Here is a 72089-nt window from a genome sequence, read left to right as displayed (position 1 = left end):
GCTGAGGCATTATCCAGCCGGGAATCCCTCGGTCAGGATTCCACTGCCATTGTCCCCGGCAGGGGGCATGGCAGCCCCTCAGCCAATGAGGAGGCTCGAAGCAGGGCCATCCCCGCTCCGGGTCTCCCCACGGCTGAGAGGCTGCCTTTGCTCCCCACCGGGGGCTCACGTAAGGCTTTTTTTTTTCCTTCCCCTTACTTTCCTCCTCCCTGCCCTCCCCACCCCATGTACCTTCTTGCTCCTTTGTCCCCGGTGGGGGATGATGGCAGCCTCCAGCAATGTGGAGACTCGGACCAGGGCCATCCCCACTCGTTGCCTCCACATGGCTGGAGGCTTCAATCGTCCCCCGCCGGGGACCCAGGAATGTTTATTTTTTTATTTATTTTTCCCCTCCCTCTCAACCCCACTTACCTTCTTCTCTGTCTTTTTTCGGCAACAGACATGCTGGGAACACTTCTGTTCCCAGCACGTCCGCTCCCGATGGCTGCCATGGAAAGGGAAAACAGACTCCATTTTCCCTTTCCCGGCGGCCATTTTCTTGGTGTTTTTTTTCTGTCCCGAAATTCTGCAGCGTGTCGGGACAGAAAAAAATGCTTTTAGTGCCCCGGTCATGCAGCTATTGTGGGCCGGGGTACTAATAGCTATATGCCCCTCGCGGCGGGGGCATTACCGACATAGGAATACACTTCGAGGACACCATTGCATATGCCCCAAAACTAGGAAATGAAAAGATCATTTGGCTTCTTTATGCTGATGATCTCGTCCTCTTGTCTTGTACGCCTAAAGGACTACAAAATCTGTTGAACAAGTTGGACAAGTATGTCAGTGAAAATAATGTAACTATTAATGTTGAAAAAACTCAAATTGTAATATGACAAAGAAAACAGAACAACAAAATGTCAAACTATGCATGGTCGTTACAGAGCAAGAAATTAACAGTGGTAAGTTATTATAAGTATCTGGTAATACCATTCACTGGAACCATTAATTAATCTATCTATACATTAACATTAGATGCAAAAATCAGAACTCTAACGTCACAAGCTAAAATACTTTTATATAAATTTGGTAAATTTACATTAATTCACATAATTACTTTTTCTCAACAGAAAGTAGTGTCAATAATCACGTATGGATCTGACACATTTTTACCTAGAACAAGACAGTATTGGGATCGGTATGAGGCTACATTTTGGAAACCAGTTCTGGGCCTTCTGAGGTGCACTCCATTAGCGTTATTACGCTACGAATTGAGCTCCATTTCTATTTAAAGTCAAGTAGTTTGGAGAATGTGCAGTTTGTATAGAAAATGCTTACTAGGAGCATCGACATTGAATATTCTGGGTATTGTGGCACAATACGTTTTAACCTCTACAGCTAAATTTCCTAAAACATGGATCAATTGTATTCTTGATGCTCTTTTTGATGCTGGTACCACAATTGAGTTATTGATAATGAACCCAACAAAGGCCAAATTGCTCCTTTATCGCTTTGACTGGATAAGTACCCAAAATCAGTGTCAAAGTTATCTTGATTTTAACATTATGGTATTTGCACATAAAAGCTTTTGCTCTATGGAGAGCTAGCTGGTTAAATGTCCTTCTAACCATATTAGATCACAAATGTTAAGAATACGAATGAACTTATGCTTAACAAAGCAGATTTTAGCAAGAAGAGGACTAATTTCTAAAAATCGAACCACCTGCCGATACTATAACGACCGGCGTCAAATTGAAACTCTATCACATCTGGTGGTTGAATGCCCAGCATTGACTTCTGTTCAGGAAAGACATTTTAATAACCTGCTCCAATGTATGTGTGCTCGAACTAAAGATGAAATATTGGGTCGCTTACTTACTATTCCTAGCACTGCAATACACATTGCGCTTGTTCAGTATGTCAATGCTGTCCTACCTAGAGAGACAAACCTGATTTAGATTACTTAAATGATAATGTTGTTTTTATGTGTAGTATAGTTATGTACTCTGTCAGTTCCTTTTTTACCTGCTAGGCAGAAATGTTTTAAGTAAGTAAATAATGGTAATATGTATTTTGTATTCTGGTATATTTTAATAACTATACCTATGTATGATGGAAAAACAATGACATGTAAAAATGAAATAATCTATGTAAATTGAATGAAAATTTGAAAGGTTGAATTATTTAGCTAAACAAAATTATTAAAAAGAAAATACTCTGTTAATGCCCTGGGGCCTTCGTTAAGGCCCTCGCTTCACTATGACTATGGGCCCCCGGGGCATTACCTGAGTCGGTAATGCCCCCGCCACTCGGGGCATATTGCTTAATTGTTTGTGCATGCCAATAGGTATTAATGACAATAGACAATAGAATCATGTTGTTAGCAAACAATAGGGCAGGAATCATGTCACCAGCTTGCGTAGGGGCATCTGTCTCTGAGGCCAATAATTCTTCAATTACTCCATTGATGAAAATGCACAATAACTTGGAGACCAGTACGCAACCCTGGCAAACCCCCTTTTCAATTTTCTACAGTTCTCGTAATGCTGCCATCTATTCCCCAACGGACCACTGCTGAATTATCAGGGTACACATTTTGGATGGCAGTTAAGTGGGTAGCCGGAATGGTAAGCCCCCTGTGGACCTCCCACAGGCAGGACCTACGTACTGTGTCAAATGCAGTCTGCAGGTCTACATAGAACACGTAGATAAACATTTTCCTAAGTACAGCATATTTGTCACATACCAACCGCAGCTGTAAGCTTTGATCAACTGTACTCATGCCCCCACAAAACCCCAGTTAGCTGTGATTAATAATTTGATTATCCTTTGTCCAAGATTCAAGATGGAGTAATATTGCCCTTACGCACATTTTCCCCCCAGCATCCAGTAGCAAGATTGGTCGAAAAGTTACTGGGCTGGTCTCTGGCTTCTGCTTATGTACAGGGACTTTCTCTGCGCAGACGCATGTTTCAGGAACAGAATTATGCTTAAGGACTGTATTCAATAATTTGGTTAGATATGGGATCCCAATGGCTGGCTCGCTACCATACAGGTCGATAGGGACCCTATCTGGACCTGGGACTTTCCCCAAATTTTGACATGTTACTACTCTGAGACCTTTCTTCTCTGTAGAGTCCCTTAAAGCACTTGACCAAAGTATGCTCAGAGATACAGCCATGCAACGTGTTGGACCATATTTATGCCCGCACCATTAAACTCCAGAAACGTCTTGAGTCACCTTTATGTATTGTAGTCAAGAGGGCCCCCAGGTTTCTTCACACCGAGCCTTCTTTTTGTTCTTTAATAGCTCACAGTACTTAGTTCAAGCCACCAGCAGCCCAAAGATATTTGCTGAGCCTCACCTCCTAACTTCACTAACCAACCTACCCTTAGCCCTCCTGTATTCCTTATCACACCACAGAGTCAAGACTGTAAATGTGCACATTATTTTCAGTGGTTTCGAGAATATAAACCCCAACTTCCCAGTCAAGCTCTCATGCAGTCGGACTAAGGTAGCCAGTATTTATTAATAAAATAGGTGACTACCTTCTAAAAGTCAAGTCTGCAAACTTTGGATGTGCTAATGTAAGGTTATTACCAAAATGCCAAATGAACACATTTGAGCCTACATTCGATGCAAATGCCAACTTTATGGTTACTACAAATACTGCATCTAAACATAGTCCATTAGATTACAAATTTAACCTTATCTCATACTAAAGCACTACTCCTTGGTACTCACTTTTTGCATTAGGGTTTTTACATAGTATAGTTACAATTAGATTTGTGAGTTTAGGTTTAATGAGTAGTGTGATAGACTTTGCTTAGACTGAGTGGTTGTGTTAACTTTAAAGTTACAATTTCCTGCATTTCAAAATGTGTTTATTCAACTAATTCCCTTGTTTGGTGAGGTGTATCGGTGTGTGTTTTGCTGAAAGTTCGTGTGTGTCTGTTTGTTTCTCAATGCTGTTTCTGAGTGTGTGTGTGTGTCTTTGAGCATGCATTGCTCAAGCTATATATAGAGGCTTTTTCAGATGTATCCACATAGTGTTGGTGTGAATGTGTTTTTCTGCGTTCATTATGCATATTCATGACATGTCCCGCGGTATCTTGTCTGTTTTGCAATGTATGTCTTTGCGGTTGCATTATCTATATCTACTTAGAGTAGGAGATCATGTGCGTTTCTGCATTAATTATCCATATTATTGCCATGTCCTGCAGTAGCTTGTCTGTTTTGATGTGTATGTCTTTGTGCTTGCATTATCCATATCCACATATACCCAGAGAAATCCAGATGAACCTGTGATTCCGTTGTAGTGCATGGGTTATTTATATTCATAGGCATGCCTAGAGTTATGCAGATGGTGATTGTGTTGATTGTGTGTATGTGTTTGTGTTTAGTGTGTGTGTGTGCGCACACCCACACATGTGCATGCATGTGAATGCAGTTCTATGTGATCTAGTTAAATTCATTCAATCATATTCGATGTTATCTATTTTTTGGGGCGGGGGTAGATTTTGCCGCAAATATATGCAGGGGGGATCCCTGCAGATGCCGTCCTCCCCTTTAGCCCCCACATTATTTAGTACCCTAAACTCACCCACCAAATATATTTTTGAAAAAGATTCAATGAAATTGAATTTGATGATTTCTCCAGTGCAGTAATCTACCTATCCCTGTGGATGCACCTGTGTAATCGGAATAATATAGATGCATTTATTGATTTTCAAACGTCAGTATCTGAGTTTGGCTTGTTTGAATATTTAATTTTTTGACAAGTTCACTAGCTCAAGTAAAGGGTAAGGCTATGCCCAAAATTAAAACAATTTCCTGATATGCATCCAGAAAGCAGGTGTATGTGTTTTTTTGACAACTGAATACAAAAAAATACTTTTCTGCTCATTTCTTTTTTATATGACTATGTGCATGAATATTAGAACATTTGGCAAATGAGTTCTTATTTAGCATACCACGTATTTCTGCCAAATCGGAAGGGCATTCACTTGCTGTTAATCGTCCATCGTTTGTTCAATCAATCCCAGACATTTGATTTGGCAAAGCCCTCGACATGTCCTCCAGCATGTAATAAAATACACTCTGCTACTCTGTAGATGTTCGAATCATTACTATGAATGACTTCCAGTATGTCTGACCAATTAGTTCCATGCTGTCTATGCCCCCTGATCAGTGTACTGTATGTTCAAATTCATATTTAAGGTGGTCTCCAGCATGTATTGTGATAACCCAACATCCATAGCTCACAAACATCTGGCTTCACCTACATTCATAACAAAGTTACAAATATAAAAATAACAAATTGCAAAATGTAAATGTTGTTACTGCTTTCATATATTATATATTACAATTACAAACATTAAAACGAAATAAAACATGCAAAACTCACCAAGTGCTAAAACACTCAAGAAATTCCTGAGCTAAAAACTGAAAACAGTACAGGAAGCTTTGCCAACACATCAAAGCACCCGGAGGTGCACGTCTAACCTTTTCTTATGATTCCATTTTAGATATGGAATGTAACCGAGGCACCAGTCTTGAAGATCTGAATCTTTCTACGGACGTTGGGAGACTTCTCTAAATATTTGGCCAACTGATGTCTTTAACAGTGATAGTTCTGATTTATAGAACACATGTTAGGAATGGCTTTTGAGAACATTTCCTTACATCCTTATGGAATTTGGTGCCGCAATACTGATCTCTGTGTGTATCTCATTCATTGGCTGTGTACAGTTATCTCTCTGTTTCTCTTTTATCTAGTGCTTAACGAATGGTGTGTGTGAAATGTGTTGTGTTGTCTTATGCTTTCTTAAAATGCAAATGGTAAGACAATTATACAATTTCTGTGCAATGCATGTCTTGTATTTTTATATGTGATTTGTTAAGTATTCATCCTGAACGTGTAAAAGCATTTTGCTAAACATCAGATTAGTTTATTGATTGTTTCAATGGCTTAGTTAAAATCTTTATCAAGCTGCTCCCTCGGAGATTTGGTAAATCATTTTTACCAAAGTAAATGTTGTTTTCTTCTTAGTTAATAGTTATAACAAATAAGATTGACCATTTCCGTAGTGAACACAACCAACTAAATAGTCTCGTGGTACTTTTAAATGGGTGCTCTTGGATTTAATGCCACAGTGTTATCCTTGAGCTCCTGTGTTTCCACCTGCTTCACCTGTGGTGTTCTTGCGTCTATGTGCTCTTACACCACCCCAGGGGCGTTGCTAGGGGGGGGGGCTAAGGGGGCTGTAGCCCCTGGTCTTTTGGTTGTAGCCCTGGATAGAATCTCAGGAGCTACAGCCAAAAGACTAGCTAGCCCCCAGTCCCAACAGTTCCGACATCAGCTTAGCCCCGGGTCTTTTCCAGACCTAGCAACACCCCTGCACCACCCAAACTATTTCGGCCCTGTTCTTATTAAAAACATTGTACATTGCATGAAGGGGACTGACAATGTTTGCACTTTCGTCAAATATGGTCACCTCCGTGCGATTTTCCTCATTTGCTCTACAGAGTGCAAACAAAGTGTGAACACAAGGGAAATTGCCTTATCAAGTTTGTGTTTCACTGTCATAGTCCAATCACTGTTAATGCAACTAGCATTTCAAACTTGCAGGTGACATCTACATCGGATGCTCATGGAACCTGCTTGCTTTAACAAAAACGGGCAGATTCCATAGGGATCCAATACATTCATCAGTGGTCGAAGTGTAGGAAATGAAGTAGTGGAACTATGTTCCCTGCTGGATTGCACCCACACCCCACAAACCCCATCACCATACCCCCTCCCACACACAATACAAACCTCCAAACACATGCACCTGCTCTTGAAGGAAACGTTCAACGTTCAGCGTAGTACACTGAAAGTGCAAGTTTCAACTTCTTCCTACACTTTTATTCTAAAACGAATTCCGGAACGGTTTCTTTTAAAAATGAAAGTACAGGAATAGTAAAACTCAAATAAAAAAATAGAGGAGCCTCGCTCCCAACCGCTCCCGCTCACTTTGACTACTGGACTGCATACATGAATGAGTTTTTGCAGGTAGAGTCTAGAGTGCAGGCGGACCAGGAATACCTGTTCTGTGCCACAGCTCCACCTGTACAAATGTTACAAATTACACAGAGTGGTAAAAAGAGTGTTAAAGCACACATACCACTTTTTTGTTACTGCCCTGTACCCATGACGCTTGCATTCACACACTTCATTGGTGGTGCACTAGGTCAAACCAAATCTCTGTTGCAATTGTGGTTGCCCAGAATGAAAGTGTGCTGCTGATGCAACAGACCATAGGTTCTTCGGCATCTCTGAAACAGTGAGGAATTTGAGAACAGGTTGTTTGTAGGTTGAAACCAGGTAGGCCTCTTCACTTGGATGATCCTATTTTGAGTGGCGAATGTCCCTTAAATATCCAACAATAGCCATCGTTAGCTTTTAGGGTGGGTTTGGAAGCAGAGATGTGAATTCACCAAAATGGCAGGTAGAACAGAATTTACTTCATGCAATGATGAATTCATAGGAAGTTTGTCACATGACCTTTGACCCTGATTACAACCCAGGAGGTGAAATTATATATGTAAACAAACCATACAACAATTGTTAAGATTAATTAAATAACAAATATCACTGAAGCAGACAAAAGTATTTTTTTAATTGACAACCATATATTAACTAGACTGGTGTAATGGATGCGGACGGGGAATTAATTAACTATTTTGTTTATAACTCGCTCATTACTGGAGACGGGTGAGATTGGAACCTGTGTTCTTCTGTATTGTCTGGCTTCCACGATAAGCACGCTGCCCTTTCGCTATCCTCCCTCCCTTGTGGGTTAAGGTCACACCAAGCAGAGCATTCCACAACCAACGATAACTGCCTTCATAACCCTTTCTAGCTTCATATGGCCATTTGCTGCCATAACGTGCTAGTTTAAGCCTCACAGTATAGTGATATTCTTCATAGGCTACATGAAGTCTCACATGCACAGGCAGCATAACATGCTAAGTGCAACCACATATTCCTGGATTAACATTTTACAACATGTGACGCCTCACATATCAGCTATACCATTCATCTGCAAGATACAACCTCAAATATGCAAGTGTGGCCATCAAACGCCAAATGCAGCCTCAGTCGCTCAATCATAGCCAGCTCATGGCAGGTAAAGCCTGATCTGGTCAGGGAAAGTCATCATATCGATCTTACACCCCCTATGCCCAGGCACTGCCACCATTGACCACCCATAGCCATATTTGCCCAGGAACAACTTTGTGCCACTGGACCGCCCTGCTCCACCAGCCATGGCAGTTATAAGTCAGATGGATCCAAAGGCAATAATGTCAGAAAGGGCCCAGAATGGATGAGATGTGGAGGTGGGCAAAGAGGCAGTGGCAGGCTTTCAGGCAGGCGGATTTTGGCTGGTCTTGGATGTGACCATGACACATTTCTGGAGTAGGTTATTCAGCTAGTTTGTCTTTTATTGTCAAAACCAAACTAAATCATGTATAGGGTATCTAATTTGAAATAAAACATTTTGCCAAGGATCACAGAATCTGGTGAAGAGAGATTGAAGGAATGTGTGCGCAAACTCACAAATTAGAGCAGCTAACATTCTCCCCAAGACAAACACAATTTGAAAATTGTACAAAGAATACATAAACATAGCATACTTCATGCAAAAAAGTTTTAAAAATTAAACACAAGCTGACCTGATCACAGAAGTCCCTGAAGGAACTCTTTCACACTTTCGAAGAGATGCACACAGTAAAGTACTCTCCTCCCACAATACTAGATTGACATTAATGATGTGAAGAAATAGTCCTATTTGTATAACAGATTTGACACTATGGGCTTGATTCATAGAGCATTTTCCTATGGGATTGTGCCATTATAAAACGCGCCTGTGATTCACGCCCTATGCATGCAGACCGAAGCACATTGACATCAAATTTGGATAAAGAGGCAGATAACTCTTACTGGGACTCAGTGAACAATTGAATATCTTTTTTAATTTTTTTATTTGTTTATTTATAAAGCAGCGCACAGGTGATCATATAAATTAAAAACCAAATGCAACACAAAACCTCAGCATAAGAGAACCACATGTCCCCCATCCCTCCCACCTTGTCCCATGGGTCCGCTTTTACTTTCAGTCCGACTGGGGCAGACTGTGCAGCAATTGTTCGTCGTCCGAGTTCAGTGCCCTCGCATTTAGGGGCAGCTTATAAGTAAGCGCTGGGTAGTTCCGATCATAGTCCAAGAACGGTAACCAGATGTTCGCAAAGTGGTGAAGGGTGCCTGCCTTGGCTGCAGTGACCTTCTCCGCTATCAGAATGTCCCAAATCTTAATCCACCAGAGTGTCATCAGGGGGCCGTCCACGGATTTCCAAGTACGGGCTACAATAATTTTTTCCGCCAGCAGGAGTTGGGTTATAAGGGCTGCCCTTTTGCCTGTTCTTGGGTAAGAGCCCGGGACTGGGGCCCCTAGAAGGACATTTTCAGGAGCCAACGGGATTGCCACTTAGGTAATGTCTTTTATTATGGCGAGGCATTGGGACCAGAATTCTCTAACCTTAGGAAAAGTCCACCACATGTGGTAATAGGACCCTGGGAGTCCGCATAGACGCCAACATCAGGGATCTAAAGCCTGATGGAAGTGGTGTAAGCGGAGTGGGGGGTAGTACTACAGCAGGAGCAGCTTGTAGGCAAATTCCCGGTTAGTGATGCAGGGGGAGGACGCACAGGTTCTCGACCAGATATCTACCCAGGTCTGAACCTCTATGGCGTGCCCCAGGTCTGCCTCCCATTGAGACATGTAAGAGGCCTTGGTGACGAAGGGGTCATCTTGCAGTAATTTATAGAGAGCGGTGATCTTTCCCCTGGCTGGTAGGTCATTTGTGGTGAGCTCTAGCAGGGTGCAGGCTCGAGTTGCTGCCGTTCACGTCAGGGGATGGGAACACCAATGTCACAGTTGGGAGTAGGTGAACCTATCGGTTTCCGCTAATCGGAACGTCGCCTTGCATTGTTCGAAGGAGCATGGGCGGCCCTCCTCAAAGTGTTGCCCTAGGGATTCAAGGCCTCCCGCCACCCAATTCCAGAAGTTCGAGGGGCAGGAGTCCGGCAAAAAGGCCAGGTTGTGGAAGATTGGGGAGGATGGACCCAGGACCCCCGGGGTGCCCCTATGTTTCCAAGCCCAGTCCCAGGCCTTCAGCAAGTTTTTAGTGGATGCCAGAATATTTAACCAGGTTTGGCGCAGTGGAGGGGGGATGTATGGGAGAAAGCAAAGAGGGAGAGGGAGACGGGATTGTTCAATCTCCACCCATTTCAGGCACCTGAGGCAATCCCCCATGCCTAAATGTGGGCTAGTTGTGTTGCTATTTGATATCTACAGAGGTCGGGGACCCCCAGTCCACCCAGTTTCTGGCTGTCCATCATATTTCTCAGGGGGATTCGCAGCTTCTTGCCCCTCCAGATAAAGCCAGTCATCTTCCTTTGAAGACGCCGCAGAGGGGGGAGTGGGATCGAAATGGGTAAAGAGGAGCAGGCATAGAGGAACCATGGGAGGAGATTCATCTTGCGAGCCCAGAAGCGAGATCTCTTGGGGGCACCAGCGGTTAAGGTCTTTTTCAGGTTCTTCAAAGAGGGGTTGGAAATTTGCCTGATAGACGTCTGTTGGACGGGCTGGAATGTGCACCCCCAGGTAAGGGATCGTTTTGACACTCCATTGTATCGGGCATTGCTTCTCTAAGGATTCTCTTCCCCCTGGACCTAGCCCCACCCCTAGGGCCACCGATTTCTCAAAATTGATGGCAAAACCGGCCACTTTCCCAAACCTCTGGATTTCGGCCAGGGCCAGCTTCATGGACGCCGAGATGTCAGTGATAGTAAATAGCACATCATCAGCGTAAAGGGCAATCTTGTGCTGGGAGGGGCCTACTTGTGGGCCTTTAATCCGAGGATTAAGGCGGATGCGTTGGGCCAAGGGCTCCATGGCTAGGGCAAACAGCAGGGAGGCTAGGGGGCATCCTTGTCTAGTCCCACACGTGAGAGGGATCGGATCAGATAGAAGGCCATTGACTCTCAGGAGAGATTTGGGGGATTGGTAATTAGCTAGGACCACCTTTTGGAATGTTGGGCCAAAGTGGAAAGCTTTGAGGGAGAGGCGCAGAAAAGTTCAGTCCACTCTATCAAAGGCTTTATTTGCATCTACGGCCAGTACAGCGAGTTGATGCGATTCCTGGTTAGTAACTTCTATTAAATTCAGGGCCCTACCAATGTTGTCTCTCGCTGACCTGTGAGTTATGAAACCAGTCTGGTCCGGGTCTATGATATCAGGGAGGACCAGTGCCAAGCGATATGCCAGGATTTTAGAGTATATATTGGCGTTGAGGTTTAGCAATGAGATAGGCCTATATGAACTGTTATCTCTGGGGTCTTTTCAGTCAGTCACCTCACGGGAGCTCCTGCACACACCAGGGGCTCACACTGTCACCATCTGAGCTCACTGCACTCCGCTACGATCTGCAGGCATCTGCGTCCTGGGAAACAGCTGGAACAGAAGAGTTAAGAGAAAGGCTGCAGGCCCCGTATGGAGGCCATTAGAGCTGCCACATCGCTGGCGCTCCAGGCCACGCCCAGTAAATATCTTTTAACATTTTTATATTGCTGTCCTTAGATGATACAAAGGCTCAGCCACATAAAGCTAAACCATCAGGATCACTGCAGACTTGTCCAGCAAGGCCATATAAATTCATAAGCCCACTGATTATTCTGTTCATTTTAGTGATTTTAAATCCTTCTCTCTTGGAAGGATTGGTCATAGAATTGGTTCGAACAAAAAATACCAATTTTGCTACTTTCTCTAAAGAAAAAAAAGCTTTATTGGACCTGGCAATCTCAAGACCATCCTAACATAAAGATCTCAGTCTTTGAAAGATATTGCACACTTATGGCAACTGCACAAATTCAACGGCATATAAAAAGTCACAATCTCCTTGAATCATTCTATGTGAGGTTCCAACCTCCCCATTTCGGAGCCCCATAAGACTCCATGGACAAATGGCAGAATTGTAGAGTTTCAATAATGAAACAAGTAGTTTAGCAGAGCAGTAAAAAACACCCAGTAAAACATGCAGCATAAACTGCATGTTTTACTATTACCACCACACGCGTAATCAAGCCCTTAAGCTGTAGAAATCAAGGTGATTTATTTCAGGCTAGCATGTGATTCATGATGCAAAATACAGGGGGTCAAAATAAATACCTCAGTGAATGGGAAAGTGTTCACTGACACTGCCTCCACTGTCAGGGGTCAAGAGTCATGGGGCCTCATTATGAGTCAGCCGGTCCGGAAAGAACGGTGGTGGTAAAACCGCCACCACTGTTCTTTCCGGACCGGCTGATTCCGAGTCCTGCAGGTGGGAGGTGTCACTCCCACCAGGTCTGACCTGGCGGGTTGAACACCACCCGCCTGCAGGCGGAAATGGAAACACTAGCTCTGTCATAGACGGAACCAGTGATTCCATTGTCCCTATCCTCATGGAGTCCTATAGGACTCCATGGGAATGGTGACTTACACAATTCCGCATCCGGAATTCCCGGGTCACCGGGGGCGTAATGCCCCGGTAATTGCCGGAATCACGGAGGCAGAATGGTAATACGAGTCCGGCGGTAACCTGCCAGTTTTTCCAGCTCGGTTACCTCCGGACTCGTAATGAGGCCCATAGACCATAGTTGGAGAAATGTTGTGTTAGAGGAAGGGTTCAATTGTGCTCTACTGTATGTGAACTAACCATTAAAGGGAGAGGGGGTTGGTAGAATTAGAATGGGGACTAGGGCAGGGGAAAAGGAGGGGTTCATGTAGGGGTACATGGAGCCTTTTTATATCTATGTATTTTAACTTATTTTAGGCAATTAGACAGCAGAATTGTATTTCAAAGTGCCACAAGGCTAAATGTGAAGGAAACAGGGGAGAACAAAAACATTGTCAAAACAGTAAATATACACTTGTGGTCCTACTAGGCTTTGTGATATTCGGACGTGCAAGTGCAGGCAAGAGAAGTGCAGGAGGTAGTAATGGTGGGAGGGCAAGGAATGGACAAGTGCTGGTGGGGGGGCCCAGGACAGAAGTGTCAAGGAGGGGAGCTAATGAGGAGGTCTCCGACTAAGTGCTAGTCCATGCAACTCCCAAGGGTGGGATGTAGAACGTCAAGCAGTGGCCCGCAGGGGCAGTGCAGTGAGGGGGAGGTGCTTATATCGATTGGGTAGATGGGCCTGGTATCATGTGTGATTCATTAAGACCATGCCACCAGTCTCAGCAGCAGTGGGGTGATTAGCAGGGAAGGGAAGGAGCGCAAGAGGTAGAGAAAAGCAGAGTTTTTAGCAGTTTCTGGAACTTAAGGAGGTCCGGCTCAAGACTGAGAGGGTCAGGGAGGCTGTTCCAAAGGGAGGCACCAGCCGAGGAGAGAGACCTGCCCCCCACTCTCTGCTTGGAGAAGCGTTTGACAATCAAAGAGTTAGAGACAAAAGAGCGGAGGGCCCTAGCAGGGGAGAATTTAGGGAGGGAAGTTGGAGATAGCATGGTGGAGGCCCTGGGAAAGTCTTGTGGATGATGCAGAGGGTCTTGAATTTGAACCTTGCCGCCACCGGGAGCCAGTGGGGAGATTTTAGGGCTGGAGACATATGGTTCCTGGGCTTGAGGCGAAGGATAAGTCTTGCAGCCCTGTTGTGGATTAGCTGGAGTGGGCGTAGGGAGGAAAGAGGGAGATTGAGAAAGATGCTGTTGCAGTAGTGCAGCCTATAGAGGACCAGATCTCTGGAGACATTGAGCTTCTGGGGGAAGCTGTGGAAAGGAAAAATTCCTCTGAAGAGTTGAAGATGGAAGTGGATCTTCTTGGTAGGGTCCATTATGTGAGGGTGAAGGAGAGGGGGGGCGACGATGACCCCAAGGTTTTTGGCCTCACAGGATGGTGGGGGTAGAGGGCCCATAGAGGGTGGCCAAAGAGTAGGAGGAAAGGAGGATGCAGGTGTCCCAATCAGAAGGATCTCCGTCTTCCTGGAATTAAGACAGATTGTTAGCTGCACACCATGCCTGAATGGAAGACAGACAATCAGGGATGAGAAAGGAGGAAGAGGAGGTAGTAGAGGGAGTTTGAAGGAAAGCTATGTGTCCTCAGTATAGCACTGGAAATGAGAAGAGAAGGAGGAGATCAGGTGAGCCAGAGCGGCGAGATAGATATTGATGAGCCAAGGAGAGCTGTGGGGGCACTACACATAGAAAGTGTGGTGGTGGAGGAGAAAGGGCCCAGTTGCAACTGAGAAGGGTGATTAGTGAGGAAAGAGGTCAGCCAATCCAGTGCCCGGTTTGTGATGCCGAGGGTATTACAGAGTCATTTTATGAGGATTGAATGGTTGACTGTGTTGAAGGCAGAGGTGAGGTCGAGGAGAATGAGAACCGCGGGAGATTTAGAGTTGAGATTTGCAAGCATGACTTCACAGGTGTTCGGGAGAGCAGTTTCCATGCCTCTGGATTCCCTGAATTCAGATTGATGGGCATGGAGGCAACTAACAAGTTCAGTGTGGAGGGTCAGTTGGGGAAGGACCAGCTTCGCCAAGAGTTTACCCATGAAGGGGGTAGTTGACAGGGTGATAGTTAGCCAGGCAGGAGGGGTCAGCAGACAGCTTTCTTAAGAGAGGATGCACAAGGATTTGCTTGAGGGATAGGGGGAAAGAGCTAGTGGTGAGAGAGGAGATGCTGTCCTTAATGGTTCTAGAAATGCAGGGGAGCACCAGTTTGGAGAAGACCTTCATAGAGCGGACAACTTTAGAGATCTCATCAAGCGCTATGGGCAGGAGGGAGGAGAGTGCAGGGGGTAGAAGGCAGGGAGCCAAGGGAGGCATGAAACAACATCATGAACAAGCACATCATGTTGCCAAAATAGAAATAAAAATTGGCTTATTTTTCAGGGAGTTGTTGTTAGGAAAGATTTCCATTTCATGTGTAATGTTCCCTCCAGTTGTGTACCCCCCAACTTTTTACTGCTGTTTAACACCATAATCTAACTTTGCCAGAGGAGCACAGCCTTCAGCTCACTTTATTATGGTGAAGCTAACATGCCCTTAAAGACAGTCAGTACTGGGAGACTCTGTTTCCCTTAGTCCTTGCAAATTAACAAGGGGGGGTCCTGGGAGTCCCTCTGCCAGACATTAGTCCTGGTTACAAGAGACTTACCCAGAGTCTTTAGCTCACTATCTTTCACAGAGAAGAAATATCCCAAACATATCAGTCTTTGTCCTGCCTTGGGGCAGTCCAGCACCGAAATGCTAGGCAATTCTCATCTGAGCAAGAGTACCAACAGCAACCCCAGACATGTGTTTCGGTCTGGTTGGATCTCATCGGTAGGGTGGAGCTGTGTGTCTCTAAGAATAGTGAGCAAGGGGTCCATGTCTGGATTCCCCTAGTAACTTAGGGTGAGACCCAAAGTTACTTAAATATGCAAATTAACAAGGGGACTACCCCTTTGGGGGTGGGACCATGCCTGATTTGCATAGGGTCTTTCCCCTTTTCTAATGGCTTGGCAGGCGAAGAACGATGGTCTGGAGGGTTGACCAGAGGAATGCAAGAGGTTAAGATTTATTCTAAACCTTCCAACCATCACCTCTTTTGTTTTGCTTTTGTCACCCCGAGTGGGACGGGTATGCTCAGACGTGGGTCCCGTGCCGGGCCTAGAGACCCAAGCTACTCCTCACAGATGACGCCCAACAAGGCTGCAACATGTCTAGGATGGTTGTGGTCTCGTGCAGAAGGGATGTGACCTAGCAGTTCGGCTGGACTACCCAATTGGGGGTGGGATCAAACCTGATTTGCATATGGTCTTTCACCAGGCAAAGGAGTGAGAGAGAGTCTTTTGAAGTGCTTTGCGTGTGTTCATTTGCTTCCGAAGTAAATGCTAGCCGTGTGGACTAAAATGGAATTCCCTGCTTTTCATAGACTTTATTTGACAAAACAATGCCATTCAGGGAGGGATGGCCCTCATTTGATAGTGTTCAACCTGAAACAGATGGACATGGCTCTGCTTTACTTAGAACAAACTGTGTGATGTTTAAAGATGAAAGTAGCACCAGTGCAAGGTTGTTTTAAACACAAGACATTTTATTGTGCAGTTTTAAGTTTTTGAGATGGCAGCACAGCAGTGCTGAGCCATTCTGCCTTTGAATTCTTCTCTTTGGATTCACATGAAGAAAATAAATGCAGCCATTCTGTGGGTGTCTATGTTCCATCTCGCCCCATATGTGCCCAGAAGACACAGCGCAGCCATTATTTTTGTAACTGCGAAAATGCAGTTTTGTGATACAAGGGAATATGTGTTCAGCAGACACAGCGCAGCCATTATCTTTGTAACTGCTAAAATGCAGTTTTGTGATGCAGGTGATTTCTGTTGGGCTGTTCTGCCCTCACGGGGAGACCCTCCACAAATAGAGGGAACCGTTTTTGCATCACCTCACCCAACTTCCTGAGCTGCTACAGACCCTACAAGAGACCCAGTTTTCGCCCATCTGCACTAACGCGTGCGCCAGCATTGCAAGTACATTTGAGCAATAGGCTCCCCTCTTATTAGGGCCTGGACTGCCTTTCAGTTAGGATTGTGATCACTGCAGAACTGCCTAAAGACTCTTTGCCCTACCTGCTTCCTTCCCTTTTCTAGGTTGTGGACCCATTTTGTGCATTAACCCTTTAGGCCATTTGGTTTTGTATATATGTATTTTAGTAGGATTGTGTTGGTTTAAAAGTGTTACTGTTAATAACTATTGTGTTGAAACTCAAAGGCCTTGAATAAATGTATTTGTATTTTTTATATATATATACCTGACTGGGAGTGATTTATAAGTGTCCTTTACTCTGTGTGCTCATTGAGGTCTTTCAGTCACCCTCACCCCTCCTGAGACCTAGTCTTGACCGCCGCCAATGCTACCTTGATTGGTCTGGCTTGTCCAGAAGGTTATCCTGTTCCAAGAAATTAGGCTAGCCTCCTGAACCTCTGTCCACCAGGTCAGAGTTCAGAAATCTATCTTAACAGTTGTAAATATAGGCAATTTGCATTTGCGGATATGCAATCAATGTGTCAGCCACCTAAGAGCATTTGAGGAGATATAAAAGTAAGCAAGATAAACGTTGCTGCTTCCTTTCCCTATTTCATGAATACCTTCCTGCTCCTCTCAGCAAGTTCAACTGACTGGCCACTGAGCAGTTTGTCAGTTTTGCATCCTCACCGTACAGTGTAAAATCAACTTCTCAATTGCTGCATTTAAGAAATGGACAACGGGACATAGCACCTTGAAATAAAAATATCTCTGCTGATGGTTGGAGGTTACAGTTGTTTTATTGTAGAGTGTGTATTTGTATGGGAGGAGAGAGAGAGGGTATTTAAACCTTTGTCTGCTTTCTTCCTACACCAAACAAACAGACCTTTATATGCTCCCCCTGACAGCCTCTGGAAACCGCTTGAAAAAAAGAGATATTCACAAATATTTTCCCTGAACAAACTAAAGAGTTCTTCTGTGTTATACAGAAACGTTTTGATAGATTGTGTTATGTCATGTTTTCTTATGTTGTATTTGCAATGTTAATACTTTTTAAGAAGGCCTCAAAGTCTCTGCTTAAAGTGCTAGACAGCCCCTCCATATGGGCCTTATCATGGTCTGTTGCTGGCCTAGAGTGTTGCCTTTATAGACAGCTGTGCATCATTGGACAACATCAACTCTAATTTACTTAACTCACATTGCATTGCTGTGGCTTATTTACCAGTTCACTTCTTGTTATGTCAGGTTATATTATGTGATGTTTCATTACGTCCCTTTGCATTAAGGTCTAATGTCCTAGTGCCCTAATGCTGCCGTAAATTGGCATGTAACACTTCCCAAAACACCTACATAAACTCAATGTGTTTTTGTTGAAACAGTGGTGAGTCAGTAGGGCCTCAAGCCTGAAAATCTAATCCGATAAGCAGATTGTACACCCCTATTTTGAACTAAGAGGCAGGTGTGGCCCTATATTAACATGACAAGGTAACTGCGGCCCAGGCGAAGAAGCATCTACAAAGGCTGGATTTTGCAGATTAAGTTCCATAATAGCCGAGCCTCATCCCAAGAGGAGTTTTACCTTACACACCACTATAACCTTCTGCATGAAGTTCTTATCAGGCATCAAGATCTTCCAGACACCTTAATCTGGTGCTTTGCTTCCAGAGGAGCTATGGTTCGAAACTCACTCTCACTTAAAAGTGCCAAATATCTCCTTCAGTTTTCCTGTCTATAGAACCTGGACCCTCATGGCTGCTTGGGGCATATAGGAGTAAGTAGAGCGGTCTTTGACTGACTGGTTTATTAGACTTATTTTCAACATGCCAGGTTCACAATGGTACCCGGATACTGTGGAAGGCTAAAAGGCGTGACCACTTCTTTGCCTCAACAGTGGTCACACCTTTTAGCCTTCCAAAGTATCCTGATGCTCAGTGACCTTAAATATTTTGCACAAACGGTACAGATTAGGCACTGTGAAAATACTGTAGTGGTGGGTTGGCGCAGTATAGCAACACAAAAGGTGATGGCAAGGAGGTTTAGAATTAATCTACGCCTCTCGGCAACCCTCCAAACTATGGTTCATTTGCCTGCCAAGCCATTACAGAAAGTGGAAAGACCATATGCAAGTCAGGCTTGGACCAACCCAAAATGGGGCAGTCCAGGGCGAACTGCTAGGTCACACCCCTTCTGCACAAAATCACAAGCATCTGCAGACATGTGTCGGCCTTGTTGGGCATCATCAGTGAGGAGTAGCTTGGGTCTCTAGGCCCAGCAGGCTCATGAGCCACGTCTGGGCATACATGTCCCACTCGGTTGTCTAAAGCAAAATTAAAGGTGGTTCAGTATAACAACTTCATACCATGAAGGGGAAACACAACATGGACAGTTTGGCTCAAGTACCAGAAAGTTACGAACATGACAAATTCAAATTTCTGATATACACCTTTCAAATGTTTTCTTTTAAACGGTTCCCAGGTGTACAGATCACCATTTGTTCTGCCTGTGAGTCACGTTTGGAGCACATTCACTTCAGCTCTACACCCATGCCCTCTACTTTCGCTTATTGGTTGGCTGGCCTGTGAGCCCCTCACCGCTGATCTCTGGAGGCTATGTTGGCTTGCAACCTGTGCCTCTCAGTCCTGTGACGTGCCCTTATTGTGACATAGAGGGCTACACAAGCAACATGCAACGCACTGTAACCTAACATCTAAGAAGCATGCCAGACTGCCACTGCATACACAAAGATGGACACTTGGCCCTTTTCATCCTACTCTGCTTTTCTAGCATCGTCCTATGCCTTTAAATAATGAATCAATCTTCTATAACATGCTTGATACCACAGACCAGTTTCTAAGCACAGGACCAGGTTTCGAACATGTGCTGTTCTGCATTGGCTTGCTGCCAAGGCAAGCATATTGTCCCTAAACTATCCTGGCAGCCTTTCACACTGTTTAATTAACTCAACCTGCATGACTTGCCCAGGATAATGATATGATATGATATGGCATTTATAACGCGCCTATACACTAGTTTTTCAAGGCGAGGGATATATTCTCTCTCTATAGATACTTATTAGTACTAATACTAAAGATATTTTTTTCACTCCATTCAATGGGGCAAAACTATATTTCATGAAATATAAACCATGCCTACTACATTAACCTTATCTACAGTGCAACACTATATGCAGTATAACACATTTCTACTGCAATACCAGGCATGTGGGTATGTGTTGAATATTTCTTTGACCTATCTGACAAATGTGCGTGCCATTTGGATGTGGCTGCATGTATGTAGGCATGCAGGAGATTTGTAAAGCGCAGACCTAACTGGGAAGCAACATATCGATACAGAAGTGTCCAGCCTCATTTGTTTCAACACACCAAACCACCTACCACTCTTTTTGTTTATAGCACACCAAACTGGGACAACATGTACTTTGGTGTATGAGGCTTTCTGGAAAGGCGTATTTCCTCCAGTATATGTGTCATCATTCTTGGATGGTGGTCAGGATTAAAGACTGAAGGTAAGTAACCAGATTTTCTTAGACTTGGATATGAGTGTACTTTGTGATCAGTGTCTAGGCCTGGAAATTCAGGTTACCTCTCTTTGATGGGCACTAGAGTAGTAAGAGTCTGTTAGTTGGTGTCGTACAAATTGGGGGTTGAGCTCCACATATCTGATGGCACACTCTCCTGGCACAGCAAATCGACCAACTGGCTTGAATCACAATTCGTCAGCAAAGAGAGGACCCGCAAGCAATCCTACTCTTGTAATGCACCCACCATCTGGAACTCGTCCCGTTGTCAGCTCGTAATGCCCCCGCAATTCTCCAAATTCGTAAATCACTCAAAATGTGGCTTTTTCAACAACACATGACCAAGGAGTAATTCCAAGGGATGCATAAACTGACGTACAGATCTCAACCCACAGTACTGCGCTACTGTTAAAAGATGCCAAACCAAATGCTGGCTACCCACCCGCTGTACAGCACTCCACTGCTCTCGAGCTAGGTCCGCGCTCTAAACAATAAACATAAAAACTTGACCTCTGGACATTTTGTTACGGCAGTTCTCAAATGGTCGTATAGTTTGACCTGCAAAAGGGAAAATAATCAGGGAGCACAAATCGCTGACAGGAAGATCTTGAACTCAACTTCTGGCTGGGAGAAGCAATACCCAGCACAAATTTGCCAGATAAGTGACCTTACTGGCTGTTTTACTCACTCAAATTAGGGAAACACACCCAACAAATATAAAACAAAGGTTACGTGATAATCAGGTGTCTGCCCCTTGTTGTGCCTGCCCTATTGTGTGATGTGCCCACATCGGTGTCATCAGCTGCTTACATCACCCAGAGGAGCTATACTCTTTTGTTGTTTGATCTGGGGAGGGTCTTTAAGGTTACAGAAAAAAATGTTTCATTTATGGTGAAGGCATTTCTAAAACAATGTTTGTCTTACAACAAATAAGTATTTATGTTTTATAATTAAACTGTATTTTTACTTGCCTAAAATACAGCAGTCAAGATGAGATTTTTTAATTCCTGAAAAATGCGTTAACTCTCATCTTTCACACCTTAAATTGTTATCTGGGGCCCAGCCCAGGACTTCTTTCCATTCTGTTGGCAGAAGAGCCCATCACTTAGGTGGAATGGAAAATCAAGCTATATGTAACATGCCAGGTTCACTACAGTGTAGTCTTATTATTTTGTAGATTTGCTAATTGCTGCAGCTTTGTTATTTTCTCTCTAAAGGCTAGTTGGAGTCTTCTGCGTAGAGGTTATTTTGGGCCTGATTCATGGAATAATTAGCACTGAAAATCAGGGACTTGCGTGCGAAATCGCGCGCAAGTCCCTGTTTGACAAATTATGGAACACAATGCGTGTTCGAGGAATCTGCGCCGGTCCAACACGTTACCTTAACACCACAAACGCCTTGCACGAGACTCCACGGGAAGGGCCGGCCGGGTCTGCGCAGCCTCCTAAAATGGCGGCGAACACACGGAATGAGGAAGGACAAGTGAAAATGTGGGTGTTACGAGGGACGTTCCACTGTCAAACAATCACACCGTTATACGCACGCAAAACAACCATATTTATGGAATTGAACAGGGATCACCGGCGCGTGAAAAAGTATGCACAATTCCCGAAACACCTACGTCACGCGATAGCAGGTGTAAACGTCAATGCGCACACAAACAAATCCATAAAAAGCATGCACGATCAACCACCTCACGTATACACCCATGATGAATGCACCATTTGTTGCAGGAATCATCCTGGGACACCACAGGAGGAGGAGGATGGCCAGGGCCCAGATCTTCCACCCAAGGACCAGCCTTTTTGGGATGCCTGATGAACAGGTCTATGCCAGGTACAGGTTCCCCCACATATCATCCTAGACCTGGTCACAGAGTGGGAGGATGACCTCACATCACCCACATTGTGCTCCCAAGCACTGAGCCCCTTGCAAAAGGTGCTCACTGCTCTGCATTTTTTGGCCACTGGCTCATTCCAGCGGACCACCACCATAGTTGGTGGCATTTCACAGGCCACGCTGTCTACACCAGGCGTTGGAAATAATAACTGCACGTCATTCTGTCCGCCGGCATATCTATATTCCCAGAACACCTGCAGAAAGGCAAGCAGTGGTCCAGGATTTTTATGGGGTGGCACATTTCCCAACGTGCTAGGTGCCATTGATTACACCCATGTTGCTCTACATCCACCTCGAGCAACAGAGCACATTTACCGCAACCGGAAACACTGCCCCTCCATCAATGTTCAGGTTGTGTGTGATGCCAATGGCATCATTAATGAAGTCTATGCCAACTGTCCTGGCAGCACCCATAATAGTTACATCTTCAGGATATCCCCCCTACTCTGGGCCCTGTAAACTGGGAGGCATGGCAACACTTGGCTCATTGGTGAGTATGAATGGCCATGCACATGCATGCATTTTGCACACAGACAATTAGACACTTTGAACAAATTACAATGACAACCATTCTCACCTTTACAGGGGACAGTGCCTTCCCTCTGAGCTCATACTTGAAGATGCCAATACGCAACCCCAACACACATGCCCAGCTAAGATACAACACTGCCCATATTGCAACAGGATCATTGTGGCAGCATGTGTCCTGCACAATGCTGCAACATGGCGTGCATCCCAGTGGACATGGTGGTGCCACTCCATCCACACCCACAGGCTCACCACATGCGTATGGCTGGACAAAGGGCACGTGGAGAGGCTGCACATACTCAGCTTGTGCAATCGTATTTCACCTAAAATCCCTCCCCTGTGGAGTGCACACATCCCAGGTGCCATGCAATGATGACAATGGGCCAATCCACTGTGCCCACAAAACCACTCTGAGAAAGTGCCCTCGGAAGTGCTAAATTGTGTGCATCCCTTAGAAATAAAATACATTTCATCTTCTTTTTCCAAAAGAAACGCATTGAAGAGTGAGTACGCCACTGCAACCATGGCAACCAATCAATTAAATCACCTCTGTGTCACCAAAACCATCCCATATCTAACGTAAAAGGTTAATTATACTGTGCACCAAACCCACTGTAGTGGTCCCCTTCTGCTGTGGTGTATCTGACTAACATACCGGTGAAATGTGTAAGCATCGATAAATCCAGAAACATCATGTCTGAGCTGCAAGCCATACATAACCTCAGCTATTCACATGTACACAAACTTCAACAAGCACATTTGCAAATATATGCACACATGTCCCAGATTGTGCATGATGCGCACAAACATGTCCCTATTGTGGGGTGTAGAAACGAAGTGCAGTATTGACCCACAAGTTCTTCAACATTCCATAATGATGAATATAAATGAACATCTTACCTGTCCCCTTGGCATGCAGTTGGCAGTCAAATTTTATCCCATGAAATAGCCATCATTTCCTGATGGAAGGATATGCAAAGAACAAAATGAAACATAGTCCAGCTAACACATACATGCCCCAAAAAACTGAAGACACACGGGCACCCCTCAGTGACATAGAACACATGCAAACAACAACTCACAAGACCACCATCAACATGTGTCCCAGCACACAAGCACAAACACCTGCACACTGCATGCAAATCAAACACACACACTGACAAACAAAAACATCCCCCACACTGCCTGTCCCCCTCAATGACATTCAACAAAAGTGCATGTCACATATCCCCATTCACTAGACAATGGTATATACACAATGCACGCATCAGTCAACATGCTGCATGAAAATGTGGAGACATCACATATGCAGATAAATGTTCCCACAGAAAAGCTGACACACCCCTCGAAGACTACCAATGACGGTATCAGGTAATATTATCCCCATATATATGGTCGCCGTAAATAATATCGCCGGGAAAAGGTCGCAGCGATATTATATGGGTGACCATATATATGGGGACAGGGACAAAAAAAAATGTTAAAGAAAAGAAAAGAAAAGTTTGGGGGTTGCGGGGGTGTTCCATGCAATAATGCCACCACAGAAAACGGCACTTATCCGGCAATATTTTTGCATGGCGAGATTTTTGTGGCGACATTATTACATGGAACCCCAATGACATGATAAGGAATGCCATCGCCAAAGTAGTATTGGGACAGTGCACTGCACACAGTTATGGGAGCACACTATTAATAAACTCATTAATTGGTCATTTGTTAGGCACTTATACAATTACCCCAAATGTTTCTAAGTGCACACAGGGCAACACAGTGGGCACAGGGGAAGTTAGCCAATGAATTACTAACAGAGATAAATAATAGAATCAATATCACAAACAAATCATGACAATAACTCAGTAACTGGGAGGGGTGACAAACCCACTATGCCTTGCGAGTATTCCCAACATGCAAGTGTACAGGGGAGGGTGGTAAGGGAAAAGGTTCTGATTTGGTCATGGAGAAAAGCTTTGGGTGAAGTGCTAAGAAAATAAAAGATAAATGTAAGTGCAACCTCTTGCGGTGAGGTTGAGCGTGAGCAAGTGCAGTATATACACAGTTGCTTCGATAATACATGTGCGGGGTCAGGGCCCCAAGGACACATAAGGGCCCTGCACACCAGGCACACCACTGTATGATTAGCGTGGAAGAGAGGGGTAGAAGGAAGAGGAGAAGAGAAAGGACTTGAGGATTATTGGAAACTTAAGGAGGTCCTTTTCAAGACGCATAGGGAGAGTGAGGCTATTACACAGAAGTCAGCATGCAGAGGAAATGGATCCACCAGCAGCCCTCTCTATACCAAAGTGTTTCACATGCAAGGAGTTGTTGCCAGAGGAACACAGGAGTTTAGAAAGGGAGTATTTTATCAGTAAGTGTTGAAGATAGAGTGGTACCCAACCCCATATAGGCCTGACGATGGTAAATAGGTATTACAATGTAATCACTGCTGAGTCACTGAAGGCATTGTAGTGCAGGAGAGATGTGGCCTGAGGCCAAAGATAAGTCTTGCTGGCCTAATCTGGGTAAGCAGAAGGGGTCGCCGGGTGGACCAAGGAACAATAAGGAGGAGGCTGTTGCAGTAGTGTAGCCTCCAGAGAACCAGAGCAAGGGTAACATTGAGTCTCTAGGGGAAGGTGTGGAAGGGTACAGTTACTTTGAGAAGGAAGAGCTGAAAGTGGGACTTCTTTCAATGTCCAGAATTTGAGGGATAATATGAGGGATGAAGGAAAAGGGGGAGTTGAAGATGAGTTCTGGATTCCTGGCTTTGGATGAGAGGCAGGGAGTGAGGCCATGGAGGAAGGACAGAGTGAATGGAAGAAGTAGGCTGCAGGGGATCCAATAGGGACACTCTCGATTTGGATGGCGTACAAGTCGAGGTCATTTGAAGTGCACCGGGCCAGGATGGCAGAGAGGCAGTCAAGGTGAATGAAGGTGCAAGTGTGTCGGTGGGAACTTTGCTGAAGAGTTGTGTGTCATCAGCTTAGCACTGGAATTTGTGGGAGAATGAGGCAATGAAGCATTGCAGCAGGGAAATGTATATGTTAAAGACACATGGAAAAAGAATGGAGACCTGCAGAATGCCACAGCTGGAGGAGGTAGTAGGGTAGAAGAAAATGCACATAGTGGTTTTGTAGGATGGTTGGTTAGGAGTCAGCTAAGCCAGTCCACTCGCTGCTCATGGTGCATTTAAATGAGGATGGAATGCTTCACTGTGTCAAATGCAGATGAGATATCATGGAGGATGAGGACAGCAGGGGATTATAAATTGAGGGATGCTAGCAGTTCTTGATGGGTGTTCAGGAGAGCAGTGTCCGTGGCTCAGGAAGGTTGGAATCCACACTGGTGTACATGTACACTGTCAACAAGTATGTCATGGGCATCCATTTAGGGGAGGGCAAACTTCTTAAGCCGTTTTCCCAGGAACGTGGTGATTGAAATGGGACGGTAGTTGGTTGGGCAGAAAGTCTCTGCAGATGGTATTGTAAGGATGGGCTGCTCAAGGGAGTGCTTGAGGGAGGATGGAAACGAAACAGCAGCAAAGGAGTGGTTGCAGAGATCAGCAGGAGCAGGGTCCAGAGAGGAGATGTTGCCCTTTATGGTTCAGGATGAGCATGGCACACCTGTTCGGATGAGACCTTCATGGAGTTGACAATTCTGGTAACTTCTTCATGGGAGACAGGAGCGAAGGAGGCGAAGCTAGGGATGATGAGGGTGAGGGGGAGGGGGGAAAAAGGAGGAGGGCTGTGTTGGAAGAGTCTGTCACAAGGAGGTTTAGTATGTCCTGGCTTTTTGAAATTTAATGAGATGTGAATGCATTACAAAGGGACTGTGAAGGAGTAGGTGCTGAAGATACAGTGGATTGGTGGGCAAGTTGGAACCACAATTTGTAGAGTGCAGCCGTGATGTACGCAAATACTCACCTCTTGTACTCCCAGCAGGAGCATGCTTCACACATAAATGCACAGAGGCCGATGTCACACTGGAATGCTGGCCACCGAGGGAACTGCTATGGAAGACATAAGCAGACAACACAAAGCAATGTGATACAGCAAGCATGGATAAATGCATGCTAAACATAGGATGTAAACCAAACGAGCATGGTCAGTGCAGACTTATTTGTCACAACATACAATTGGTCAAATACTGCATTCAAAGAATGAAGCAGTACCATGCACCCATATCTGGTGAACATGAAGCTGCAAACTCCATGGTGCAGAATGCATGGTACATGCATGAGAAAGCACCAACACCACTAACACTAATGTGCTGGTACACAACATAGCATCCCAGAAAAGTGCATAAATACCCACATGTTTGCGGCTTTCAACTGGTGCTGCACACCGTAATGGTTGATCCATAATCAAGACAGGCCAAATGTGCTGTCGATCCATAAACCCACAAACATTGCAAGGGGTGTGAAATGTCACTCATTACACATGATCAAAGTGCCATCAGACACACATCAGCACAACCAGCAACACCTGTCACAGGCCACAAACAGCCAGCCATGGTACCAACTCCCAAACACCTATGAAAGGCCCACACAGTTAGAATTCCCACAATTTAGAATGTGAAAACAGTGGCACCACCAACCCATCGAAATGACACCACGCCCAGACCCATCATCAGAAGCACACCCTGTGAAAATATGAACACATTAAGAAGTACTGTTGGCCCACAAGACAAGTCAATCCCAAGTGAACACACACAGTGCTAGACTCCCATGCAAACACCACACAGGTGGCTACTAATGCCCTTCACTTACCTGTACAGGGTACTCACCTGCCTTGAATAGGATGCACACCATCGTGAGACGCTTCCGCTAAATGCAACCACATGTATAGTAACAACAGAAACAACATGCACATCCATGACAACACATGATTTGCTACAGAAAATATGCAGAGACCACCCACTGCAGATGCAACATAGGGTGCCAGAGGGTGACAGGAAATCGACTGTGATCAGCCCAGGAGTGCAGTGTACCACAACAGAGAGAGGGAGAGAGAGTGACACAGAGGGAAGCCCAAGGAAATGCCACATCAAGGAGTACAGTGCCTGGTTTGGCGATGGTCAGTGACCTGCTCTACAGCACAGTAGGTGCAGCCATGGAGGAATTCACCAAGGTAGGAAACACAGTGACATGAGTACCACTTAAATAACCATACCAGACATGTTAGCATGCAAAGCACATATAAGTTAAGTAAGACATGCAGCAAACATGCACACCAATGACGCATGCTCAACATGCAAGACAGTGCTCATGCTAACCCGCTGACTGTGGTCTTCCTGGTGTCAAACCCACATCACCTTCACCTGGACCCGTGTCTCCTAATCAGGTATATGAGGAAAAGAGCCTGGTGGAGGGCATGGGGAGCATGGACGTCAAAGGGTACAGGGTGTCTCTCCCGGGACAAAAGTCACCGTCAGCTTGTGGATTACTGAAAAAACATGGGAGAAGACATTACAACAGGCATAGTGAAGCACCATTCACATAGCACACATGTGTAATGGAACACAGAAACCATATTTACCTGCACATGCCATCCTGTGTATCACCATGCAAACATGAAAGTTGACCTCACTATGCATGCCTTCATGTCCACCACTGCAAACGTCATGGCCTTGAGATGTTAACAGCACACCTCCAGGAAAATATAAGAACAAACATTAAAAATAAACCAGGAAAGGGCAAATCAAAAATAAAATGCCAACATCAGGGCCTGGGATTAACAAAAGAATCAAAAAAAATAAAATCAAAAATACAAAAATCAAAAATGTCCATCATGGACGGGGGTTGGGTGGGTCCAGCCAGAAGTGGGGAGGGACAGGGTGCATGTCAACTTCCACATGGGTGGATGTAAAAAAAATGAAACACCCTCTATGGGCTCACAGACCGCATGGCTATGGTGGACTGGGAGGTACGTCTCTGCTAGCACCACCATCCTGGGTTGATTCAGAGGTGGTAGTGGTGCTTGAGGCTGACCACAATGCCCTGGCATGGTCCTCCATAAAAGCGGCCATGCGTGACACTGATTAATGCACCAGCACACTGAGTGCTTGGAGCCCACAATGCACAACCTCACGGTATGCACAGAGTTCCTCTGAGATATTCTGCCTCAATGTTAGCATCTCCTGTTGGAACAGTCGCCTGGTGGATGCCTCGTCCTCATGTATTGCAGCTCTGTGGGCCGACAACTCTTATCGCAGGGCTTCCCTGTGTGCCCCACTGCTCTGTGGGCCAACAGCTCTTGCCTCAGTGATTCCCTGTGTGCCTGACCCTGTGCAAGCAGGCATGCCTGCAGCGACCTCAGATCTGCCAGTAGGCTCCTGATATTGGCTTACATGCGCTGCCTGTGGTAGCAGCCTGTGGACCGCATTACCTGCAGCTGTTGCTCCACCTGTGTTGCTGGTGGGATAATGGAACTGGCCATCCTATCCATTCCCTCAGCCAAACTCTCATAGGAAGCAACCTGTCGGTGTGCGGAACACAACATCTGCTGCTCCCACACTGTCTGCCCGGGCTACAGATGTCCCCCACGTGTGCAGGGCCCACGCCTGCCTGACCCAAGGAAGCATGGCTCTTGCTGTGATGCTACTGTTTCTGGCTGCAGGACTGCAGCTCTCCCTTGGACATCTGTCCCAGGACCAGAATCATGGGAGCGTGACCTTGCATCGATTACCACCAGAGACGACCCTGACACCACTGACTGGCCTTGTGAAGGCACCTGACCCCATGCAGACTCACGGGCACCAACTGCTCCAACAGTTGGTGCACTCACCTCTGCCGGCATTGAGGACTGCACACCCGGTACAGCATCACAGCTAATGGAGTACCAAGAGTCAGGTTTGTATGCAGAAAGGCCCAGGATTGTCTGTAGCACCAGTGGATTCTCATGGCCTTCCAGGCCTCGCCCGCCACTGGTGGTCTGGACTACCACAAACTCTTCTTCCTCCTCTCCCTCTGACTCTGCATCTGGTGCCTCCTCACCTGCACAAGGACAGGAAAAGAAATGAGGAGATATGTGAAACGTGTCTACAGTAAGCATGTGTATCACATTGCTGATATGCAACAAAATGCAGGGCATGTCACCATGAGAGAAACAGCATCCACACACTATGTACAAGAAGCCATCTGATCATGGCATATGCAGGCTGGCAACAACATTCGCTGCTCCGGGCCATGCAGCCAGTGGACATATTGCCAACAAACATGGTTGTTAGCAAGCACAGTATGGCACAAGGCACAGCAAACTATTGACTAATAGCAGTGAAACGGGCTGTCCCGGGAGGCTAGCTCAGCGGCAACGTACTTGCCTTGGAAGCAAGACGACACGAAGCAACACAGGTTCGATCACCGAGTCTGCGCTTAGAAACCCCTGGGTATTTAAGCGTTTTATAAATACGCAACTAAGGCAAAAAACAATTACTTTAAAAAAAAAAGAATTCCTGTAACAGCGCCCCGATGCCCGTGGGCTGTGTGAACACTTTAAAAATGCAAATAAATAAATAAAATGGTCATATGGCTCTGTGAAATGCTATTACATGAGGCAGACACACATCCACGTACGCATCCATCCACACCATTGTTGACCTGGCACCGGGACTTCACACAATGGGAACATGCCCTAAAGATGGAAAAAAGGAAACAGTCCCCGTTGAAGTATGACTGCAAGAGTAACACCTAGCCAAAGTCTGGGAAGTGGAGAGAGTAAGTAAATGCCGTTGGAGATAGGAAGAAGATACAGTGACCTACAAGAGGGATAAGGGCATGAACCCATGGAGTGTGTGGTGAGTGTGGGAGGGTAACAGGGATCAGTCCTCACAACGATTTGACTACGGAGTCATTGCCATAGCGGCAGCAGGGATGTTCACAGTCTAAAAATATGCACACTCACTCATGGCACGTGAGGTGTTTTGGTATTCTTCTTGGATGTTCTATGTAGCATGGAAGCACCTACGTACATGTGTGAATAGAGAATCTACACCCTGCAGTGCATGAAGTGTAAGTCGTGCTTCAGACACAAGCACGTTTCTAGCAGAGCAGAGTCACTGACATCACGGATGCAACTAACAAGATGGCACGTTGTGGTAGCATGTTGCAGATGTTGGGTGGGTATGCTAGTGGTGGATGAGTACTGTCACACTGCCATGTGCAACTGATGTACCACACATGGGTTGTATCTACTCTTGAGTACACTGGACAGGAGTCAGTACACCACGACATGGTTCACCCAGGGCAGTCATTCAAATGCAGCCAGATGTGCAACACAATAATACATCTTGGTGATGCTTCACTATACTTTACTCAGGATGCACAATCTTGGTCACTCACCGGACTTGCCCTCGTAATTTGGCAAGCCTCCCATGCCTTGCTCCTGATCCAGTAAAATTAATTGGCTCATAGCGTCTTCATGCTGTGTCAGCTCCTCATCCTCTGATGACCCCCTCCAGATGCCATAGCAGAGGCGAGGTTGGCACCCAGCTTGGACTTGGTGCGACGGGTGAGGTCATTCCAGCGCTTCACTACCTGAGCAGCAGTGCGCTTCTCAAACCCTAAGGTGTCTATCTCATCCGTGACATGCTGCTAATGCACCATACGCTGAGCAGTTGTATGTGTGCTCCCCGTTTGCAGGCACATGTCATGGTGGTGCATCGTCACGTAGTCCATGAGGATCTAGAGTTCTTCAATATTGAATTTCCTCTTCCTCAACATGCCAGTGTTCTGTGCCATGCCATGGGATTGAGCCTTCTTGGCACGTGGTGTTAGTGTTGACCCTGTGTGGCTGTGACCATTCTGGGCTCCAGATGATGGACCACTAGCGGCCTGGGCCATGGCATCACCCACTGGGGGTGAGACAGCTGCTTTAGCTGCATGTCCCTTACCCTTAGCTGCTGGAACAGCTGCTTGCACTGCACATCTCTGGACCCTTGGGGCTAGGACAGCTGCTTCTGCTGCATGTCCCTGGGCCCTTGGGGCTGGGACAGCTGCTTCCGCTGCATGTCTCTGGCCCCTTGGGGCTGGGACAGTTGCTTCCGCTGCATGGCCCTGGACCCTTGGGGCTGGGACAGCTGCTTCCGCTGCATGTCTCTGGCCCCTTGGGGCTGGGACAGTTGCTTCCGCTGCATGGCCCTGGACCCTTGGGGCTGGGACAGCTGCTTCTGCTGCACGTCCCTGAACCCAGCCACCTCTCTCACCTTTCCCTCTTGGGGCCCTTCCACTCATGTTGCAGGTGTAAGTGAACAATGGAAGGCACACCAAGCAATTGTCCTGGACAATTAGAGTGAGGGGGGCAGTGTACGTGATGGAAAACGTACATCTGTGGTCCAACAACGTTCAAAAGTACCGCAGGTGACAAAAATACAAGATGCGTAACACACAGCCACTCAAAAAAATGAAGAATTGCATATGCAATTCCTGGATAGCTTCCGTAAAAAGAAAAAGAGTTACACAATACGCTGTGGCACCCAGCAACACAAAAAATATGTACACGAATACCGGAAAGCTACAGTAAAGGTAAGAATAGGGGTACGTGATACACAGGGGCACCCAGAGCAGGAGAAATGCATACACGACTCACCATTAGCCTCTGAAAATACAAAAGTAGATGCGCGTATGGGCGGAGGCAAATCCCCCACCAAAATAAGTTGTTTCATGCTCCCTGAAGTGAACAAATTGCGTGGCACCCGAAAATTCGCAGTATTCCACTTGGCCGTCTACTCCCCTTCGCACGTACGGTTGGAGTTGCTTCTACGCATACTTATGTATCCCTAAATCTGGCTTGCTCAATGCCAGAGCGCAGCACATGTCACATAAGTTACGTGCTGAGGTTATTTCCTTGGATTTCAGGTGTCCACGCTCATTTTTTACGCACAAAGTCCCGTCACTCTGTTTCCGACTGCCCATGGATTAATACACAGAAAACCCATGCTCCTGCCTTCGAGCCATTTTACCTCCCTCCTACCGCCCTGAGCTGCCTCCTACCTAGACATCTGCCACCACCACTGCTCCACAGCTCATCTGCAGGACCACCTTTCCCACCCACATCTGCCTCAGGGGTTGCCATGTCTGCAACATCATTTTCAGACCAGAGCGGCAATTCCATGGCAGTGAGGCAGAGGGCTGTGAACTTCACTGCCAGGGAAGTTGAAATCCTGGTGGAGAAGGTCCTGGAGAATTATGATGCCCTCTTGAACCCAGTAATGCAACGGGGCAAGGAAGGGCGTCAGCAGATCTGGGGGAATAACGGATGCCATCAAAGTGGAGGGGTGGCATCCCAGACCTTCAGGACCATGCACAAGCATTGGGAGGATCTGAAATCCAGGGCCCACAGCAAGGCCCTCCATTACATCCAGGCCGGTGCCACTGTGGAGGTGCACCATGCACGCAAGTGCCAGCTGTCCGATACCAACATGCGGGTCCTGGAGACGTTTTATCCGGCACTGCACACCCAGGTCTGCGAGTTGTATCAACTTCTGGAGTCGACTGGTGAGTATCCATGTGTTGCTATGCTTCACGGTGCATGTGCATGTTGCTGCATGTTGGCAGTGAGCCCCTTAGGCTTGCAGCAAGTATGCCTCTGAGACGGATGTTCGCTTGCATGCCCCAGACATTGCTCTCCATGTGTGCATTGAACCATATGTATTTTGATTGAGATATCACTTGCATTGTGTGTTGTATTGCTGCCTTTCGGACTGTGGACATGTTTTTTTACTTGTGTCTGAGACGGGCCCGTGTGACAAGTGTGACAGTTCAGGTAGTGTTGCCAAGGATGGGAATGTGTGACTGGCTGTCACTAATGTCCGGATGCAACACATGCTTTTGGATGTCTGACGTAGTCTTGTAGAGGGATTACAGTTAACAAGACACTGATGTGCTTGCTCATCACACTGTGTATGTGGCCTCTCTATTGATGTGTGTGCATGACATGTGTATGTGCACATGATGCATGTGTGTGTAGTATATGCAATTGATTGGTCGTGAGAGTGGCACGTAGCCTAATGTGAATGTCTGGGGTGATGGGCACGCATGTTTCTGCATGGTTGTGGATTGCCATGTGGGTGGGGGTGGAGGATGATGGCTGTTCCCTTGACTAGTCATGTTCATGTGAATGTTGTTATTGGCACGCACACATTGGTGCAGTAAACTGATGTTTCTGTTCTGTGTCTCCATTTCCACAGTTGCATCTGATGAAGAGGGTGGAAGCAGTGCTGTGGAGCATGGCAGCAGGGATGCCTCCACCAGGCAGAGACACAAGGCCCAGCAATGACCCCATGGAAGCACTTCTTCAGGGAGCGAGGTGGCTGTGGCCGTGCCGGTACCATTGGCCAATGCTGCTGGGGGTAAGTTCAAGAAGGCAAAGGTGGAAGTGGACTCCTCAACAGCGGGGGGGACAGGTGATGCCACACCGGAGCCATCCATGATGGAAGATGTTCCGGATTCATACAGGTTGACAGGGGGAGGAGGAGGAGGTGGCTGTTGAAGCACAGCCCATGGGGTCAGGTGGAGGTGTTGAGGTGGGTGTGCCTGTGCAAGCCACTGTCGAGGTGCCTGTGCAAATTGTAGTCCGTGGGCCATCGGGTGCATCTGTATGCGCCTGCCAGGATGCCTCCACCCAGACCCACCCTGCGGTGTTGACTGGGTCCACCCAGATCGACACCCCCTTACCACCTGGTGTTGCAATCTGGGACTATGTGATACCCCTGTAGGCCGGTGTGGTGAGTCATATAGCCGTCATCCATGATGATGTGCAGGCTACACATAGTCTCTCTTGCACATAATCACACTGAGGTATGCTGCCTCATCACCTGGATTGCAACATGCACTGTTCCATGTTGGGCTGCATGGGCTGTTCACTAATGCTACCCCATTCTCGTCTTCCTCCTCTGTGCACCAGTCATCCTCCAGGGTGCCTTCTGGCCAAGATGCCACCATGGCCCCCTATGCACCAGTCCCATCCACATTGCACAGTTTGGTAGAGCCAACATCCCTGCCAAAGTTGGGAGTCCAAGGTGAATCAGCTGAGATGGTCACCATGCCTACCCAGGCACCGACAGGGTCACCGGCAATGGAGGGACAGCAGACACCCAGAAGCAGGGCACAGGCCGTACGCCTCCAGGATTCTTCATCTGCCCAGAGGGCGTACACACAAAGCAGGCACTGGGCACTGTGGCAGCAGATGGCAATCAGGAGGAGGTTACAGTTCTCAAGGCACAACATCAAAAGGGGACAGGTGTGCAATGTGAGGCGGGAGGAACATGTGGACATGAGGGACAGGATGTCTTCTGTATTCCAGAGATATGGGCAGCAGATCAGAGCAGAGAGGTAGCAGGCTCAGGAAGTGAGGTTTGTGTTGGCCATGGCTGGGTTTGCGCTGTGTCGGGCGAGGAGGCGGACTGCCATCCTGAAGGCCACTTGCAGGGAAGCCAAGGTGATAGAGTCACAGATGCTGGAGACCCTGCAGGCCCTCCAGGCAAGAATGGAGGCCTGCCTTAAGAGTGAGGATGTGGTGCTGTACTCAGCTCTGGTAGAGAGTCTGAGTGAGATTGGCGAGGAGGAGTTGGACTAGCCTGCTGCCTGTTTACATAGTTATTTAGGTTTTCCTTTCTTTCTTTATTATTTTATCCAGAAGACATTCCTTCCCCATATTTACTGTATATAGTTCTTTAGGCTTAACAATTTCATTTTGTATATATTTTACGTGAACAACTTTTAGCTTCATTTGAAGATTTTTTCTGTGCATATTTCTTCAATATATGTCATTCTGTTTCTTAAATTCCACGCTTCGTGCAATTCTTTTGTGTGTCGGCCTGTTTGGTAGTTCTATTTTGAGCCAGTGCATCTCTCCATTGCAAGTCATGTATCTTCTTGCGTGCATGCTTGTGTATTGGTGCTGGTATGGTTGCGGATGGCAGGATGCACATGCGCCTGACATGTGGTGGTGTGTCCATCAGACAAATTGGTGTGCACTGTGCATTTGGATTTGCATTGACCTGTACTGCATCACTCTGAATTTGGCATCAGTGTGGTTGGGGTGGAGGGTGGTGGGCTCACTGTGGAAGTGTTCCATGGTCAAGTTCATAGCACATTACTTTGTTATTGCTGTGTAAAACACATGTCGTGCATACACCTTCACCAGCATGTGCAGTCACACAATGCCTTCTCTCATGTGTTGGTCAATCTCTACCACTGGAATGCAGTAGTGGCACATATTTGTGAGTCATGCTCTCTTGGACTGCCCTACCATCACCCATGCATGGACCAGTCATGTGATTGTTCCCTGACAGGTATTTTGCCACCCAGCTCACTCATGCTCTGTCTGTGACACACCTGACCTTTGTTTGTGAATCTTGCAACAACATTTGGTATGTTTGCTTATGTTGTGGGCACACAATATGTCACTGTGCTTTGATGCCTTGGCAATGTGGCATGGGCAGCATGCACATGTTTTTGCACTCACTTGTCACATGTCTATGTTTGGGGATGATTAAGGCCTGGAAGGGTGTGTGAGCAGATGCTCCACTCATGGATGGACCTCCAGTGATTCCAGTTGTTTGGATTTGCAGGATACTTGTTCATGTTGCAATTCATGGTGCTGTCACATCACAGAAGTTCAGGTGAGCAACAGACATGCATTGCAGTGGTAATGTGTCAGCCTGTCAGGGGGTTTCCTGTGGGGGGTGTCACAGGTGGGGGGCTGAGGGTGGTTTCCAGTCTGGAGGGGGCTGACTGTGATTGTGGGGAGTGTCCCATCTGGAGGAGGCTGCCTGTGGGGGGTGTCACAGGTGAGTGGGTCTGGGGGGTGGTGACCCATCTGGAGGGGGCTGCCTGTGGGGGATGTCCCTTCTGGAGGGGGCTGCCTGTGGGTGGTGTCAAAGGTGATGTGGTCTGGGGGTTGATGTTCAGTCTGGAGGGGTCTGCCTGTTGGTGGTGTCAATTCTGGAGGGGGCTGCCTTTGGGGGTGTTCCACCTGGAGGGGCTGACTGTGGGGGATGTCCCATCTGGAAGGGGCTGCCTGGGGAGCTGTCCCTTCTGGAGGGGGCTGTCTGTGGGTGGTGTCACAGGTGAGGGGGCTGGGGTTGGTCTCCTGTCTGGAGGTGGCTGCCTGTGAGGGGTGCCCCTCTGGAGGGGGGTGCCTGTGGGGGGGTCCCCTTTGAGGGGTGTAACAGGTGAGGGGACTGGGGAGTGATGTCCTGTCTGTTGGGGGCTGCCTGTTGGGGGTGCCCCTTCTGGAGGGGGCTGCCTGTGGGTGGTGTCCAGTCTGGAGGGGGCTGCCTGTGGGGGTGTCCCATCTGGAGGGGGCTGCTTTTGGGGGATGTCTCTTCTGGAAGGGGCTGCCTGTGGGGGATGGCCAATGTGGAGGGGGCTGCTTGTGGGTGGTGTCTCGGGTGAGGAGGGGTTGGGGTTTGGTGTTCCTTCTGAAGGGTGCTGCCTGTGTGGGGTGGTCAGTCTGGAGGGGGCTGCCTGTGGGGGGTATCCAGTCTGGAATGGGCTGCCTGTGGGTGGTGTCTCAGGTGAGAGGGTCTGGGGTGGTGTTCTGTCTGGAGGGGGCTGCCTGTAGTGGGTGTCCCATCTGAAGGGGCCTGCCTGTGGGGGGGTGTCCCATCAGGAGGGGGCTGCCAGTGGGGGTAGTCCCTTCTGGATGGGGCTACCGGTGCGTGGTGTCACAGGTGAGTTAGGCCGGGGTGGTGTCCCATCTGGAGGGGGCTGCCTGTGTGGGGGTGTCCAGTCTGGAGGGGGCTGCCCGTGGGGGGTGTCCCATCTGGAGGGGGCTGCCTGTGGAGGGGTCCCTTCTGGAGGAGGTTCCCTGTGGGTGGTGTCACAGGTGAGGGGGGGTTGGGAGGTAGTGTCCCGTCTGGAGGGGGCTGCCTGTGGGGGGGTGTCCTGTCTGGAGGGGCCTTCCTGTTGGGGGTGTCGTGTCTGGAGGAGGTTGCCTGTGGAGGTTGTCCTGTCTGGAGGAGGCTGCCTGTGGGGTGTCCCCTCTGGAGGGGGCTGTCTGTGGGGGGTGTCACAGGTGAGGGGGGCCAGGGGATGGTGTCCAGTCTGGAGAGGGCTGCCTGTGAGGGGTATCCCATCTGGAGGGGGGCTGCCTGTGGGGGGTGTCACAGGTGACAGGGGTTTGGAGGTGGTGTGTGGACTACAGTGGTTCATATTCAGTAGGGGGGTATTTTGACAGGATGGGTGCCGATGGTGTAGGAGGGAATTCACGTTTTTGTAAGGGGTGTAGCCTTCACTTACAAGGGGGTACACAATTTCTCTCGGGTGCGGCCTGGGCTTGCTTGTGAGGGCAGGCATTTGCTCTGGTCTGCGGCCTGGGATTGCGAGGGAGGGCACGCGTTTTCTCTGGGGTGCGGCCTGGGATTGCGAGGGGGGCCACGTGTTGTCTCTAGGGTGCTGCCTGGGATTGCAAAGTGAGGTGCCTGATTTCTCTGGGGTGTGGCCTGGGCTTGATTGGGAGGGCAAGCATTTACTCTGGGGTGCAGCCCGGCATTGCGGGTGTGGTGCGCGATCTTGCTGGGGTGTGGCCTGGCCTTGCTTGGGAGGGTACGCTTTTTCTCCGGGGTGCGGCCTGGGATCGCGTGTTGAGGTGTGCAATTTTGCTGGCACACAGGCTTGCTTGGGAGGGCACGCGTTTTCTTTGGGGTGCGGCCTGGGACTGCAAGGTGAGGTATGCGATTTCTCTGGGGTGTGGCCTGGGCTTGTTTCGAAGGGCGCGTGTTTTCTCTGAGGTTGAACCTGGGATTGCGAGGTGAGGCTGGCCATTTCGCTGGGGTGCGGCCTGGGCTTGCTTGAGAGGGCATGCCTTTTCTCTGGGGTGCAGCATGGGATCGCGAGCTGAAGCGTGCGATTTTGCTGGGGTGTGGTCTGGGCTTTCTTGGGAGGGCACACGTTTTCTCTGGGGTTCGGCCTGGGATTATGAGGTGAGGCGCACAATTTCACTGGGGCACGAACTTGCTTGGGAAAGGTACGCATTTTCTCTGGGGTGCGGCCTGGGATCTCAAGGTGAGGCGTGCAGTTTTGCTGGGGTACTGGATGCTGGGCCAGGGATGGCGCTGAGGCTTGCGCCACATTAGTTCTTTGGCTTGCTTTTTGGTGTTGTAGGCGTTCCTCGCTCAGCTTCTTTCGACTATTGCGACGGCTAGTAATGGGTCTTGGAATCCATGAATATACGTGGGGCACAATATTTTTTCTGTGCCACGGTTTGCTCAGGGTCTTTCTCGGCGCACGCCCCTTGCGCCATTTCTATACCCGATTCTGTCTTAGTTTGTATGCAACAATGGCACTCTATCGAAATCCACCGACAGTGCCCACCCACGTGCCTGACCTTTAAGCTGCTTAGTTGTGCCTAGCCAGCCACCTAAGTCCTAGATGGGCGAAAATGCACACTCTCATCTCCTAATCTAAAACTCTTAGAACCTCCAGCACCTTGACTATGGTCACCGCGGGCGTTCCAACCTCAAACGTCATTGAGGCCATACAAATGGGGAAAGAGCGCTATATAAATAACCAAATACAATACATACAATGAAATGAAGGTTGGTCACCTGGTGGGGGTTTAATATTAATTTCAAATGCGTCCTTTCCTTGGCTACTATTTAACGAGTTTGGCGAACTGCTTTGTATGACTTTCATGCCCGCAACCAGTCTTTGGTTTCGTCTTTTCTCGGTTTTAAAATGTCTCAATTATACAAGTGCTGAAACTGGTGGAAATTTCAGGCGGGCAGTACCCGCACAGCATACGAATCAGGTTGGCTTTATTGTGTTTACTCGTGGTGCGACCGGCTGCACTGTCGCAGCACTGTTTATCATCACACATCTAATTAGCAGGAGGAACCCGGTGATGTAGAGGATGTGTGTGTGTGTTTGTCTTTGATATATATCTGTCTGTCGGTACCGCTCCTTCCACCTACGCAGCTACCCACCCGCACCCCCACTCCCCCGACTACCTCAGCGTGTGTCAAATATTGTTATAATGATTTCCCCCCGAGCTCTGCATTAACTCTGCGTGCGGCGGTGGGAGCTTTCTATTCCCACATCAGTCGCCAGCAGCAGCAGTGCGAGAAGAGCGCGCGAATACGAGCCACTGCTAAAAGTCCCCCACCTCTCCCCCCGGGGTAATGATATGGTGCTCAGGGGAAAGATGCTTATAATCAAATTCGCCACAGCTTGAGGTCGTCGAAAGGGCTGTTAGTCGTAGAATGTTTCCTGGATAGCGCACGGGGCCTGTGCCTCCTGTCCTCGTGACCACATCCCCTAATTATTCATTTATTTGTCAGTGTTTTGGAGGACTCCAAACCGCACGCCAAGTCCCTTAGTTGGGGTCGGCACCCGATGTCCATAAGCGTAGCAATAGGTCCCAAAGAGTTCGCAGTCCTGCACTGGAATCTAGATTTAGAATGTCTGAGCGAACAAAGGAAGTAATGTTCAGAACCCCCCCCCCCCCCGCATTGGGGGGAAAAATCCAACAGACAGGTTTATATGTGTAACGCCTGATTTAACACCCTTTTCACCAGATCACATTGTTTCTCATTGTGTTTGAAACATGGTGGGGGCATGGAGCAGGCAAACCGTGCACACCATCCATCTACACTCTGCCTCAAAACACCACATGATTTAACGCCAGCGCACATTTTCGTGCTGACATTGAACCATTTGATTTCTATGGGATCCACCTGACTTCTACACACAGTAAAAGCGTACAAAATCCATAGAAATGTATTGTAAATGCCCTGTGCAATCGTTAATAGGGGGAGGCATTTACACTTTTTAGAACATGTGGGGCAAAACGAATGTGTTAACCTGGAATCATCAGGCTTCACACCTTTCTTGTGCATTATGTTTTAGAAATGTGGAAGGTTGCAAGGGAGGCCTTTAACATAAAAGCTCAGATGGATCTTGAGAGAATGTGAATTCATTTTGCAGAGACTGCTCTTCATGGCTCACCAGAGGTTAGTGAGATGTGCTAGTTGATGGTAGGCTACCTTGAGAGTGCGTCTAAATCTATGAATCTAGTCAAAGAAAGGAACAAGAAAAAAAGGTGTGAATATGGAGGGAGTGGGAGTTCTGGACTGATGCTGGCAATTAGACTGGGGGGAGCGGCTGGGGGTACCGGCTGTCTTTGACTTTGTTCTTATGATGATAGTGGCAGTTAGCGCCTGATCTGGTTTTCCCTTTGTTAGTTTCAGGGCGGGCTGAGAGCAGTGTGTGCCGGTCGCAATATATGGGCCTTGATATGTGGTGCAGCGTAATGGCCTTGTTGTTGTGGAGACCACATGGTGTGGTAGGTGCGGAATGCAGGTTTGTATGCATGTAGTGTAATTCATGCATTGTTTGGTTGCGGTGAGTACACTATGTGGTTGTGTATTTGTTTTAATAGTGTGGTATGAGCGGGTTATGTGCTAGAGGGTTGAGAGCAGGTGGTGGAGGAAGGGCGGGTGAAGGTGATGTGGAAGAGGTTTAGATCCAGTGGTGGGGGAAGAGTGGGTCAAGGTGGAGAAAAGAGGAGGCACAGCATGTGCTGGAGCAAATCTCCCAAGCAAATCTGATCTAATTGTTAGATACCCGCAGTTATCGGGAAAAACAACAAAAGCTCATTATTGTCTGCCCTGTCAGGCACTCACCAAGTGCCCCCCTCATCAGTGCCTGCTCTCTTCACTCCTCTCAAGGCCTCCTGACCTCCCCAGCCGTCTCCCATTCCCCCCAGCACTTGTTGTTTCTATGCAGTACGCTTTTATTTGTGCCCGCCTTTTCTTCTGTAACCGTGTTATCTTTCAATGTAATCGCTGCCTTCTTCTTTTTGTTTTCCGGTACCCATCGGTTTAACTGTGGTTATCTCTTGCTTCTGAAAAAAAATATGGAATTTTTTTCACTTCTGAAAAGCCTCTATCCTGCAAAGCAACATGGGAGATATCTCTATTTTTTAAGGTGAAGGGGGCACCCCTTCTCTGTCAAATATTTAAAAAAAACACTGGACAGAATAAGTCCAGACCGCAAAGGATTGTGAGTCAACGCTTCTTGCCCAAGTTGTCTCGAACCTGGTCAAAGTCCATGCAGCAGTTTGACCTTTTGTGTCTATGTGAAAATTAATGGGGACTAGCCTGAAAGTTCCTTTTTTTGTTTTCTTAAGAATTGTTTTTATTAACAAATCTTTCCGAAACTTTCCAGTCTGGGTGTGTGCGGGGGGCTCTGCATACACAATTGTCTTCAAAATGTCAGCCAAATTCATCCTACGAACCAAAAGTTATAAGCAATTCTTTTTTTTTTATTTCCCATGGTACTCAGTACTCACTTTAACTGTATAGCGCAGCAGATCGCTGTTCATGATTAACTGTGTGAACCCATTTTTAATGATGGATTACATAATGAATCTTTCAAACTAAATTGGTCGTCCATGGTGCTTGCAAGGCAGCAATTCCTGTGAAGAGTGTGGTGCAGAACAATGGGGAAACCGAAGAGTATGGATATATGTGGGATGTATTAACCTACTTATGCTCTGCCCTGCGGCATCACTGTGTGCTGATGGTGCCAGAATCATCAAAATGGCCGCAAAACCCGTATACACGCCAAAACCTATGGAATTTGTGCTCTAAAAAGTACAGAAAGATGGCTGCCAAATCTATCATGCATGTTGTCAGTCGTGGAACAGAGACCTCACTCCTGAAACATGCCATTGGGCTGCACCACCAGTAAAAATGGAGCCTGCATGAAAAGCAGTGCTTGCTGAAAGAAATCCGAAATCATGCATTTTAAATCTATTCTTGGTTGCTGAAAATACAAAATGCCGGTACAAAACAACCGCAAACATCCAATATTCTTGCTGGGTGTCACAATTTAATGAATTCAAGAAATCATTGTGAAATTGCAATATCCTGGAAAGCTGAATTGGTCATCAAAACACTAGTTTGCCTGCCTGTGGGATCTGTCAAAATCTGGGCGCAGTACCAGCTGCCGCCTGAATAACTGTTTTCAAAAGCCTGCATTAAAGCTGTAAACTTGTACCATTAAGATCTAATGTCTGAAATCTAAGTGGCCTCTTATCAAGAGTAACCTAGGTTGTAACTATTTAAACTTCATGGTTTAGAGTCTGGAATCAGTGTTCTAGCTGCTTGTTTTAAAATTACAAGTTTTTTTAAACAAAGAAAATTGCAACAAAATGACATTTAAAATTAATCCTGACTCCAAGCCAAACCACAAACAGCTTCCCCCACAGGGACCACGCACCTCCCTTCTGCTGTCTAGAGCAGGAACTCACACCCTTGTGTTGATTAAGAGGGGAGGAGAACTTGGGCTGCTGTGGAAAGAGCAAGATGGACTTTCCCCAAGGCAAGGAGATGCTAATCAGGAAGGATTGTAAACGGCCTCTGCCAGAAGGAAAGGGGCGGAGATTGCTTCTGAGCTGCAGGAAGGAGTAGGAGGCGGGGACAGACAGCCTTTTGTTGATTCACAATGGACAAAAAGCATATGTCTAAAAAGACTGATAATTGACTGTGTACAATTGTAAAAAATATGTAAACCCGGACTTCTGAACCTAATTTTTGGCTGCACATTTTAAGAGGAGCCAGAACTCTCTGCTATGTTCTGGGAAGTAACTGAAGAAATGATGGTCTTACACCAAATGTAATTATGTCAAAAGCATGAAACTTCACACGCTTATGCCCATATGCAATGCGCACAGTTGTACAAATGTTTGGATAACTAGATATTGTACTCCGGCCCAAAAGGGCAGAATTCTTTAAAAAGCCGACACAAGATCCTACAATGACGGGGCTTGGAAGAGCATCAGCTCCACAAAAATATGTGATCTAGATATGTTATTGTGATAAAGGTTGTAAAATTGTAAATATGTATTATACTAAAAGTAGATTTCATGTTCAAAAGCCAAGGGGAGGATTCTCTGACTCATAAACCCACGTCATCATGGTGATACCCTGTTTTCTCACCCAATCAAGGGAGAGGGGAGACTCTAACCTATAGCCAGCCTAGGGGGTGTGCTTAGGATAATCTTGCATACACACCCCTTTACCAAATGCATAAATAGAGAAAGAAAGACACACAGATTCACCCACTAACCAATTACTGGTGAAGCACCCTGACAAAGATCCATCCATATTCCTTGCTCCAGACTCCAGAAACTTGGCAAAGCAGAAAGGCCCACTCTATAGCTGAACCATTCTCAGCTAGGCCTTAAACTTCTAGAACCAGAATCCCATAAACTTAAAGGAGAAACCACAGAAACAGCCGGGCTGCGCTGTAACTGCTTGCCTGCCAAATAATTATCTGAAGAACCAGGACAGATTAAACCCAATCCTGTGGCGTGCTGTGTCAATCCTGTCCAGTCCTGTCGTGCGCTGACCAGAATGCCTTGCTGATTGCAGAGACTGTCCAAGTCCTGTGTGCCCAGCAGAATTCCTGTCCAGAAAACTTGACTGACCAGAATTCCTGATGGTTCTGTTGAAATACATATAGTTAGTATCCAGAGTATAGAACTGTGTCACTAGCATATCTACTGTCCATAGCAATCCATATCCAAATCCATCCTATTGTGTCTTCAGAACTGCATGGTTAGAAATATTTTTGAATTGCCTGAACTCTTTCTCTTATCCCTACTACCTTCCTTCTGTAATAAGGAAGGTAGTAGGGAACTACTACCTAAGTAAACATATCTTTGCGCTGATATATTTCATCTGAAGAAGGCAAGCTCCTCGGCAGGCAAAAACTTGATCCAGAGGTGTCCTGGTCTAGTGGCTGTGCTCCCATGTAGTATTTGCTTCTTCATAGTCTGACCCTAGTGTAAAGAAATCCTGTTTGTCTTTTGAAAGCGCATCCCTGCTTCTCATTGTTGCACCTATCTCAGAAAAACAACCTCCACAAAAATGTCCATACCTTCTTCAAATTTTATCCTAGAAACAAAACAAAATTTAAATGTCTGCTGGTAGCTAACATGCCCAGCTTTCCATAGAACCAAAAACCGCATCTCAAATCCTTATAGTTCTCCTTTGATCGCGATTACCGTGTGCGGAAAAGTTTGCTGCAAATTTTCGTTTTGGCAAAATCTATAAGGTGTAAAACAGATTTTAATTGCACCCGACCTCAAAATTAAGTTTGCACATTGCTTCTTAGTTCAAATCATTGCTAGTGTTTGTCTGCAACCATATAAAGCGGCTAAACAATTTCAGTGATTTAAGCCATATTTAGTGTTTTACCCAATCCATTCTCAGACAACTTTAAAAACCAGTTTGACAGTTTGGCAATCAACTCTGTTTCTCTGTTACTCTCTTGTATTTGCTGGGGGGAAATTGGGATTGACCTTGTATTTGAATTCTGCATTCCTGAAACCTGTTCTCTCTCCTCATATCTCTCTACATTGCATATTGGGGGTTGAGGTGTGTGCAGGGGGAAAGAGTAACCACATTGCTATTTGATTTGAACCCACACCCACAAAATTATTATTGCTGTGCTGCATTGTTTTTGATCATTATTACTCCTTGTTATTAAAGAGATTGCTTAGTGTGACATCACCCCATTGGTGATCATTGTATCCCCATCCCCAAATAGTGTGATTATATTGTGAATATATAAATAAATATTTTAACGTTGCAAACCAGCCTGATCCCTGTTTCAGTGTGACTGGGGGGATTCCAAGAGAGGGGCGTGATATAAGTGGTACATCGTTCAGAATAAAAGAACATTTAGACACAAATAAATAAATAAGGATTTCAGTTGTGCATTACACGCTAGGTATTGACTTAGGTGAAGTGCCAGATTGAAATCACTTACAGATTGGGGGCTCGTCACGAGATTTCTGAATTAGACATACCACTGGTGACAGTCTAATACAGCGTGCTAACTGATGAGGTACATAAACCCTGCTGGGCTACCACACTGTGTTACGCTGTATTAACACCCTTCAATAGGAATGCTCTAAGGAGTTGGCCGGTTTTGCAAAAATAAAATAACTCCTGTAAGTCAGAAAGGAAATTAATATTTCCGGAATGGCGACCCCAGTAGAAATTAATATGGCAAAAGAACACTGACTGCACAAATTATTTGTCAGGGGTGAATGGACAGGGCAGGAACAGAATGTTTGGTTGCAGGAAATCAAAGAAAAAGCCACTACCACTGGATTAGATATATGACAGGATCAGGGTCCATTACACATGGCACTGAGTGAACTGTACATGGCCCCTAAGGTAAAAGAAGAGCAAAGTAAAATTGCCAAAATAGCGGCATATCTATACCTCCACATTGGAGCAATACAGGGAAAATATGCCGCAAACCTAGATCTGGCAAACAGGCAACTACAGTCATTAGAAAAAACCCAAACTGATTTGGACTCTGCAGAGCTAAGGCTACAAAAGAGCCTAGAATCAGAAAATGAAACCAGACAGTACCTGATAAAAGTAAAAGGAGATCTGGATATCCTGCAGCAAGAGAAGATAGAGCAGGATACCAAAGTACTAGCGCTGCAAAAAGAGTGCTAAGAAAGTTTGGAGACTCTACTACGGAGTCAACAAAAGCTGGAGCAGTAGTTAAGCTAAATAGGGCCTGCGCAGGGCAGATAATCGCTCTGGAAAATCAGAGAGATGAGATAAAGAAGAAAATAACAAATTAATTCTCAAAGACCTTGACTCCTAGACAGAATTTGATGAAGAGCGCCAGAAAGCTGGTGCACTCAAAAAACAAAGGGACGACCTGGTGGCACAGAAGGGTTCCCTAATTCAGGAAAGGGACACCTTACGCCAGGAGGTCAGTTATTTAAAAACCAAGATGGAAGAAAATCACCTGGCCCTTCAGGTACTGGGTGAGCTCCAAAAAGACTACAAAAAACTGTTAGAGCACACCAGGAGGGTGGAAGATGCTCTAGCAAAGAATGACCAGGCCAGTAAGGACAGTACTCAGGAGGTAACCCTCTAGCAGCAAAAATTGGCTCAATACTCCAAAATTACAGAGGAAGCACAGAGAGACAATGAGGCTCTCTGTGAGAAAAAATGACAGGCTCCACAGACAGGTAGCTATGCAAGAACAACTAATAGAGACTAGCAAGGCCTTGATAGAAGAACAAAAGAGTCAGGTTCTTGCATATCAGCAGGGAGTAGGGGCTGAGAGAGATAAGGTACACTGGGAGAGGGAAACACCTGAGCATAACCTCAGGAACCTTGGTACCAGAGATTTTCATCTCTTCAGTTCCATGGACTCTGCCACCCCATGTCCACTGGCGCACATGAGCCAAGGGCCACGGGGATGGTAGATTGCAACCCAATGGGAAATATGGGGCTCATAGATCAGCACCTCCCAGGAATGGATGGGCGTGCATCTATGTATGGATTCCCAAGTGCTAGGGTCATCTTCTCTGGTCAGGGAGACTCCATTGAGGGGAGGATCAGAGAAATGGATCCTCAGAAATATAATTTACCCAGAGAGCAGATGGTAAAATTTGGTGGGGAACTCCATGAGGGTAGGCCCACTAAGGGCATCCTGAAAACCTCTCCCCAGCTAGGACAGTGGGGGTGGGATACTCAGCAAATCCTGGGAGCAAGGAAGAGTCAGAAGACTCTTCTGAGCGCCACAGGACCCAAGAAACTGAGCCCCCACATTCTGCCAGCCGTTCCCAAGCTTGCAGAATCCGGGAGAGCCTAGAAGACCAGACAGGCACCTCTGGTAGCAGTGCTTCTGAGTCAGAGGGTGAGAGGACCAGGGTCACCCGAATTAAAAAAGCCAACAAGGTCAAGAGGGCCTTGCTCAAGTATCCCTGAAACAAACAAAAGCCATTAGGAGCGTCATCACGCCCTATCATAAAAATGCAAAATATTTGATTTGGGAGCACCTTGAGTTATTTGAACAAATGATGGAAACTTTCCATTTGAAGGACAGCCAAAGCTGTATTCAATATGTAAAGTGGACATTTTCTCCTGAGTACTCCAGCTTCTTTGCTGGGCTGGAGAATCAGAATCATTCTAGATGCTCCACCTATAGGGCGGCCATCCTGAAACATTTTTCCGTTCACAGGAATCCGCAGGAGGCTCGCAAGGCAGCCTACAAATTACAATGTGGGGAAGACAAGGCCCCACAAGAATTTGTTCAAGAGTTAAAACGTGCCTTTGCGCAGACCACTAGAAGGGTGCGCATTGACAGCAAAGAGTTTGTAAACACTTTCTCCCATTATCTCCCTAGGTATATCATGACCCATCTAGTGAGGGACTTTCACGAGAAAAGATCACTAGACTGGGTCCTTGAACAAGCCACAAGCATTTATGAGGTGCAAAAGCCAGTGGAAAATAAAAACGATAGCAAAAGCCCCAAAACAACTAACACCCCTGGTGTTGCTAAAGTGGCGGAGGTGAAGGTTGCCCCCATTTTAGATTTAGAGATGGAGAGGCCTCAAAACCTGACCAGACAGAATCAAAACAATCCCAAACTCAGAAGGCCCTCGGGCCAATCACAAACAGGGAGCCAGGGAGGTAATCCCCCAAATGGGACCCCTAACTCCCCTGACTACATCAGCCCACGCTACAAGGGCAATAGACCCATCCTGGGTTATGTATGGACTCCTCCAGCCCAAGGGGCGGGGTCCAACCAGACAGCAGGAAACACCGGCAACTTCCCTCCTCACTTCCCCCAGGAGGGCAATAATCCCCCAAAGACCAGCAAAATTTCCTTCCTAAGTACCCGCCAAACTTTAACCCCCAAAACAATCCATCCTTCTTTCCCCTTTTTCCTGTGCCCAGACAGCCCAATCCGGGAGAGGGGAGGTCAAGGGTGGAGGGGTACCCAAACTTTCCTAACCAGGGGTATTTTGGGAGAAGGGATAGCTACCCTTCCCGGGATCAGCCCAGGGGAGACATGAGGACCCCTTACCAGCCAGAGCGGGTGTCCCAACTAAAGCGCCAGGTCCAGAACATGGCACAGGATCTGGGTCGCATGCTGAGGGCTGAACAGAACCCTCAGATGACCATGGCGGCGCATAATGCCTCAAATCCAGGACCGAGTGCTCCAGAGCAATGACGGGGGAAGAACCCCGACAACCCACCGGTTCCCAGGGAGGAGGCAGAAAAGTAAGGGGGGTGAAAAGCCTTGGAGGAAGCTTCCTTCCCCACTTGTAAAAAGCCCCTGGAAACCCAGGAACCAGAACCAAACTCTCCTGCCCCCGAAAGTCTGCAACCCAAGGAGCAGAGAGGGGGTAGGAGAAATAAAGAGCCCAAAAAGACCCATTTTGAGGAGTAGGTACAAATCTTTCAGTTTCAAGGAGAGGGATCCTCAGAGGATCCTGGGAAAAGGATCTTCTCCTTCAGAGATGGGAAACTCCTCCGAAAAAAAAATGGATGCACAAAAATCCCCTGGTTCAAACCCATCCTGTTCACTACCTCAAAAAAGGGCGGGGGGCAGCCCAGAATCAGAACCAGGGAAACCCAAAACTTCCCTCACATCTAGCTGTCACTTTTTTCTTTCAGATTCCCAAGACTCCAAACAGAATCCTGCCCAACTCACTTTTCTGTCAGTATCCAAATCCAAGAAACTAACCCACCAGTTGTCCAAAAATGTACATTATCTTTGCCCCCTTGAGGAGAGGAGGGAAGATTCTATGCCCTGGTCCAAATACAGGGGCAGTGTACGATGTTGGCACTGGTGAACACTGGATCCCAAGCTACCCTTCTGTCAAAAAGGGCCTTTGATCAACTGAATTCGGGAAGGGGGGAGAAATACCAAATTCCTCTCACCCCTCTTCCTGGACAACTTCAGAACTTCAACGGAAAGGAAATTCCCATCGAGAGGACTGTGGATTTGGACATTAAAATTAGGCGACACAAGGTGAAGCACCCGGTCATAGTTATGACTCCAGAGGGCACCCCTTGTTTACTAGGGAATGACATCCTGCGTAGATTGTCACCCCTCATAGATTGTATAAACAAGGTCCTCTGGACCCAGACTAACCAACCAATAAAATTGAAACAGAGTGTCAACCATGTTAGTTTAAACAGCAGATGCCACATGGTTGAACAAAAACCTGACCAAATAGAATTTCACTTCCAGAATAATCAAATCCCAGATGTGACAGTAATTGCAGTAGGACAACAAACTGGTGATGGGGGTCCTGTCTATTTCTGAAAATCAACCTTCCTTCCAGTCTAAGGTGGCATTCCACACTGGAAGGAAACACTCTGAAATTCTTTACAAATTCACAATCAGAAAATCCCACTCCTATAGTCCAGAAAGATGAGAAATCAGTTCAAAGCTTGGCTAATATTCAGAAAATTGGAAAGCAGTTGTTCATCCCTATTCAGTAAATGAAGGGAAGGATGGTAAGAGCTTCATCAGCAAAGCCATGTTCCGCACACGCCCAAAAGATCCAGCCATTCCCACATTTAAACTGTTAGACAAATGGGAAATGGACCTGGAAACACTCAATTCCAAACATCTCCTGCCTAGTAGGTGTATGCTCAAAATTTCCATAGGCAACAAGAGCATAGTCCATAATTGTTGGGTTGTGCAAGATGTCCCTGCTTCATTATACTTAGGCAGTGACATTCTCAATCACTTTGCCATTAGTTTGGACCTAATAAACTTCAAAGCCTGGTCCCGATTAGCGTGTAATCCCATGGACTTTGATGACCCAGAGAAAGCATTTAGGGCAGCTCAACTGCTGCCTTATGCAGTTGAAATTCAGATTGGAATGCAAGTCACCATTTCAGAACGGACCCGACAATTCTCACTGGAAGTGAAAGTTAAAAGAGGACAGAAACTGAAAAACCCTGACGCCTATGTCCAACTGAATGCTCATTTCCAACAGCAGGGCTTGGGGGTAAACCCAACACCATTAGTCAACATAGAACACGACACCATTCCAATAGAGGTGGATAACAGCGACCTAAAGAGTATCACTCTGGCCACAGGCACCATTATTGGAATGGCGGTTGATGTCCAACATTTTTCCATATATTTAGGTAATGAACTGTTAGGACCCATCCCCAAAGACTGTTTTGACAGTGATAGTGACGATGACGCAACACCAGACAGGATCTTCACCCGGCATGGGGGGAATTTCCTGGTGTACTCTTCCTGCCCTTATGGTAAGGAAGATGTGACCTGTGACTTCAGGAGGGATGAGGTGATCTTCCAAGTCCACGAGGACTGCCTTCCCCACCTGAAGCCACAAGTCCAAATCAGGACTGTGACCCTGGACTTCTCCACCCAGCTGGAGGAGGCCGCTGAGATAACAAAACCGGAAGTCTTTCCAGGATTCAGGCAGATGGTTGAAGAGAGAGTCAACCTAGCTGATGCCTGTGAGACTCTTGAGCAAAATCAACAATTGAAACAAGTTTTCTTAGATTTTCAAGATCTCTTTGTGGTGGACTCATATGACTGTGGTCGCATCGACATCCACACAACAACAATTCCCATGGACCCTGGCATGACTCCAGTGTTTGTGAAGCAATATTGCTTGCCACTCGCATCAATGGAGTCCCTTACTGAAATAATTAAGAACCTTGAGTCCCGTGGGATAATTCGTCCAGTCCACAGCACCTTCAATAATCCGGTGCTGGGGATTTTGAAACCAAACGGCCAGTGGAGACTCTGTGCTGACCTGAGGGAGCTCAACAAACGGGTCCATACTACTCGATGGCCTCTTCCCTACATTGAACAAGGGCTGGCTCAAATCCAGGCGTCACAGGTATTCACTGCAATAGGCCTGACCAATGGGTACTGGACTGTACCTGTCAGTAGGGAGCACCAATACAAGCTGGCTTTCACCTTCGGGGGGCAGCTTACACTTGGAGCCAGACTCCCCTCGGATGCATCAACTCCGGCAATGAATTTAACATTTTTCTACATAAGGCCATGCCCAACCTGGGTGAAAGGGATGATGTTTTAGTCAAAAGCTCAACTGTGGAGGAACACATAGCAGAGATCCGTTATGTTCGGACACAGTTGAGGGCTGCCGGAGAAAAATTCACCTTTCAAAAGGCACAGTGGTGCAGAACCAGTGTCAATTTCTTGGGGCATGATATAACTCCTCAGGATCTCTGTCCCCAGGAAATAAAAGTGGAAGCACTCCAGAAATTAAAAGACCTTACAACTCTGCGGGAACTAAGGAGCCTCTTTGGACTAACTAATTACAGCAGAAAGTTCATTGAGGACTACGCAGCGATCACAAGATTTATTTATTTATTTATTTATAGAGCGCTTTACACCGAAGCGCTGAACCCCTGATCCATCTTTTGAAGGGGAGGGTCAAGTGGGAGTGGGGTCCAGAACAAGCCGAGGCAGTAAGACAACTCAAAAGAAGCCTCTCACAAGCACCTTGCCTAGCTTACCCTGTCAAAAACAAGTAGTTATTCTTGGAGACAGGGTTCTCAAATGCATGCTTGACCGCAGTATTATACCAAAAGCATGGCAAGGTCAATAAAGTAATCTCCTATGCGAGTAAAACTTTATGCTCTGTGGAGGAAAAATTCAACGATTGTGAGAAGGCGCTCCTGGCAACAGTGGGGGCACTGAAGAATTACTGCCCGTTTATCCAGGGGGAACACCTCATAGTGGAGACTCCACCCCAGCCTCTGCAATATCTCCAAAGTGACAGAATCTGGGCCGGAAATGTGAGTAATTCCCGAATTACTTCCTGGATTCTGTCAATGCAAGGCTTTCCTGTGGAGGTCAGATATGGCCAAAACAAGAAGAGTCCCCTCACGCAAGGTCTGGCTGACTTGCATGATTGTGCCAGAGAAAATTGTCTCAAGGACGAAAGTCTTAAAATCAAGGACAACATGGAGGCGTACCTTAATTCCCCCCACAAAGTCTATGAAGAAGACCAGTGTGAGAGAATGCCCACTGTCTATGTGGATGGGTGCTCCTACCATGTTGACAACAACGGGGAAAAGTAACTTGTGGCCGGCGTAGGGAATGCATGGGTGATTCATGCCCCAGAACCCTCCGCTGGGTACAAAATTGGTCTCCGAAATAGTCAAGTGGCAAAGCTGATGGCTGTGCGTCAAGCCATCCTCACTGCTGTCCAAAACCAACTCCATGTACTGTTCATAATCACTGATTCAGATTATGTACGGAACGGGTTCGTGGAGCACCTGGTTAACTGGAAAACCAGAGGCATGCTATGTGCTAATAACAAACCATTGAAACATGGGAAATTAATCCAAAATATTGATGATCTGGTCACCTCGAATGGGATGACCATCTACTGGAAAAAGATCAGGGGTCATTCTAAAGTAGAGGGACCAGACAAAACTGGAAATGCTATCACTAGGTCCCAGACAAATGCTCACAATGAACTCTCATCTGCACAATGGAGTAAGGAGACCCCAGATGCTGATTTGGATACGGCTCAAAAAGGGCATCCAACAATTGGTACGTTTTATCATCACGTTGAGGACCCTGAGAACTTTCCCCTGACGGATACCGATTACATAGGGAAAGAGGACCTTAGAGTGTTGATGAAATGTCCAAAAATGTTCCGAATCCAAGACGGTTTGTTGGTAAGGAGATCCATAGCTGGCCATGGCCAGTGGGGGGTCTCCACCTCATTCCGAAGCCTGATGCTAAATCACACCCATGATGCGGCAACAGCCGGTCATCGGGGGTTTCATACGACACTAGAAATCTTGAGAGAGGTTGCATACTGGCCACACATGGGGCAGGACCTCGACCAATACTTGAAGGGGTGTCTTGTGTGTGCAGAATTTCAGCCAACATCACTCACACACTGTACACCTCTCCAAAAGAGGGGGATGACACTGCCTTGGTCAGATATACAAGTCGATTTTATCAGGCCCGTGATTCGCTCTTCTAGGGGGAACAAGTATATGTTGACCGTGACATGCTTGTTCACTAAATGGGTGGAATGTCTCCCGGCCCCAAATTGCAAGGCAGAAACAGCAGCTGCCCTGATGATCAACCACATCTTCTCGCGTTTTGGACTACCCCAAAGGCTCGAGTCAGAACGAGGTAGCCACTTCACTAGCAAAGTAATGACAAAGATGTGGGAGATACTTGGGGTCAAAAGGAAACTACACATTGACTACCGGCGAGCCTCTAGTGGTGGAGTCGAGAGATACAACAAGACAATTGTGAGCATATTAAATAAGTTTGTGGCAGATTCTGGGCCAAGTTGGGACATTCGACTACCTCTTGTCCTGATGGCCATCAGATCTACCCCTTCTTCTGCAACTAAAATGTCACAGTTTGAGCTGATGACTGGATGAAGGATGGTGCTTCCCCAGCATCTGCTCTACAGAACCCAAGAGCATACCTTGATAAATGCCTCCACAACTCATGAGTATGTTGAGAATCTGAGAAAACACCTTCAACATGGTTTTGCCTATGCTCAGCAAAATCTAGAAAGATCTGCAGACAGTATGAAGACCCACTATGTCCTAAAGACAACTAGAAAAGAATACCAAGTAGGAGACCGGGTCTACTTGTACAATTTCCAAAGCAACCAGGCCAAACAGTGCAAATGTCTTCCTACTTGGCGAGGTCCTTTTGAAATTGTAGACAGAATCTCACCAGTCACCTTCAAAATCCATATCCCCAAAGCAGTTTGGCGGAAGGGGAAGATAGGTGGGTCCACATCAACCAGCTGAAGTTTTGCCACCCTAGGCATACTCTGCAGCAACTAGAAGAGTCATCTGGAAACCCAGAGGGGGACATTCCAGCTCCCTAGAAAATTTACGACTGGAAAAACCATTCCATCTGTTATAATCAGTAATAATTATAAGCGGGAAAGATTGCCATCTATATGTCAGATGTATGCGTCTGCCCCACTACATGAATAGTGGTGGGGAAATGTCCACAAATATGCTCTGTTTTGTCATCATAGGACTGAAACCATGGATCCTAAGCATCAAGGAGGACCATTCGGGGACCAGGAGGAAAGATCCAAAGGGCCTGGGCTATCGCTAAATACTCTCATCCGGAAGCGGCGACGAGAACCTGTCGACCTACCACTGATGGGAGAAACAGACAAAAGTTTCCACTTGGACCAAAAAGAAAAACTGAACATCCCAATCTCCCGACTTCCCCTTGATGGGCGGTCAAAAGTCAAGTCGTGAGGGGGGGCTTTGTGGGATGTATTAACCCACTTATGCTCTGCCCTGCGGCATCACTGTGTGCAGATGGTGCCAGAATCATCAAAATGGCTGCAAAACCCCTATGCGCGCCAAAAACTATGGAATTTGCGCTCTACAAAGTACAGAAAGATGGCTGCCAAATCTACCATGCATGTTGTCAGTGGTGGAATGGAGACCTTACTCCTGAAACATGTCATTGGGCTGCCCCACTAGTAAAAATGGAGCCTGCATGAAAAGCAGCACTTGCTGAAAGAAATCCGAAATCTTGCATTTTAAATCTTTTCTTGGTTGCTGAAAATACAAAACGATGGTACAAAACAACCACAAACATCCAATTTTCTTGCTGGGTGTCACATTTTACTGAATTCAATAAATCATTGTGAAATTGCAATATCCTGGAAAGCTGAATTGGTCATCAAAACACCCACAGCACAAGTTTGCCTGCCAGTGGGATCTGTCAAAATCTGGGTGCAGTACTAGCGGCCACCTGAATGACTGTTTTTAAAAGCCTGCATTAAAGCTGTAAACTTGTACCATTAAAATCTAATGTCTGAAATCTAAGTGCCCTGTTATCAAGAGTAAACTAGGTTGTAACCATTTAAACTTCATGGTTTAGAGTCTGGAATCAGTGTTCTAGCTGCTTGTTTTAAAATTACAAGTTTATTTAAACAAAGAAACTTGTAACAAAATGACATTGAAAATTAAGCCTGTCTCCAAGCCAAACCACAAACAACTTCCCCCACAGGGACCAGACACCTCCCTTCTGCTTTTAGACCAGGAACTCACACCCTTGTGTTTATTAAGAGGGAAGGGGAACTTGGGCTGCTGTGGAAAGAGCACAATGGACTTCCCCCAAGGCAAGGAGATGCTAATCAGGAAGAATTATAAATGGCCTCTGCCAGAAGGAAGGGGGCGGAGATTGCTTCTGAGCTGCAAGAAGGAGAAGGAGGTGGGGACAGACATCCTTTTGTTGATTCACAATGAACAAAAAGCATATTTCTAAAAAGACTGATAATTTACTGTGTACAATTGTAAAAAATATGTAAACCCCAGACTTCTGAACCTAATTTTTGGCTGCACATTTTAAGAGGAGCCAGAACTCTGTGCTATGTTCTGGGAAGTAACTGTAGAAATGATGGTCTTACACCAAATATAATTATGTCAAAAGCATGAAACGTCACACGCTTATGCCCATATGCAATGCGCACATTTGTACAAATGTTTGGATAAACTAGATATTGTATTCCGGCCCAAAAGGGCAGATTTCTGTCAAAAGCTGACACAAGATCCTACAATGGTGGGGCTTAGAAGAGCATCTGCTCCGCAAAAATATGTGATCTAGATATGTTATTGTTATAAATTTGTAAAATTGAAAATATGTATTATACTAAAAGAAGATTTCATGTTCAAAAGCCAAGGGGAGGATTCTCTGACTCATAAACCCACATCATCATGGTGACACCCTGTTTTCTCCTCCAATCAAGGGAGAGGGGAGACTCTGGCCTATAGCCAGCCTAGGGGGTGCATTTAGGATAATCTAGCATACACACCCCTTTACCAAATGCATAAATAGAGAAAGCTAAGGACTTAGAAAGACACACAGATTCACCCACTAACCAATTGCTGGTGAAACACCCTGATGAAGATCCATCCATATTCCTTGCTCCAGACTCCAGAAACTTGGCAAAGCAGAAAGGCCCACTCTGTAGCTAAACCATTCTCAGCTAGGCCTTAAACTTCTAGAACCAGAATCCCACAAACTGAAAGAGGAAACCACAGAAACAGCCGGGCTGTGCTGTAACTGCTTGCCTGCCAAATAATTATCTGAAGAACCAGGACAGATTAAACCCAATCCTGTGGCGTGCTGTGGTGTGCTGTGCCAATCCTGTCCAGTCCTGTCGTGTGGTGACCAGAGCGCCTTGCTGATTGCAGAGACTGTCCCAGTCCGGTGTGCCCAGCAGAATTCCTGTCCAGAAATCTTGACTGACCAGAATTCCTGATGGTTCTGTTGAAATATATATAGTGAGTATCCAGAGTATAGAACTGTGTCACTAGCATATCTACTGTCCATAGCAATCCCTATCCAATTCCATCCTATTGTGTCTTCAGAACTGCATGGTTATAAATATTTTTGAATTGCCTGAACTCTTTATCTTATCCCTACTACCTTCCTTCTGTAATAGTATTGTTAAACATATCTTTGCGCTGATATATTTTATCTAAATAAGGCAAGCTCCTCGGCAGGCAAAAACTTGATCCAGAGGTGTCCTGGTCTAGTGGCTGTGCTCCTGTGTAGTATTTGCTTCTTCATAGTCTGACCCTAGTGTAATGAAATCCTGTTTGTCTTTTAAAAGTTCATCCCTGCTTCTCATTGTTGCACCTATCTCAGGAAAACGACCTCCACGAAAACGTCCATAACTTCTTCAAATTTTATGCTAGAAACAAAACAAAATTTAAATGTTCGCTGGAATCTAACATTCCCAGCTTTCCATAGAACCAAAAACTGCATCTCAAATCCTTATAGTTCTCCCACGATCACGATTACCGCGCACAGAAAAGTTTGCCGCAAATGTTCGTTTTGGCAAAATCTATAACATGTAAAACGGCTTTTAATTGCACCCGACCTCAAAATTAAGTTTGCACATTGCTTCTTAGTGTCAAATCATTGCTAGTGTTCGTCTGCAACCATATAAAGCAGTTCCCAATAGAATTTAAACAATTTCAGTGATTTAAGCCATGTTTAGTGTTTTACCCAATCCATTCTCAGACAACTTTAAAAACCAGTTTGACAGTTTACCAATCACCTCTGTTTCTCTCTTGTGTTTGCTGGGGGGGGGGGATTGGGATTTACCTTGTATTTGAATTCTGGATTCCTGAAACCTGTTCTATCTCCCCCTATCTCTCTACATTGCATATTGGGGGTTGAGGGGTGTGCAGGGGGAAAGCGTAAGCACATTGCTATTTGATTTGAACCCACACCCACAAAGGTATTATTGCTGTGCTGCATTGTTTTTATTACTCCTTGTGATAAAAGAGATTGCTTAGTGTGGCATCACCCCATTGGTGATTATTGTATCCCCATTAAAAATAGTGTGATTATATTGTGAATATTTAAATAAATATTTTAACTTTGCAAACCAGCCTGATTCCTGGTTCATTGTGACCGGGGGGGGGGGGGTTCCAAGAGAGGGGCATTCAGAATAAAAGAACTTTTAGACACAAATAAATAAATAAGGATTTCAGTTGTGCATTACACGCTAGGCATTGACTTAGGTGAAGTGCCGGATTGAAATCACTTACATATGCACAATACCAAGAAGGTTAGGTGGGTTTAAAAGGGTTTGAAAAAAACCCTTTCACCTGAAATGTGAAAGTGAACCAAGTCACACATTCCACCTAGTAGCCATCGCTGGAAGATCACCTCCAGTTCTGAGACACAACATCAAAGCATTGTGGGTATGCAAATCAACACAAACGCAAACCTTTTTCTCTAGAAAATTGTCTTTGTCTATGAGGGCAGTGCTATTTTATACATAGCTTTATCAACCCAATGCAGACATTTTGTAAGGCTATCAGAACAATTACATATCTGGTTTCACCCTTATTAGGGATCATCAGTGCAGTATAGTCCTGAAGGTCTTGTGGCTGGAGCATTTGACCATGTTTTCACAACACCAAGAAAGTTATGGTGGGTTTCAAAAGGTTTGAAAACAAAACCTTTCACCTGAAATGTGAAAGTAGGAAAGTTCATTTGAGCAAAGTGACACATTCTGCAATGCCTCCTAGTAGCTATTGCTGGAACTTCACTCTAGTGATGTCATCATTGTGGTCATAGTCTGCGCAACAGGGTCACAAAGTTATGGTGGCTTTAGGTGAAATTCCAGGGTTTTGGTGCTAATGATTTTCTCACCTTAACGCCCCTGCAACTAAAGAGTTTTCCTTGAATTTCAAAGGTTTTTGTTACAATGTATTGCGCAATTTAACATCCCTGCAATTAAAGTTATTTCCTTGAATTTCAAGAGTTTTGTTATTGCATACATAGTTAACATTAATAATACAGACCAACTCCTTAGACGAAAGTGCGCAAGACAAAATAGCATTAGACTTTTAAAAAAAGTAATGAACGCCAGAAAAATAACCTGAGAGAGGAAATGTTCCAAAAAATATGCTGACAAAGTATAAAAGGTGCTAACCTTTAAAACCCAGCAATCTGTCATGAAGTATTCCCTGGAAAACTAAATCCCAATACGAAACAACTGCTTGTGGTCTTGTGAGTAAGGGTCTGAACTGGGAACATGACAACATGAGTAAAATCCTGTTAGCCAAATACTTTGTCAAGCTTCTAAACCTAAATAAAAACCAAGGGGTTGCGTCCGCCCTCTTAAAAAAAGTTACGCTCTTCATCCAATTGTGTACTTCACTTGTGCCCTGAAAAGCAGCCACAATCAGGGGAATATAACTGCATCAGTGTCCAGGATTACAAACTCTCTGGCCACATTGTGGGCAAATACTCATGACTCACTTACCCTTTGTATCATTTCCCTTCCTCACGCCCATGTCCCGCTTTCAACAATACTCTGCTTTATAAAGCTGCCTTGAAAAGTACACATTGCATGGTGTCACTTAAATATATAAATCCTTATAGAACTATGTTAGGCAAAAAGTGCACAATTGTGGCATTATTCCACCCATCGTGACCGTGAGACTAAAAATACCAAAATGCAATTCAGCAAAAGGCAAACAATTGTCTTTGAGTGCAAAACTTTCAAGGACTGTCAGCAGCAGGGTTTAAAAAAAAATAATATGGAGCCAAGTATTATGAGATATTTAAAACAGATCTCACAATGTTTTTAGTCAATGCGCAGTGAGATTAAATTACTTGCCATGGAGTACACACTTAGGTTAAGCAGCGTTCTCCGAGCGGTACACCCCTTTTAGGTGCAATCATTTTGGCACAGGCTGATTTGGCACGGGCATTTCAACATACCACCCATTTCGGTGAGCCTTTTTCAGCTTGAAAGACATTCCGGCTCCGTTATTTTGGCGGGAGGGCTGTTTGGAGGTGTGTTAGGCGATCCTCTGCACACCGATCCACTGCACACCAGAACACTGCTCACATTTCCCCAACACCTTCCTCGGGTTCCCACATGCCTCCCTCCAGGGTTCGAGGCTCATGTGATTCGGTTTACCCAAAGGACCGAAAGCTCTGTACCAGGTACGATTTACGGGCTCGACTGCAGCCCTTCCTGCACTGGCAGTTGCCATGGAGAACATACAGCAGAAGGGGCGGCGGTACACCTCCACGCCGATCGTTCACTTGCTCACGTGATTCAGAGCGGCGTTTCCCACGTGACCTTGGTGGACGTCACATGACCCCGAAACGCACAGTATATAAGGCTTGATGCACGGAACACTCATTGCTTCTCAGCTGTCTTCAGACCCTGTTTGGCGCTACGTTTGGACAAACACTACTGGTTTATCTTGATCTTGGAACTCTCACCTGGACTCCTTCGGATTACCCTTCTGTACCTTTGCTTGGAACTGCTTACCCATTACTGGATTTTGACACGTCCCTCACTTTGTCTTCGGATCATCCCTTGGTACCTTGTTGAACTTTTACGCTATTTCCCTCTTGGGATTCAAGTTACAGGTGGCTTATCCTGTATCCACGCTTGCCTGCGTCCCTCTTGTTCTAGGGACCGCTTCATCTGAGTCTCGAACCTCCCTCCTCGGTTTCCTGGGTTTTCCAAACACCGGATAGGTAAGACCATTCAGATCCTTTGATTCTTGTGATTTATATTGTAATTGCCTGGTACTTAACCTCGTTCTTTTTGCAGCAACATCGGTGTTCCAGAGGTTCCATGGATCCGGGAAGTAACATCTCCCACCTGTGGCCCCAAAGGTCGCACAGCGGGTTTCTTTTGGTTTCCCGGTGCGTCACTTGGGGACAGAGGTCTCAACGGTCTACACGACACTCAAGTCAGAACAAGGTGGCTGATATCGCAGCCACATCTAAATGCCCTCATGCTAAATAAGATCACAGGACTGCACTGCCAAAAACCTCACCACCTCCCACTTGCATTGCTTTTCCTTTAGTTAACTAAAAAAAAGAACATACAGCCTTAAACCCTGGTCTGCCAGAGTTCAAGGCCCAGCATGCCATCATTTAACTACAAGGCCACATTGGTTTGGTGCTTCATGGGGCATACATTTCATACTAAGTCTATAATTTAATATGTTCAAAGATAAAAGGCTAGGTATAAACTTGTGAAAACTCAAACAATAGCATCATTGTAGCATAATGGTTAAATGTTGTGTCTCGAACTCCTTATGGCCCAGGTTCTCTGATAGCAGTGTTCAGCATAAATGTACTTTTTTATTTTATTTTTTCTGTTTTATAATGTTGCCCAAAGATGGTGTAGTCTTCTTTTTGACTATATGTGCAGTGTAAGGGGGAATGTGGGGTGTGAGGGTGTGCATGTCATCTGAGAGGGTGTGCATGCAATGTGTGTTTGATGTGAGCATGTCTGTGTGCACATAGTGTGAATTTGTTTGTGAGGGGTAGTTGCATGTAGTTTATAATGTTGCAGTAAATACATGTGTTTCATGTTTAATACATGTTGAATTCTGCAACAACGGTGTACTACATGTCCCATCCTGTTTTATAATGCTGCAGTAAATACATCTTTTTCACATTTAATCCATATTACATAATGCAAAGTTCCTGCATGTTAATGCCAATTGTGAACTCTCGTGCCAGAACACCCTTGCGCCGAGAGGTACACAGTGCAAAGTGCCTGCAAGTTCATGCCACGCCAAGCGACCTCTCATGCAAAAACTTCCTTGCACCGAGAGGCCCCTTCCCCAACAGGTTGCGTCTAACTGGACGCACTCAAACAGAACCTGCGGTGAAACTGTCACACCATAACAGTGTGCACCTAACTGGCCATGACAAAATGTCCTGTCCCGTGCTCCAAGCACGTTTTTATTGTTGATCTCTTGGTGACTTTTGTGATACATGGCACCACCCCAACTAAGGACATGTAAGCAGCACACAAACAGGAATAAAATGTCCAGCTGCAAGAATAACATATGCCCAGGTAGTTTCTGCTCCCAAAGCAAAAATCAAAAGCTGACACCCATGAATACGCACAGTACTGCTTAGCTTCAAAGTGAGGAAGGGGCCAGCCCCCTCAGGCCATGTTGCTCTAAGCGGGCCTGTAACTTTGCCTTATTAATTAGGCATCACGGCCTGAGGGGGCATGCCTTTTCCTCAGTTTGAAGCTAAGCAGCGTCAGTACTGGATACTGCAGGGATACAAGACCTGGGTCACCAGTTATTTTCTGCTCTTGATGCCACTCTAGCTGTTAAAATATCTCTTTTTTCAATATGTATAAAACACTGCAGCCTTTGAGAACTCCCAATGTTTTTAGTTAATGCCCTGTGAGATTACATTATTTGCTGAGGATCACACACTTTGGTTAAGCAGCATGCTTTTAGCCCCTTGTTTTATGGCCGGTCTCTTGGTGGCTGTTGTGATAATTCACACGACCCCAACTACCCGCATTTAAGCAGACCAGAAAAGGGTAACAAATTATTGGCTGCAAAATAACATATACACAGGTACTTCTGCCCCCCTGGGCAAAAATCAAAAGCTTGCACTGATCAATATACGCAAAGTAAGTGACCACATATTTTAAAGTGAAATATACAAATGTAGTAAATTGACCTTCTCCTTAGAAGAAAGTTTGCAAGACAAAATAGCATTGGATGTTTAAAGTAATGAACACCAGAAAAATAACCTGAGAGAGGAAATCTTTCAATAAATATGCTGGCAAAGTATAAAAGGTGCTCACCTTTTAAACACAGCAATCTGTAGTGAGCTATTCCATGGTAAAAAAAAACCACTATGAAACAAGTGCTTGTAGTCTTGTGGGTAAGCGTCTGCACTGGGAACATGACAACCTGAGTAAAATCTGGTATCCAAATACTTGAGCAAGGATACCAACCTCAAAAAACTCCAAGGGGTTGCATTCACCCTCTGAAAAAAAATATGCTGTCCACCCACATGTGTCCGTCACTGGTGCTCTGAAAAGCAACCACAATCATGGGAAAATAACTGCACCAGTTTCCAGGATTGCAAACTCTCTTGCCACATCATGGGCAAATACTCATGACTTACTTGCCCTCTCATCAGTTCCCCTCCTCACCCCATGTCTGTCTTTCAACAATACTCTGCTTTATAAAGCTAACTTCAAAAGTAAACATACCATAGTGTCACTCAAATATATACATCCCTATAGAACTATGTTAGCCAAAAGTGTACAATTGTGGCATTATTCCCCCCATCTTGACTGTTAGACTACAAATACCAGAATGCAATTCAGCAATGTAAGATCAAGCAAATATCGAGGCTTGGTACCACCAGAAATTAGATCCACCAGTCACAAAGTCAACGATTTATTCTGTAGAGATTCAAATATCAAAGCAGATAGCTATCTGGCTCCCAGCACCTCGCAGTGTGTACCAGAAACACTGTGAGGGGAGTGAGTCCTGGTCATCACAAAACATGCAGTATTTATACACAGTCCTGGTCATAGCTCAGCCCATCTCCAAACTAATAGGTTACAAATTTGGGTTCTTGCCCAGTTCACATGGCAAATACAACAATATTGTCTTTACATACTTCAAGTGTTTTCCAGTCTTCAAAATACAATGGTTACAACTTTGTTCTTTCTGGTCATGTTGGTTATCCAGCTTAGGCTGATCCTAGTTTCAAGAAACAAATTCAATAGCTTATTGTTAAGATACACAGTTCTAGTTTGTCTAACATTCAGTTCTTATGTTTGAATATGGTTGAGGCTATTGGTACAGAAAACACTTTAAATTGGAGTTCACTTTAGCTCCAAGGTTCCTTAAACATACTGACAAACTTTGTTGTTGTCAACTGTGCAGATCTTTAGCTTTCTAAAGTAAATTCTATTTCATGAAATGTACACAGGATTCCTTCAAAAACACGCAGCATTAGTTTACATTCATTGTATAACACTGTTTGTGGGAGGATGAGTTTTGTAGCTATAAATAACACTTTGAATGAGAGTTCATTCTGACTACAAGGTATTGTTTGCACAGGACAAATAGTCTGCTCTGCCAGCCCTAGTGTTGACATAGGCTCAAAGGTCGATTCTGCTCTGGCAGCTGAAAACATAGCTAATCATTACTGAAGAGTGAGCAGAAGTTAGAACCAAGTTGGAGGACTTTTTCCAAGATGGCGCTTGAAGTCAATTCTAATTCAGAACTTTGCAATGCGGTTTTCCCCATGGAGCGACTAGGCTTAGGCCAATATAAATATAAAGGAGGCACTATACATTTACCGTTTCACAGCAAAGGGCAAATAAATTGTCTCTGGGTGCAAAACTTTCAAGGACTGACAGTAGCACGGTTAAAACAAATAATAATGTGGATGTTGTGTGTTATGAGATATTTAAAACTTTGAGAACTCACAATGTTTTTAGGCAATGCACAGTGAGATTACATTATTTGCCATGGAGTAAACACTTTGGTTAAGCAGCATTCTCCAAGTGGTACACCCCTTTTCAGTGCCATCATTTTAGCGCTGGCCGGTTTTGCACAGGTATTCCGGCGCAGCACTCATTTTGCATGCCCTTTTCAGCACGAAAGCTATTCCTGAGCCGTTATTTTGGCGCAAGGGATGTTTGGAAGTGGCTGACATTGCAGCCACGTCTATATGCCCTCAAGCTAATTAAGATCACAGGACTGCACTGCAACAAACCTCAATATCTCACACTTGCATTGCTTTTAATTAAATAAAATTAGTTAAATAAAAAAATAAACATACAGCCTTGCACCTTGGTCTGCCAAAGTTTGAGGTGCAGCATTTAAACACTAGGCCACAACAGCTTGGTGCTTAATGGGGCATACATTTCAGACTTAGTGTATAATTTACTATGTTCAATGATAAAGGGCTAAGTAACATAATGGTTAAGTGCTGCGTCTCAAACTCCTTAAGGCCACGTTTCTCTGATAACACTGTTCAGAATAAATGTGATTTTTTTTTTCTGTTTTATAAAAATGTGGATGCTGTGTGTTATGAGATATTTAAAACTAAGAAAACACACTGCATTCAGAACCCTTGACTGTCTGCCATCCATGCAATAACTGGCACCGACGCTGCTTAGTTTCATAGTAAGGGAGGATCCAGCCCCCTAAGGCCATGTTTTTCTAAGTGTTCTTCTAAGGGGGGGGCATATATTAGGCAACATGGCCTTAGTGGGCTGACCCCTTCTGCACTTTGAAGCTAAGTAGGGTTCATCCCAGTTACTGCAGATATGGGAAACCCACTATTGCTGTACAAATACCTATTTTTCATCATTGACTGGGAGACTACAAATACCAGAATGCAATTCAGCAAAAGGCAAAAAATTGTCTCTGAGTGTAAAACATTCAAGGACTGACAATAGCACGGGTTTACAAAAAGTAAAAAAATGTGGATGCCCATTTGATCGCCCATCCATGCAGTAACCAGGACTGACCCTGCTTAGCTTCAAAGCGGGGCTGACCATGCTTAGCTTCAAATTAAGAAAAGGGCCAACCCATTCCCCAAAGTGACCTTGTAAGTTTGGCTCATTTATCAGGCAATATGGCCTGAAGAGGTGGACCCTTCCGCACTTCAAAACTAAGCAGAGTCTGTCCTGGTTACTGCATGAGTGGAAGACCTGGAAGGCAATTGAGTTACCTGTGATGGCCTTCTGCCATAGCCAGTGATTTTTTCACCCCTGACATCAACATCGGCTATAGCTGTGAATATCTGCAAAACATCCAACAAAAATAAAATGCTTCCCTGCCCCTCCTCAGGCCCTCACCACTCATCTGTGCTGCCCCCCTCACTTCCCCTGCCCTCTCCCTTACTCCTCAGAGCACATGCTGCGCTGCTTCTTGACACAGTTTTTCAGATGTCGGCTATTCGTGGCTATAGCCAAGGCTACAGAAAGCTTTGTGTTGCAAACTTGGTCCTTGGATCCCCACCAACTCTCGAAATTTCACAAAGTGAAATTCACTCAGTGCTTTCTATCTATTCCCCCATGGCATTTGTATAATTTTTGACCTGCAAATAGCGTTTTACTGTGTTTAATTTTCCCATAACCTGGGCTATAGTCGCAAATATCTCTCACATCAAGAGAAAAACAAGATGGCGGTAATTTTCTTTCTGACAACCATGACCCTGCAATACACCATGGGAGATATAACTATCATTTTTGGTGCTCCTTGCCACCTTGCCCTAATTTGCCTCCATCCACCTTCCCTTAGCCCCACAGCCACCTGATTCCCTCCCGCAACCCCTCCTGCTCCCCGCTTCCTGGTCTCCCACCTCCCTCCTCCCGCCCCACCCATCGTGCCCTGATTGGACAGTAGGCCATCTTACCCTGGCCTTCACCGACCTTCCCAGGGCAGCCCTCTGCCCGTGCAGCCCCCTCGGCTAAGGACCCCAAGGCAAAGGATGACTTCAACTAGGCAGCCCCAGACAGTATCTGCAGGCATCCGCAGGAGAAGCAGGAAGCCAGCAACAACCAAAAAGTAAGTGTGGCAAGGGGGGGACTGAAGCAATTACTTCACGCCAGACAACCCTACCACTCAAACCTAGAAACCCTATTACTGTAATTACTGCATCTAGAATATATTCCCAACCATTTTGACTGTACCTAAATTGCTAGACACTCAGAAGGTGTGCCTAATAGCATATCCACTGTATAATAAAACTTAGAATGTGTGCCTAAGACGGTAATTGCAAGATAGTTCATCTTTGAAAGTGTGAATAATATCATCCTGTAATATAGTTGAATTTAGAAAGTGTGCCCAATAGCATAACTGTGGAATAGTTGAACTTAGAAAGTATAAATATCATCACCCTGTGATATTGTTAAATTGAGAACGTGTGCCTAATAGCATAACTGTGGTATAGTTGAACTTAGAAAGTGTGAATAATAGCAGCCGTGGTCAGGTTGAACTTAGACAGTATGCCCAATAGCATAACTGTCGTATAGTTGAATTTAGAAAGTGTGCCTAAGACCGTAATTGCAAGATAGTTAAACTTTGAAAGTGTGAATAATACCCTGTGATATAGTTGAATTTAGAAAGTGTGCCCAATAGCATAACTGTGGTATAGTTGAACTTAGAAAGTATACCTAATTGCATAACCATGGTATAATTGAACTTAGAAAGTATGCCTAAAACCGTAATTGCAAGATAGTTCATCTTTGAAAGTGTGAATAATATCATCCTGTGATATAGTTGAATTTAGAAAGTGTGCCCAATAGCATAACTGTGGTATAGTTGAACTTAGAAAGTATAAATATTTTCCCCCTGTGATATAGTTGAATTTAGAAAGTGTACCCAATAGCATAACTGTGGTATAGTTGAACTTAGAAAGTATACCTAATAGCATAACCGTGGTATAATCGAACTTAGAAAGTGTGCCTAAAACCGCAATTGCAACATAGTTAATCTTTGAAAGTGTGAATAATATCATCCTGTGATATGGTTGAATTTAGAAAGTGTGCCCAATAGCATAACTGTGGTACTCTTCAATTTAGAAAGTGTCCCTAATGACCGTAATTGCAAGATAATCTTTGAAAATGTGAATAATATCATCATGTGGTATAGCTAAATTTAGAAAGTGTGCCTAAATAGCATAACTATTGTATAGCTGAGCTAATAGCCTAACTGTGGTCTAGTTCATTTTTCTTTTTATTGCCTAATAGCATAACTGTGGTCCAGTTCATTTTAGAAAGTGTACCTAATAGCCTAACAATGGTCTAGTTCATTTTAGAAAGTGTGCTTAATAGCGTAACTGTGGTTTAGTTCATTTTAGAAAGCGTGCCTCTTTGTGCCAAAGCTGAACTTAGAAAGTGTACCTAATAACCTAACTGTGGTCTAGTTCATTTTAGAAAGCGCACTTAATAGCGTAAATGTGGTCTAATTCACTTTAGAAAGCGTCCCTCATTGTGCCAAAACTGAACTTAGAAAGTGGGCCTAATAATGTACCTGTGGTCTAGTTCATTTTTAGGAAGTGTGCCTAATAGCGTAACTGTGGTGTAGTTCAAATTTAGAAAGTATCCCTAAAAGGCCTAACTGTGATCTAGTTCATTTCGGAAAGTGTGCCTCATTATACCAGAGTTGAACTAAGAAAATGTACTTAATAGCCTAACTGTGGTCCAGTTCATTTTAGAAAGTGCCCCTAATTGCGTAACTGTGATCTAGTTCATTTCAGAAATTGTGCCTCATCGTGCCAAAGTTGAACTTAGAAAGTGTGCCTAATAGCCTAACTGTGGTCCAGTTCATTTTAGAAAGCGTACCTCATTGTGCCAAAGCTGAACTTAGAAAGTGTCCCTAATAGTGCAACTATGGTCTAGTTCATTCTAGAAAGTGTGGCTGATAGCGTAACTGTGGTCTAGTGCATTTTAGAAAGTCTGCCTGATAGCGTAACTGTGGTCTAGTGCATTTTAGATAGTGTGCCTAATAGCGTAACTGTGGTCTAGTGCATTTTAGAAATTGTACCTAGTAGCATAACAGTGGTTGAGTGCATTAAATGTATGCCTAATAGCCACGCCATGAGTCCCAACCACAAAACCCCCTTCCCAAACCTTCCCGCCCTCCACCACATCCTCAGTCTACGCCCTATCCTACTCCCAAGACAGAGGAACCATCCCATCCCAATCCAGCCCACCCTCCACCTCGCCCCCTCCCCATCCACTACCCAAGCACCAAGCCAGAGGAGCCCGATGGCTAGCCAACCATCCCAAGACCCATGACCCTCCCATCCCCTCCACCCTCCTGCCCGCTATTATGATGTCCACACCCCCAAAACCCCCAAATAACGGCCCACCCAGCTTCCAAAGCACACCCAGCCCCACAACCACACCCTCCCCTTCCTCTCATCAACTCCCCCAAACATCCTCATACAACCCCACTCCTTCCCATCCCTACAAACTGCACGTCTCGCCCTGGCAAGAACAGAAGCTGCATCCCTCTCTCCCTCTGACCCCCTTACCCTCTCTCACACACCAACCGCAACAAAATCTGTGAAAAGGAAACATTTGTGGTCTACCCCAATCCCTCATTACTCCTCGCCAATCCTGTCCCGGCCCACCTCCTAAACCTCCCATTCTCGATCATCACCACCCTCCTGTCCTCCCTTACCCTGCTTGAAACCCCTCTCGCTTGAATTCTCACCAACCACATCAGGAACCCCCAACCCCCCACACCCTACCTTCCAGTCCCTTGAACCAAATCCAACCAACCTCACATAGCCACCCCTCCCCACCTCCATAACACCCACCACCTCCACCGCCCGCCTACTCTTCCAATCAACCACCAACATCCCCCCTCACACTGCAATTTCCACTCTCTCCCATCACCCCTCCACCCACCACCCCTTCCGCCCACTCCTCCTCCCCTCCCGCCCCCCTCCTCTGCAACCTCCACATCATCCTCCAGTACCAAAATAAGATGCATCCTTTTTAATGCCCGATCTTTAGCTAGAAACAGACACAGCATCTTTGACCTCCTCGCCTCAGACAAACCAGACCTAGTCTTTATCACGGAATCCTGGTTCTCTGACAAATTTGCCCCTATCGCCAATGAAGCCTTCCCCCCCAGACTACTCCCTCATCCCACTCAACCGACCCCTCTAGAGCAAGGAGGAGTTGCATTCGCCTTCAAGTCACATTTCTCAGCCTAAATCAGCGACAGCCAGCCATCCATCCCTTCCTGTGAATCACTTCTCGTCAAACTTTCCCTCCCCCAACGTTCTCCCACAGCTTCCTACTCATCTACAGACCCCCTGGATATGACAGACAACTCTCAAGCAACCTCTGTGATTCGATAGCCACCATCCAACTAAACCACCCCACCCTCACTATTCTAGGAGATTTCAACATCTGGCTTGACAACCCCACCAACCCTATGACCTACTCCCTGGTCAACTGCCTAGATGCGATTAACCTCCATACACACATAAACGGCCCAACTCACTATAAAGGACACACCTTTGATGCCATCTTCTGCTCCCACAACCAGATAATCCTAAAACCCCCCACCCCAATCATCTGGTCCGATCACTTCATTGTTCCTTTCCGTATCCGCTCAACCGCCCCCCACCCCTCACCCAAACCAGAACCCCTGAATATACGCAAATGCTGGAAGAAACGAAAAAGCTTTCCTGACCTAGCCGAGATGCTCCTTCAGTCTCCTCCACCTTCCTCCCCTCACAATGAACGCCTATCCTCCGACGCCTTTGACTCATGTCTCAATATCTCATTAATCCTGCTCACCCCCACTTGCCAATCATCGGCTCGCCATGGTCCTTTCCCAAAATGGTTTACACCCGAACGGAAGACTGCAAAACAACAATATAAATCCCTCAAATGCAAATGGGAGAAAGACAAATCCACCCTGAACAGATCCACCTTGGGCCTTCACCATCGCCACTACAAAGCCAAAATCCGGAAAGCAAAAAAAGCCCATTACAACTCACGAATCCTGTACTGTGAAAACCCCAGCAAGGAACTCCACAAAATCATCTCTGAATTCATCAAACCATCATGTACCTCCACCCAATCAACCCCTTCTCAATCTCTCTGCGGCTCACTCTCTCTCCACTTCTACACCACCACTCTCGAGAGAATAAATTCTCTAACCAACAAACTGGCCCTCTTACACCCACCACACAATCCACCCACCCCACCTGCCAACCCACCCGACTTTCGACTCTTTCACACCAATATCAACAGACCAATTTCTCAAACTTTTCTCTGCCCGAAAACCATCTGTTTCACCACTAGACCCCTGCCTAGCTTCAACCCTTAAAGAAATATTTGCATCTGCCTGCACAGGAGAATATGCGAGAACCATCATAAACGACCCCCTCACCTCGGGAATTTTTCCCGAAGCTTTCAAAACTGCTCATGTCAAGCCCCTTCTAAAAAAAACTTCCCTCGACCCTCTCGACCCCAAAAACTACTGCCCCATCTCAAACACCATGTTCCTTGCAAAACTCATCGACCGTACCGCCTACTCCCAACTAAATGCTTTTGTCGAAGCCAACAATCTCCTAGACCCCTCTCAATCAGGTTTCAGACCCGACACCGAACCAAAACCACCCTGACATCAATCTGGGATGACCTTAAAAACACTGCAGACTCTGCGGGATGCGCTGCCCTAATCCTTCTTGACCTATCCGCCGCCTTTGACACAATCAACCACTCAATCCTCCTCGATTGCCTCCACTCCGTAGGAATCCGTGGAAACACTCTCAAGTGGATAGCATCCTTCCTCAACAATAGGAACCACATAACCCTACTCCCCTACTTTGCTACCGCCCCCCCACCAGTCAATAGCGGAGTTCCAAAAGGAGCATGCCTATCAGCCCTCCTTTTTAACCTCTATATGTCCACCCTCCCACAAATAATCCGCTTGCACAATATCCTGTGCTATAACTACGCAGACGACACCCAACTAATCCTAAAACTCCATAACTCAATACCCAGCTGCCAGCACGACCATGCCGCCTGCCTCCTTGACATTGATCACTGGATGACCACAAACCACCTCCTTTTAAACCCCACCAAAAAATCATGGTGTGTGGCAACAGTAAACTTCTCCCGCACCCTCTTCCCTGGCCGTCATCCATGGGCAACTCCCCGTCAACCTCATCCTCAGTAAAAAACCTTGGATGCACTCTCGACTCTGACCTAACCCTCTCGCACCAAGTCAACAACGTCTCTAAGTCCTGCCACCACCACCTCAAAATTCTTAGGCGGATCTTTCCATACCTCTCCTTTCCCAACGGACTCGCCGCGGTCCAATCAATTGTAATGTCAAGACTGTACTATGCTAACCCCCTCTATCTCGGAATCCAAGCATACCACCTGACTAAACTACAAAGAGCACAGAACGCTGCAGCCAAACTGCTACTAGCACTTGGCACAAGGGATCACACCCCCCAGCTCTCAAAACTCTCCACTGGCTCCCGGTAGCTCGAAGGTTGACCTTCAAAACCCTATGCATCTCTCCCCGAGCAATGCATAAAACCGGACCTCAATACCTTCAGGACAAACTAAAACCTTACCATCCACCACGCACTCTAAGATCAAGCTCTGCCCCACACAGTCAGGTTGGGTGGATCATCATTCTCAGCCTTGCCCCCCACTCTGGAGAAACTCACTTCCACTTCACATCCGACTCACCGAAGACCTCATGTCTTTCCGCAAATTACTGAAAACATGGCTCTTCCCTTAACAATCGACCCTCAGGACAAACAGTATAACCAGCCACAATACACAGAAACCCTAGGCTGCTGAATCAACAAAAAAAATGTATAACAATCCAGCATAGAGACCCGATCGAGAAAATGAAAAACTAAAACTGTCATGTGTAATTAAAACACATAAACTGAGTAGAAC

The sequence above is a fragment of the Ambystoma mexicanum genome, chromosome 7p (assembly GCF_040938575.1).
Source record: "Ambystoma mexicanum isolate Mex_15411 chromosome 7p, UKY_AmexF1_1, whole genome shotgun sequence".
In the NCBI taxonomy this organism is placed as follows: Eukaryota; Metazoa; Chordata; class Amphibia; order Caudata; family Ambystomatidae; genus Ambystoma; species Ambystoma mexicanum.
Note: the sequence above shows the minus strand (reverse complement) of the source record.